Source organism: Haemorhous mexicanus, chromosome 1, assembly GCF_027477595.1.
Source record: "Haemorhous mexicanus isolate bHaeMex1 chromosome 1, bHaeMex1.pri, whole genome shotgun sequence".
In the NCBI taxonomy this organism is placed as follows: Eukaryota; Metazoa; Chordata; class Aves; order Passeriformes; family Fringillidae; genus Haemorhous; species Haemorhous mexicanus.
Window position 1 is genome coordinate 100,586,963 of NC_082341.1, and position 71,863 is coordinate 100,658,825.

General features: G+C 38.7%; 2 protein-coding genes across 4 annotated transcripts; one reads left to right on the forward strand and one right to left on the reverse strand.

Moving 5' to 3' along the window:
- Nucleotides 1–11,643: 11,643 nt before the first annotated feature.
- On the reverse strand, nt 11,644–17,614 carry TIMM21 (translocase of inner mitochondrial membrane 21). Its single transcript, XM_059857363.1, has 6 exons — nt 17,082–17,614; nt 15,842–15,904; nt 15,644–15,741; nt 14,301–14,374; nt 12,405–12,510; nt 11,644–12,311 (listed from the first exon to the last, which is right to left on the reverse strand). Exons 1-6 carry the CDS (start codon nt 17,368–17,370, stop codon nt 12,219–12,221), a joined length of 723 nt encoding a protein of 240 aa, XP_059713346.1. The 5' UTR covers nt 17,371–17,614; the 3' UTR covers nt 11,644–12,218.
- Nucleotides 17,615–18,901: 1,287 nt separating this feature from the next.
- Nucleotides 18,902–44,742, forward strand: FBXO15 (F-box protein 15). 3 transcript variants are annotated; one of them, XM_059857378.1, is made up of 10 exons: nt 18,902–19,012; nt 22,489–22,602; nt 24,427–24,531; nt 28,495–28,737; nt 28,995–29,204; nt 31,036–31,165; nt 33,434–33,516; nt 34,654–34,799; nt 40,288–40,412; nt 43,572–44,742. In XM_059857378.1, exons 1-10 carry the CDS (start codon nt 18,993–18,995, stop codon nt 43,839–43,841), a joined length of 1,446 nt encoding a protein of 481 aa, XP_059713361.1. In that variant the 5' UTR covers nt 18,902–18,992; the 3' UTR covers nt 43,842–44,742. The 3 variants fall into 3 exon arrangements, 1 of the variants encoding a protein (XP_059713361.1); XR_009487983.1 differs by lacking the exon at nt 43,572–44,742 and having other exon boundaries at nt 34,654–38,879; nt 40,288–40,413; XR_009487982.1 differs by lacking the exon at nt 43,572–44,742 and having other exon boundaries at nt 34,654–40,011.
- Nucleotides 44,743–71,863: the final 27,121 nt, after the last annotated feature.

A 71,863-nucleotide genomic window follows, 5' to 3' on the forward strand; every position in this document is an offset into this window, starting at 1 on the left:
AGCCACAGGCAGGCCTGGAGGAGCCATCAATGCCCCCTCTCCCTGGAAGATGTTGAGCACTCAGCCTGTGTGCCCTTCTGCTTCCATGGGTTCTGCTCTGCCTGCATCCAGCACTGGGCCAGGCAGAGTGCCACGTGCCCGCTCTGCAGGCAGCCATTCCAGCTGCTCCTGTGCTCGGTGCCAGCAGACAGCCACTTTAAAGAGTACATGGTCCCTCCTACAGATCCCCTACAGCACCACTGCCACTGCACCAGGCCCAGAGGGGAGGCACAGTGCCCAGCTGGAAGCTGCACTGGCAGAGCACATCTGCCAGCTGGGTGTTTTGCTGGCTCTTGCCCTCAGTAAACATTCAGATGCTTTCCAAGGGTTGTTTTTTATTTTTTTTTTTTTATTTTCAACACCAGAGACCCACCCACTCTAGGCAATGTTTTCCAACACTGTATGGCAGCGAGCTGCCCCAGGCTGGGTATTTTTCAAACTGAGAACAAGCATTAGGAGCAGGGAGGTTGCTCCTCTGTCTGCCACCAGTAGACACATACTGGGGACAGCACAGTGCATAGTTCTGACTGAACTTATCTGGCTCCTTGAAGGTGTCATTCCCTTAACTGCATCCAAAAAGATATAGCATTCCATTGGGTTCTTCATTTCTTTGCTTAGCTCCACTATTTTGTACCTTGCAGTATGTTTATGTTGTGTCTAATAGCTGTGAACATAGAATGCCATGGAGCTAAAACAGACACTGAGACAAGAATCAGGTTTACTCAGATATCCTAGAAATACTATGTCATTTTAATTCTGTCCCTAGAATCACTCTGAAATGAAAGTGTATTCCAAAGCAGTCACAGTATAACCCCCCTTTCTCTCACCACTCACCATAAGTCAGAAGATGTCTATAATGCTTTTTACAGCTTGAAGGAATGACACAAAGCCACATTTAAATTTTGTTGTGACAGACCAGGAGAGACAAAGAGCATGTCTCCAGCATCCTACTGCACCTGGCTCTTCTCTGATGTCATTTTCTGACACTTGTTTTATAGCTGTTCAGCACTTTCATTGCCCTGCAATTCACAGAAAAGTTATTCCCTGCTGCTGGCTATAAATGCTGTAGGAAAGGGTGAGATGCAGGAGAAAGGCTATTTACAAAGCTCCAGGGGATCTCCTGCTGCCCAGCAGGACATCCACATGGATATGACCCAGCAGCATTGGGCATGGTCACCCTGAGATGGTTGGGCTCGAGTGCCCCAAGGCATTTGGTAGCTGCCCTGTCCTGGGGGGGCTGGGGAATAACCACAGGCAGGAGGCTTTGGCCTTGGTCTGTGCAAAGCAGACAAGTACAATCATCACTATTTTATTTATTGGAAACTTTTGCCTGGATTTTCATGGGAATAAAAGTGCAGATTTCTGCTGCACAAACTCTATGAAGGAAAATCCAAACCCCTACTTCAAATCTGAGGTTGCTGGAGCTGGTGGAAGGTCTTGGTACTTTACATCAGCAGAAGAAAAAGTGACATATTTTTTCCTCAGCCTTGGCCCCAGAAATGGGCAAACTATCTTCACTGAAGCTTTTGGAGTGTGGGGAAAATCAACTGATAACAGATGCTCATTGTGTAAAATTTAATTCCAAGTTGTTAAAGAACTGTAAGCACAACTTTTTCAGCTTTTATAGCTGGTGCTATCACTTTGTATTCATCAAACAATAATGGCTAATTCTGTGTGCCTTCTGTTCTCTCTGTATGCTTTTTGTTCTGTTCAAATTTCTAACAACACACAATGCCATCAAATTTGAAGTGCAGCAGCTGGAGACAAAGACAGCATCGTTAATGGAATGATTTTCATGTAAATACCATGCTCAGGAGCTAATTGGGAAGTTCACTTACCTGAAAGATGGAAAACTGCATGGCAAACAAATGTCTTCACTAGGCCAGTACATTTGAGGCAGACATATCTCACTGCTCACAATAGTTTGACTTCCTCATCTGCCATTCATGAGAAGAGATGGACTACATTGAAGAAAAGCACTAAATCAAAGTGACCTGAAGTCCATAACTCCTGCTCATGGGCAGCCCACAGATCCTTCTCCAGGCTCCTCTTTCACAATACCCCAGAGTCCCCAGGTGCTGCTGTTATGTGACCTCTGGCACTGCCAGCAATGCTATGTGTGAAGGAAGATGGGGAGGAAGATGAAGTACTTACTACCAGCCCAGGACAGCTACCTACTGCGCTGGCTGTGCGCTTGTCAGAACTGTGACTTTTGATGGACTACAGCTGTAAAGGGCTTTTTCATCCAGTGCCAACACCTCTGAGATACCTGCTGGCTCACTTACAGAACTAATGTTTTACAAAGAGAAGCCAGATCCTACCAAGATCATCTTCAGGAACTGGGGATATAAATCTTATGACTGGAAAATGCCACGATGCTCGAGTCCTCCCCAGGGCTTTTTCGACTAAGCTATCTGTCCTACACTGTGGCTAGTCTGCATCTGATACTGGAGAATCTCAGAGGGGTTTTAGAGATAATGATTGCTGTCTGAGAAGGTCTGGACAGCCAGGGAATTACAGACAACTAAAAACAGTTGAATAGGAGCTAATCTGTTTACATTGGGCAAGTTTGCATAGAAATAAGTAGTTCCTGCAAAGGTAAATATCATACACAGTTGAAAGAATACTCTTCTATAACACATTTTCTATGCAAACTCCAGGTGCAATTACAGTAAAATTCAAATTTTAACAAAAGCATCAAAAATATGGGCCATATGAGCCCACAGCTGCATGTGTTGATGCAGTTGCCTCTACTGAGTAGAAATGTCTATGGAAATATTTGTAGACTCCATTAACTGGGACAACAATTAATATATATTTGTTTAGCTTTGAAGACTATCATGACATTCTTCTCAGTAATGCATTTAGTGTTTGGCTTCTCAGGGCTGCACTGGAAAAGCACCTCCAACAAATTAAAGATGTGAATTTGAAAAGTCAAGAATTAAACTGCATTAAAAAGTATTACAGGGACACTCCTAGCCAGAATTTCGGTTTCCTTAATTCAATCTGCTTTAGTTCTCCTTGGAAATTAAATAAATTTAATTAAGGCCACTTTAGGATTTTTTTTGAATTCTGAATGAGAATATCCAGATAAAAGTGTAAAGGAATTAAACTAATACACCTTAAAAGACTCATTCACATGCATTTTCTTGAGGTAGCCTCCAGAAGCCTTACCCGATCACACGTGGAGTTCAGGGAAGATTTGAAGATTTTAAAAGGCTGACACCCGCAGCTCCTTTCTTATAATTTTCTTTTCTGTCTGCGTTGTTACCCACAGTCAGCAGATATTCAATGAGTGTCCATTCCTCAACTCATTACCTTAATTAAAACTGCCATCATTTGCCACTGAGGAACCGATTTTGGGAAAGTAAGAGTGTGATAGAAGGATGGATACCTAGCAGGGAAAATGTTGCTTAATATGTAATATCATGGGGTTTTTTCTTCCCTCAAAAACACAAAAAATGAGGGGTTGTTTTATATTCACAGCCAAATTACACTTGAGTGATTGCATAAGCAAAGAAATGAAGGAACAAAATGCCAAAGAGATCTCCCCAACAATAGAAGTGTTTTCTAGCTGGTGAATAAAGTAGAGAGGGAAGCAAAGGCTTAAGAGCAGATGGAGGTTCAGTATCCAACATGGCAGTGAGTAGCTTAGCCACCTGACTGTCCTGAGAAACATGGGGAGAATGGTGATGTGTCACCCAGAATTTTGTGACCACATCTTAGGGAGCACCTCCTGGGACTTCCTCACACAGTGCTGATGGGAAGCACCAAGCCAAGCACCAAGAGCACAGAACTCTGGATTGTTTTTAGGGATCGATACGTGAGAATTTTCCAAAACAGGTCATGTCATGGTGGGTATTTGCAGCTTCTGGGTCACAAGATAAGGAGATCAGCCTAGAAGGAGGTTTTGCAGGGGGTCACTGTAAGGTAATTTTGTGATTAAGCTTATTCCTGGGTAGCTGATCCTGGACATATCCCATGCAAGTGAGGGCATGCTGGGGAACACACAAAAAGGGAAAACTGAAGAATGAATTTAAAAAAAATAACCTACACACTTGGCATGAATTTTCTTTGAGATATGGGTTTGTCTTTGACACCAAAGCAGGTCAGTTACCCATGTGTCTGTCATCTTTACCATTTTTCTTACCAACTCCTTGGATTATGGAAGAAAATATTTATATTTTGGACTGTAGGCTACAGACTAGGATTGTCAATTCTGTTTTTTTAGTGAGACATCAAAACGCTCTCCTTAACAGCAATTTATCATGAAGTGCAAAAAAGAGGTTGAATTTTGTTGCCTTTGAATGTTGAGTGAAAGTACCATGTTCATCTCAAGCATTCACAAGCTCATTTTTAAACATTAAAATACATTATATTCAGCAGAAAATACAGTTAACATCAGAAATATCAGTTTTCATGACTTGGAAACAAAAGCGATGGGCCCTGAAATTGTGTCAGCACAGAGCCACAGCCATAGGGCCATAAATGAAGTGCTACAGGGGCATTAGTCTGTGGGATGGTTTCTGAAAAACTGATGAGCTGCAAAAATTGCTGAGGACAGAGCTATCTTGTTAAAAAATGTCTAGTAATTAAAACAGATAGGGAAATAACCACCTTTCTTTGCACTTTCCTTTTTGTTCTAAGGCTTTCAAGCCAAATGTTCTGGCAGTGCAAAGCTGCCATTCTCTGCTGTCTAGGAAGGTGGTGCTAAACTACAAATTATGGAAAAAGGTGTGGGAGCTGCAGCCCTGCAGCTAAAGGACTTACTGTTGGTTGTTGCCGTTTCTTAAAATCTAGAAAGACTGTGGAAGGAATCCTGTAGGAATTAAAAAAAAAAGGTGAATAGGCTTAGGATACTATTATTTATCATCTCCTGATGGAGCTCCCAGTTCAGTGCTAGGGAAGCTCAATCCTTTCTGTAGCATCTCTTACTTTTGTCATGTGAGAATCGAGATCTGCTCTCAGCTTTGTGGCTTTTAGGCCATTTATATTGTAGACTGATGTATGTGCTCCCACCCAAAACAGACAGTGTTTGCCTCATAAGAAAGATGCATCCAGCTCAGAGAAATATATTTTATTCTTCATATACATAAAGAATTTTATACTGTCCTCAAGTGATTGGCTTTGTTCTGCTATGCATAAAATCCTTTGGTTTGCTGTTTTTTAGCCTGATTTAATGTGAGCTTCTGCTTCTGGTCATGGTCTTTTATAAATCTGAAGACTTTTTCATTAAACCCAGAGATTAATTGCAGTGCAGACATGTGGGATGTCCAGGAATACCAGGCTTGGGCTACTGGACACTTTGACTTTTTATTATCAGTGCTAATAATTATCAGTTTCCTATGAAACTTCCTATATGATAATGTATTTCTTTGAGGAATGGCCTGAGAGAAAGCTTAATAGTGTTTGTTTCCTTAGTGTTGTGACATATTATCAAACAATTTCTCTACTCATCACTTTAATAGACAAAAGTGATGAGATCTTCCTGGAAAAATGGTTTCAAGTGCTGACTTGAAATGTGTTTAAATATCAAGGATTTGTGAAAATAGATTCCTCTGGTTTCCTCAAACTCATTGTTTTGTTCTGAGGCTCCTACTCACCTGCCCAGACTGCCTGCAGTTTCAGTTCCTTACCTAATTCTCACAACATTTGTAAGAGGTGATTATTATAGCAGAGAGAAAGACAAAAAATACTCACTCCTGGTCCACAGGAGAGGAGTGTGATAGAATCTCTCATAGAATCAGTATTTTCTGAATGCCAACTCTGCGATCATTACCTATTTTTGTGATGAAAAAAAAATCTATATCATTGCTAACATGTCCTTCTTTCTACTAAGTAAATTATTTCAGTGTGAAAGTGTGATTTGTACATAACCCTGTATGAAGCAGTGGTAATGTAATGTACAGGCAGTTCCAAAAATACCTGTTATTTCTTGACTTTAAAATCCTAGAGAGATCCATGCAGAGTTGCTGCAGAAAGCATGGCCTGAGGGACGTGTGTGGTATGTAGAGGTCTAAAAGACCAGCCTGCAGTTGTCCTCCAGCAAATGGTCTCCTACTCCCTGAGAAGAGATGAATTAGAGACAAGAACCATTCCTGGGGCTCCAAAACTGAGAAGACCGTATTTTTAGAAAGCCGTCAGATGTCTGCCATTTGAAAGCTGGAGACTCCCACGAGCAGGACACCAGCTGGCACAGCAGCAGAACCCTTTATAAAAGTCATCACAATGACCTCAACAAGGATATGTACGTGCTGGCTGCTCCTGAACTCTGTGGCAAGGGACAGCAATGTAACCACATCCAAATGGACACACAGCAGTGTATTTTATGCTCTCACACAGCAAGACTGCTTAGTGGTTACAGCTTTACCTGGTAATGTCCATTGAAGTGTGCTAAATCTGAAAACATTGATTTCAGTCCACAAAATACATATTGCTTTCTTGATGTTTCATTTTTTAGAGTATTACTTTTCCCTTGATTTTGTGTATGCATTGATATTTATGCTGTGGTGGATAGCTATTTTGGAGACATTATGCAGGAACACTTTGTTTAGGAAGCATGGAGCTTGTCCCCCATGAAAAGGAAGTCCCTTTGTCACATCCCTTGTGTGAGCAGTTCAGCATGATGGCTATAGGCCTAGTGGGTAGATGGGGCTGACTGTGACATTGATGGTTGCTTTAGGACTAATATTTCCCACGTGAAAAATGCATGTTTTTACAAAAGTACAAAAGCCATGTTCACATATTTCCACTTCTAATTCCATCCCAAAGGCTGACAACCACCAGCAAAGCAGGACTGTTTTACTGGCCTTTACCACTGTAATGCAGGATGGCTTATCAAGAAGGAACTGCCACCATGATTCACTCAGTACAGAAGAGATTAGAATTGACTGGCTCTAATCTTGGCTCAAGTCACATCCTTTTGCTTATCTGATTTCTTCATAATTCACCTTGAAGTATTTGCCACTGAGAGATGTCTGGAGCTTTTGTACCTGTCAGTCATCGAAGGTTTGGTTGGGGGGCTGGATATCAGTTAAAAATGAAGGTGTCAATCAGACCCACCACCCAGAATTCAAGACTTGTTTGTTCCATATGGCTTACAAGGATCACAGTGCTCTAAGGAACATCCCTGGAGACCAGCTCTGCAACATGACTTGGACAGTAATGGCAGGTGTCTGTTCTGGAATGGCCCTAGAAGATGGTTTATATTGATGTTACTGGAAAAGCTTTCAAGATGAAGTCAAGAACACAAACATATACATCTATGTAGATAGGCATAATTTTGTCTACATAATATATATTCTATAAAATATATGCTCCACATTATATATTTATAGTGGTTTTTCGGGCTATATATGTATAAGGGCAATGAAGCTGGTGAAGGGTCTAGAAAATGTCTTATGATGAGAAGTTGAGGGAGATTATCTTTTATTCTGCTAAATTAAGTATAGGTAAAGAAAAGACATGCAGACACAGAAGTTAAGCACAGTATTTTGAAGAAAAAGAGAAATATATACAAAGGCAGGCAGGACTCCTGACAAAAAGGTGTTAAAACAGAAATTCAAGGAAAACAAGGTAAAAAAAAAAATTAGCACAGCAGGACATTTTTCCTTGATGTTTTCTGGGAAAAATAGTTGTGGCTTTTTATGAGGCTTTTATGCTCAAGGCAGTTGATAGAAAGCTGCTGTTTTAAATCTTGAGATGTCTCAGTTATTTTCTTTCCACCACTATTGTCCTTACAACAGTGTCAGACCCCTGAATGTGGTGGTTTTGCAGCCACACAGAGGAGGGGAGGGCATCTGTACCTCACCAGCTATCACGCCAAAAAGCAACTGGTGGCATTTTGCAAACCTGCTCTCAAACAGTGGGATTTGTCTCCATTTTATTAAAACATGGGATAATGCATGGCCCCGAAGAAAGTAGCAATTCACTTCCAGCTCCTCTGTGGAAGTTGTAGCACTAATGAAGCGAATCACATTTCAGGGAATATAGCCATGATTTAGTACGTGTATAACTGTAATAAAATGTTGTTACGGCTGAGATTGTTATGTTTTTAATGGAAAAAAGAAGACTTAGGATTGAAATTGAAAAACAACCCAGTTCCCATAAAAGGTAAAAATGGGCTTAGATAAAAGGTTAATAGAGTTAATTGTGGGGAGTAATACAAGACAGCAACTCATGCTAGAGGAGATAACTGTGATTCTGATAAAGGGGAATTGTAATTAAATAGAGGTTGGATAAACATGATTATCCTGAAAAGGTTTCCCAGCACAGTAGCGGGAGGTTTTAAGATGTGGAGGCAGACGCCTGTACGTGATCTGGAAGTAGAGACACCACTGCTGCCAGCCTTGCTGGATGCTCACCACCGCGGCATGCTGCCCACGCTGCTGCTCTGGCCAGCAAAAGGCAATAAATTGAGCTCATTTTGAAGTTTCGTTCACCTGCAACACCAACTGGCAAGTGATCTTCCTGTCTTGCACTTCTCATTTCTGCTGGTGCCCATTTCCACCCCCATCCTGCTGTGGGGGGAGCAGCTCTGGGTGCTGGCCAAAGTTGATCTGCTGCAGGATGGCTGTGGGCTGGAGCAGGTCAGGGCATCCCTCCCATACGATGCTTTTTCCAGAACTGATAGAATTTGTTTACACAGATAATAAAATGAAGTGCAGTACTTTGATACTGAACCCTGAGAGACAAACAGAGGCTTTCCACACTGATCTGTTTTACTGAAATGGGTATCTGTGCTTAATATTTTTATTTGTTGAGTTACCAATGTTTCACAATAACCTATATGAGATGAATGGAATCAAATACAGCATATTCCTCCCAGGACAACCAGAAGAAGTCCAAATAGCCATTTTGTTTGTTTCCTTTAAATTGCATAACATTTTTGCTTTATTTTCAACTTTTAACTATATATCATTAAAAATATAAATGTACTGAATTTGAATACAGGTATTAATTCACATTTTTCTATAATTCCTATAGATTATTTTACATAACACATACAGAAAAACACTGTGAATTTACTGCAAAAAACTATCATATACTGTTTGGAATCACTGTATATCATGATGATAAAATTACCTGATGGCTAAGGAAAATTTCTACCGGAGTTCTATTATTCCCTATTCAGAGCAAGTGAACATCTCTCTAGGGACTAAGCAAATTTCTCCTCTCAAAAAAAGGAGGGAAAGATCTTTTTGCCTTCAAATTTTTGTTTTTCCAGTGCCAACTTCCAGATCTTCAAGCAGACTTCACAACCCTATATACAGAGACCAGTTATGAGCCCTTACTGCCACCTTTAAGATTGCTCCTTCAAACTTTTTTCCCCTGAAATTTTCTCCCCAATCTCTGTGCTTACCTTACATACTTCTGTTCATTTACAAGCTGCAGTGAACCCTAAAAGCAGGCTTGGACTCAAAATGTGTCCTCAATGTTTTTTGGGCATAATCTGCAACACTTTATGTTGCTGACCATATACATATTGGAATAATCCCACAAGTTTTAGGGTGGATAGCATCTGTTGTGTTAGTGAATGAGACTGAGAGCAAAGTGAATTGAAATTACTTGTGGAAACTCCCAGCATGGTTTCTTTGGCTTTTTATCTCTGCAGCTGGCATGTGATACAGTAATTGTCTTACTCACATTCCTGTCTTCTCTGCTTGTTGAATTTGTTGAAGTTTTTTGTACCAGACACGCATTTATTTGCAACCAATTCTAAGAGCATGACCCTATTGCCTAAATCAGTTGTTGAAACTTGAATTCCATGCAGAAAATATTTAGTTATCAAGGCCATTTTTAAACTCAGTCATGCACAACACTTTTGCTTCCTTGTCTACAACTATGTTTTCTTTGCAAGAGCTTCTGTCTATTGAAGCTTATTGAAAGAGTAATGATTTCTTTTTTTTATATTTTTAAGTTTCCACTGAGTTCATTTTCTGGAGGGATATTTCTTTTTGTCACTGTACAGCAAATATACACAGGACCTAGAATTAAACACAGGACATGACACAGTAACATTATTCCCACAAACCACCTCTAAGGATATTGGCTGTCTATGCTGGACACACAGCTTTTGGCAAAATTAATGTAGAGATGGGAAAGTTAAGACAAAGTTGTACACCTACCCAAAACATGTTTTGAATAGTCTGCCACACAGTGTTTCTGGAAAAACAACCTTTCACTGGTGAGTGACATATTTTAATTTCCTAAAGGAGAGAGGGGTTTTGAAAACATGTATTTTTATTATTCTGCAACAATCAAAACTGAACTCTGGAAAATGTGTTTAATTTCTATGAAAATGTCATTCCTTTGGCTCTGACTTGCTAGCAGTGATTTTTTTTTCCCAACATTTTATTAACATGACACTTTTACTTGAGAAAGTAGCTGGCACGTGCTGTAAATTTTGTGTTCTCCAAAGAGAAAATGAACCAAGAGCTTTAAAAAAGAAATAGTGAAATGGTTACTGCTTGTGTTTACCAACAACTGAAGTGAACCTTTCAGTTATTTTGCTGTCTCCCCAGCCTAACATCCTCCAGTGAGAGGATGGAACGCTGAGCTCCCTGCCATGGAGAAGGATGTCTGCATGACTTACTGGTAGTGCAATGATCCAGGGAAACAGGGGCAGCTTCATAAGGAAAATTGAGGCTAACACACATCAGAATTACAAAGAGGGTGTTCTAAAACAAGTGTAAACTCAGTGAATGTAGCTGTTCCCCACCAGTGCAAACTACCACCAGGAACAGTGATACTGCACAAGAGATCAATGTTCTCTATTCCAGATGCCTTGTTCAACTAATCTTCACCTAATTTTGATTAAGATATCTCTATATGTGTTTACATAAAACAGAATTTAAGAAAATTTTTTAAGCATGGGCACCAGCCCAGTCCATAAAGACCAGAACTTCAGCCTCAGGAGGAATATGGAAAGAAGTTATCAGTTCCCAAAGCTTTAATACTCCTGAAGTTCCAAGGAGCTTAAAAAAATCTTGGTGGTGATAGATATCTAGGTAGTACAAATTTGATAAATCAAGCTATGAAGTTCTTTTTTTTTGCTTCACTGATGAGATGTTCCTAGACAAACAATTCCAAAAAACCTTCCTTCACTGAGATTTGAAAGCATTTGTGCCTTGTATTTATCATTTGGTCAAATTAAGGTCAGATAAAGGTGGATTTCTTCTGCTACTTTTTGTCTTCAATTTATCAAGCATACTCTCAGCTTTTTCACAACACAGGAGAAGTGATGTCCTTTGCAGCTGTATCCCCCTTTCATGACATATACCGAAGTATCTTAGCTAGAAAGATGATGCAGGCAGTAAAAGAAAATAATGTGGAACACTTTACGGACGAAAGACGTGCCCTGATAAACACCACATGTGTGTTTATCACATGTAGGTTCAGACAAGGTAGGAAAGAGAGAAGTTTAAATGGAATATTGTGGTTTTCAAAATATTTTGAAGGTACTGTCCAATCCAAATGCCCCTGATACAGCTCAAGGCCATGTCCTCTTGTCCTGTCACTAGTTGCTTGGGAGAAATGGCCAACCCCCATATTGCTACAACGATGCGGAGCAGAATGGCAAACACTGGAGAGAGCAGATGGAAGTGATGTTCTCCTTGCTAGAAATTTATTTAGAAGACACCAATATTGAAGTCTTTATCTTCAGTTGTTTGTTACGGGTGTATGCCTCCACCATTCCTACCCTTACATGCCCAGATCTCTTTTGCATCACTAACATTTTATATTATTACCTACCAATGTATCCAAAATGAAAACAGTAGAATTCTGTCTACAGTTAAACTAGCCCTTTCTTTATTGCAGTGGTAGTCAGAAATCCAAGCCAAGGAAGACACCCCCCCCCCCCCCCATCCAAACCTGAAACCTTGGAAAACTTGGGTTTTGGGTGTGCAGAAGTATTATCCAGCATTAAACTGTTTATTAGGAGGCATTATTTTCCTATGTCAAGAGTATCTATCATGATAGTTTTGCTATATTTCATTGGTTTAATTTTAAATCACATATCTGTTATTATCAAAAGTCCTTTGTGGAGGCCCTGAGAGGCTATTTCCCTTAACACAGCCCTGAAGCTGCAAGACACAATTGGCAACACCACACAATCCATATGTAGGCTGTCTACAACATTTTCCAATGTGAGGTAAGGCAGCAGCTTTGATCCTTGGCTATCTGTTGTCCTCTATGACAATGGTTCTTCTCGGATAGGTCTCAACATCCACAAATATGTAGCGAACCTCGAATCTTCCTGTTTCAAGATTCTGGAAAGAAAAAAATATCAGTGTGTTTTTTTCTCTTTGGTAGTTAAAATTCAAGACTTAAGCTTGTCAGGAGTGTCAAGCAATAGTACATACCTCTTTGACTTCCACATGGACTGTTCCCTGTTTCCCTGATTCAGTGCCCTCAATATAGAACTTCAAACGCATGTGTTTCAGTCCATCCTTTACGTATTCAATGTGACTAAAAACAGCAACACAAAACAAAAAACCCAACCACCCAGCAAGAATACAGATTATATGCTAGTTAAGACTTCAAATTTAAACTTACTTAGAGGAGTTGCTTACTTATTTTGTAAGAAAGTGTACTCCGGTGGTGTCCTTATGCTACCTTGGGTTCCTTCTCTACTGCTCCTCTCAAGCTTTACTGTGAGTGCCTAAGGACTAGTGGAGTTAGAAGAGCTAATTAGCTGCAGAGCATTAAGAGATTAAATGCTTAAATGTCCTCACCCCAGTCCTCCCCTCAAAACTTAAAAGCAATCCACTGCTGAAGACTATGGAAATTCCTTGTATTTATTCTTAACAAAACCCCGACTTGGATATTTGGAGCCCGACATCTAAAAATGGACCCCACATCACCAAGACTTCCAGAGGTTTTTTAGGCACTTAAACTAAGTCATCAAGCCAAAACATACAGAGCATGTTTTTCCAAATTAATTATCAGGTTGGTTAAACCACATCAAAACAAACAGTTTACTATGCGCTTTACTTACTTTGGCAATAATTTTGTTCTGCTGAAATTGTGTAATTTGGCACTGTTTGAGATCTCCAACCTAAATGCTGGTATTTAGACTGGATTTGGGTTATGGTCAAGTATTAAATAAATAGCACATCACTTTCAAAGTGACCACTTTGGGAAACTAATGATCCCATGAGAGTTCTGGTGCCAGTTTATGTTTCCTACTGAAATTATTAACTGCTGTTTATCACCAATCTTTATTTCTGTAAGGCATGTCCAGGTACACACTGTGAAATAAACTTCCAATACAGTTTAAAGTGACATGATGGGGTAGAGAGAACAAATATGAATTAAGAGCGTTACTGCAGAAAATTTACATTCAAGGTGTTTATACACAAAAAACCCTGTAGATTTTTGAGACAAATATTTAAAATCATTCTTATACTGCAGATGCAAACTCTACAATCTTAGCCAGTTCTCAGCTCAAAAATTTATTTAAAATACAAGGCATTCAAAATTATGGAAATTAAATACTAGGAAAGCTGATTCATAGTAAATTTACTTATTTACAGACACACGCTCAGAATGTTTGTGTATATCAATTTCATTTAGCAGCTTCACTTTAAACATTATTTCACATAGTCTGGTGAAGAGATAAAGCTTCAACCAGTAAAAGTCACTTTCCTCAGACAAAATAAAAAATCTCAATTTCACGGTTCAACCTATGTCTGGGCTTATGTGTCTCATCCTATATGAAACCTCATTGAATATATTCCTGCCAAATAACCCAATAAAGCAGGGAGAACTTATGTTTTGTAAGAAATAATTCTGTTGTTTCTTTCAAAAGGAAAGTAACAGACACACTCATGAAAGGTTTAGGTGATAGATGTTCTGTTAAACACACAGTAGAAGTGTTGCCTCAAGTACTAAAAAGCATTCTGCGTATAAGCTCAGTATAGTTTCATACTGTAATTCTGTCAGACTACTGCTCCCCCCATGCAAGCCTAGGCCTCTGTACTCCTCTCTTCAGACTCATCCTATTTTTTGGAGAGCTCTATGTCTACCATGATGACCATTGCTTGTTTTGTGGCACTCAGAATTGGCATTTTACATTCTATGTACACTGTACTTAGTGGTATATGGCACACAAGAGGTACTGCAAAAAACTTCTGTGTTCAATCAAGAGTGACAGGATATGTCACAAACAGTTAATCACTCTGGAACTAACTTGTGATCCAAAAATATCTTTGCTGTGCAAAGACTGATGTCTTTATGGGGCAAACACCAAGGGGTACCTGACATGCTGTCGTCTTCCTCTTCTTGTTGCCTCTCCATAACCTTTGATAGAGTCACCAAAAACACCAATTATCTACAAGAGAAAAGAGCTGTCATAAAGGATCACATACAAACAGGTATTCCAGTATCAGCTCCTGCTTCTGCTGTGAATGCACCTTCTTTTAACAAAATGCCCCTGGAGAATTTAACAAGTCAAGAATAGAAGTGTTTATGAAAGAAAACAGTTTTAGGAAAACTCCTCTGTATTCCAGTCCTTTTTATTCTTTACAGTCCTGTATTAAATGTCTAAAATAAATCCTATTGATATCCTCCATTTGTACTGTTCTCTGAGACGAAGACATGTAAACCGACATTTTGTGTAAAAAGGAAAAAAAAAAGCCCAAAATATTTGCTCACATCTCCTCCAAGAGAATATCTTTTGAAGTTTAAAATGCAAATGCACTCCCTTTCATATGATCTAAAAACCACTACTGGATAAGAAATTTAGTAATCTTTTTTCAGATCTATAGAGTCAGAGTAGATCAACTTAGTCTGAAACTTACTTTAAATCTGGTTAGAAGGGGAGGTTAAGTTTTACTCTGCAAGTACTGGAAAGAAGTTTTAATTCTACAAACTCCTTCCAAAGCAGTCTTCATTTTGATTTGAGCAACAACTTGTCACTTAATTTCTAGGTTTTCCTCAAAGGCATCTGTGGCAACCTTGTTTGAAGGATGTTTTGTCTGAAGTAGTTTTTTAGAAAAAAATCTAGTTTAATATTGATTTTTGTTTACACCTAGCTATGACAACTGTGTGATCCCATGACTGTTCTCCACCTGTTTTCCTGTTAGCCAAAAGAATTCTAATTGTGCTCCAAATGAAAAATTTAAATTCCTGGGCATCAGTGCAGTGCCTCACAGAATGACAGAACCATAGTGAAGTGTCACAATAGAGTAAGTGTGGTGAGAAAAGGCAGCAAGTAAGATCTATAGAACTTAGTGGGACCAGTTGTCTCTCTGACCCGCAGAATTCAAGTGCTGCATTTAGCAGGCACTCAGAAAAGTCCCCAAGACTTTCTGTATGAAGCACATGCTCTGAGGGCAGACTGTATTTCAATCAGTTGTTGCGCTGTGGCACACTGACTTGGCTTAGTTCACACAAGCTCAATGCTTGCACTGACTTGTCTTAATGGAGGCTCTGCTCTGGAGCTGAGCCACCCCATGTCAGCTAAAAACACTGGCAGAACTGCTAAAGCTGCACATGGGTCTTCAAGTAGCTTGTGAGATTCCTTGCACAAAGTTTTGACTTGAAGAGAGCCAGAAACTACTGAGAAAAACAAACTTAGGACTAAAGTTCAAAAACCAACCTCAGGATGAGATCTGCATTTCTCCAAGGCATCTCCATAGATCTTATTTGGACTAGAAGAAGAGAATAGCTCTTTAAAAATCACATAGAACAAACCACCTGTAACAGAAACAACATCAAATGCAATCAAAACTTATCAAACCAGATGGAATTAATGAAAAGTATCTTCTGATAAAGAATGTAATTTAAAAAAAATAACCTGTAACACCAATTCCAACAAGCACCACAATAAAATAGGTAAAGTCTCTTCCAGCTTCTTTCACTGAAATTAAACAGAAAACAACACATAAATTACAACCTTGGATAATAACACTTGTATGACCTTCTTACATGAATGCTCTTCTGTTAGTCTGTAGCTCAAGTAACATTTTAGCAGAAGAAAAAATTCCAGTGATGGTTTCCATAATGCATCATTGATGTAAAAGAGACCATGGGACATCTCTTATATTGTACAGGGCATGTTTATATCTCTGTTAAGCCTTATTACTTTGTTTGCCAGATGTTTTCAAGATCCAAAGTAGCAATTACTGCTACTTTTTGGGTGCATGAGAGCCAGATTTTTCAGGAACTAATGAGGTATTTAGCACTGCAGTATTCATGCTACCACCTAAACCCACAACCATTGAAATCCTTATGCAAAGAAAAGAAGTAAAAATAAAAAAGTAAAAGCTTTTAAGTTGCACACACTGAAAATAACTGATTTTATGAATTTGCAATCAACAGAACAATAAATAGGGGAATATTAGACTAAAATAATTTTTTAACATAATTAACTGCTGTTTGTCTGATTAGTTTTTATCTTTCAATTTTGATCTAAAGTACAAGCATCGGTATATAATGCAAAATAAGTCATAGGAGGACTACAATCCTTTCATGATAAAGTGTGCATTTCAGTGGAGTACAAGTTATGGAGGAAACATTAAGAACTATTTCTCCTGCAGTCTTCTAATCAGTTGAAGGTGTTTTTCCTAAGTAATTTCAAAGTACTCAAATTTTCTGCGGCCAATTATGTACTAAACACTTTTCTCTGAAGTGAATGAGACCAACTTAAGTGAAGGCAATCTACAAAGAAATTACCATCACATGTAGAGCTTTGACAATTTTGTTGGAGGCGTACTTATTTCAACAGCCGAACAGACAGGCTGCATGTGATAGGTTTTCCTTCTGAAAAGGAAAATGAGAGGCTATTATATCTTGTGCCTGATAATTACTTAGATCAATAGGCTGTTTAGAAGAGGTCATACAATTTATTCTGATCGTGCAATGCATACACAGAAATGTAACATCTGCTCCAAACAATACGACGGCAAAAGAAACCAGCTTGGTGTGCTGAGAATGTTTTTTTTAATAGATACTTGATGTTTGGAACCGCAAAACTTTAGCTGCAGAAGGACCCGCCTCCAGCCCTTCAGAGCAGCACACAGCATCCTCCGCCTTACCTTTCTGAGCCGCCGACACCAGCGTTTCCTCGTTGAGCGCCCTTTGCACGGACACATCTTTGCTATTACCGCCAGGTTTTGCAGCTTTCAGCCCTCCCGCCTGCGTCCCGAAGCTCCGACGGGCGGCCCCGAGCAGCAGTGGGGGCTGGTGCCGCCACCCCAGGCAGGAGCAGGACCGGGACCGGGCGCCGGCCCCCAGGAGCGCCCACCCGCGAGTGGCGAGCAGCCAGCGGCCCAGGCAGCCCCGCCCGAGGGAGGCGGGCAGAGTCCGGGGCAGCACGCCGGGCATGGCTCCCGCCGCCCTCCGAGGCACGGCCGGGGCAGGCCAGCCGAACGGAGAGTTTGTACCGCTCGGCACTGCTCTCCCGGGGAGCCCTCGGGGAAGTGCCCGGGCAGCCTCCCGCCCCGATGGCCGCTCCTCCAGCTCGGGAGCCCGCCTGAACCTTTGCCGCCGGCGGCCGCCGCTGGCCGTTGCCCCGGCGGAAATGTTTAGGACGGCGGAGCAGCGAGCGGCGGCGGCGGGCCCTGGGAGCGGTAGTTTGAGCGGGCTCCCTCTCCCGCCCGTCGCCGGGAGCGGCTCCCAGCGAGGTCACTACAGCGCCCGCCATGCCCAGCGCCGCCACAGCCGCAGCCGCAGCCGCAGCCCGCCCTCCGCGGGAGGGGACCCCGGCCTCGGTTGAAGGGGTGGGAAGGCGGGGCGCTGCTCGCCGCGGCTGCGGTGCCCGTCACCCTTTTAAAGCTGTGTTTTCATACATGTTTTTCTCGGTTTGCACACGTATATGTGTTAAAGCGATGCAGTTAAGGTTTCCGCGGCTAGAGGGATTTGGACAGGCTAAATCGATGGGCTGAGATCGACGGCATGAGGTTCGACAAGGCCAAGTGTCGGGTCCTGCTCACAACAACCCCAGGCAGCCCTGGGGACCGAGTGGCTGGAAAGGTGCTGGTGGAAAAGCACCTGCGGGGGCCGATCGACGGCTGCTGAACGTGAGCCAGTGTGTGCCCAGGTGGCCAAAGCCAATGGCTTCCTGGCCTGTATCAAAACCAGTGTTATGAGCAGAACTAGGGAGGAGATTGTCCCAATGCACTTGGCGCTGTTGAGGTCACACCTTGAGTACTGTGTTGAGTTTTGAAGCCCTCGATTTAAGGACATTGAGCTGCTGAAGCAGGCCCAGAGAAGGGCAATGGAACGGGTGAAGCTGGAGCACAAGTTTTATGAGGAGTGGCTGAGGGAGCTGGGGATGTTTAGCTTGGAGAAAAGGAGGCTCAGGGGGACTTCATCACTGTATAAATCCCTGGAAGGAGGCTGTGGCCAGCTGGGAGTCGGCCGGGAGTCGGCCTCTTCTATGACAAGATGAAATGGCCTCATGTTGTTCCAGGGGAGGTTTAGTTTGGATATTAAGAAGAATTTCTTCACAGAAAAGACGGTTAGGCATTGGAAAGGGCTGCTCAGGGAGGTGGTGGAGCCACCAACCCTGGAGATTTTAAAGGAAAGATTGGAGTTGGCGCTTAGTGCTTAGTGCTGTGCTCTAATTGACATGGTGGTGTTCGGTCATAGGTTGGACCAAGTAATCTCAGATGTATTTTCCTACCTAATTAGTTCTGTTGTTCTGAGACGCGAGAACAGAGTGGCCGAGAGCTCCGAGCTCCCTGCGGGGCGGGGGAGGCACCAGGATGCTCATGGCGGCAGCACTGCCGTTCTAACTCGGGGCGTTAACGCTTCCCGAGTGCCGCGCACGGCCGTGCTCCCGCCCCGCCTTCCCGAGCCCGCGCCCCCGGGCACCGCCTCCTCGGGCTGCCGCCGTCCCGCCCCGCCCCGCCCCAGGGCGTACCACGGGAGGTGGCCGCGCTTGTTCCTCCCCTGCCCTCCCCGCTGGGGGTGCGAGGCCGCCGCTCTCCCGCGGCGCAGCGGCCATGGCGACGGGCCGTGGCAGGTAACCGCGGGCGCGCCGAACGGGGCTCTGCCGGCCTGGGGCTCCCTGCTCGGCCTTCTTCACCTTTTCCGGGGATGGTGGTTTGCTGTTTTCCCTCAGCTTCCATTGCTCCTCTGGGAAACTTAGTTCACTTGCTCCACGGCTCTGGTTTCTAGCACTTGACTCTTCACGGCGAGGGCTGTGGCCATGGTGCTTTCCTCTCCTCTTCCTGCCCCTGGCCCTATGGACACCTTGCACCGGGACAACGCTGGTGTTGCAGGTGCACGGAGGCCTGAGTTTAACTCTTTATTTTCTGTCTGGGAAGGGGAGCTTAGACTTCGGTATGTCCTTCTGCTTGGAGGAGGTGCTATAACGAGAACACACAAAGTTAGTTTAATGGCTACTTTATGTGTGTTTGGGGTGCTTAGGCCTTTGTAATAAATTGGAGGGTTTCACTGTGGAAGGTGTGAACACCCTAATTCTTACAGTACTGGTTCAGCTTTCAAAATTTTCAAAAGCATCAGTCTGAGAGGCAAAGTTGAGAAAGCAGAATTTTCTGCTAAGCTATTTCTTCAGCTTTGGGTTTCCGAGCAGTTTCATTCCCCCTTGGTGTTTGTTGTTGTTGTTTGTTTGTTTGTTTGCTTTTAACCTGTTAAGTGGATTGGGGTAATACCCACCTTTTAAAAAGACTGAAATTGTTAGCTGAGGGAACAAAACCCAACCAGCCCATGTCAAAACATTATTGTTATTTTTGTTTATCCCCAGATACACTTTAACAGATTGAGGAGACAGGTGTTATCACTACTTAAAACTTTGTTTATGTTATTTGAAATGTTACTTGAAAGGCGATTGTTTGCTGACCACCAAAAAACCAGGGCACATTGCAAGTATTATAGGGTGTGAAGATGAAAATACTGGTACAAAACTGAGCCACACAGGTTGAAAGCTGATGAAAAAGCAATTGAAGTTGTTGTGCTTCTTACATAAGATCATCTTAGTGGTTCTAGAAGTTTCTAAAGAGGGGGTGTAACAGTTGTCATTGATTTTTATCTTAGGCTTATCTGCCCATGTTGTGTCAATGCAATGTAAAAGCATTCTGTTAATGCTAATTTAAAATCTTAGCACACACAGTACTTGAGAAGTAATTTATGGATTGAGTTTGCTGTTTGTTTCTTCACACCTTGAGAATATTTTTGTTTTGGAAGATGCAAAAGTTCTGCAGGTTTTTTTTTAATTGAAACTTACAAAAACAATAGCTGTTACAATAAAGTTTTCAAGGCATGTGTGGGCAAAGTGTTTATTTCCTCAGATATTTCTCCCTGGGTTGAAGAAGTGTGGGGGGGGGGGGGGTGGTGGTTTAAATGAGCAAGAAGGACTGAATACAGGCTATGCAGATTATACTTGTCCAAGGTAGTGTGTTTTAAAATCCAGAATCCAGGTTTTTATCTGAATTATTCCTATGGCTGGAGTTGTGTCCCTGTAGAGTTTGCCCAAACTCTCTGCTTTCAGCATGGATTCAGGGCAGAATAGCCTGGGATGTGCTGCCCTGAAACATACAAAAGTGATAGCTCTGCTGCCATTGAACTCAACTCATCCCTTTAATGGCAGCTTGTTAGTGCCTCATCATCTAGGAGTTCTTGATAGTGATACGTGAGTGAAACACTTGTTTGATCTCCAGGTTGTAAGACTACTTTTTTGTAGTTGATAATTTAGTTGGTCTATCAGTGATTGGCACCCAAGCTGAAATGTGCATGTCTTTTTGTTAAGCTTATAACAATTTGCGGTAAAATGTCTTGGATTGCCTTTTTTTTTTTTATTTTTTACATAGCCCAGTTGGCAATGTAGACCAGAGTTGTTAATTTCTTTTGATTTTATTTTTCTTTGAGCATGAATCAATCTTAAATCAAAACCAGTAGGCATTAAATGTATATGGTACCCATATAATTTAAAATTAGCTATTCCCTCCTCCACCCCATATGGATTGGTTGCCTAGAAACCCAGAGCTGGTTTGGCCAGGTGTTGGAAATCTGCTGGCAATTTAAAACATCAAAAATGCAGTGAATGGGGAGCTCTGTCTGCTTGGTGGCATCAGTGGGTATGAAGTGTAAGGATTTGGTTTAAGATTGAAACTGTCTCCATATTTCTCTGTGGATTAATGATAGTATTTGTTTGCAATTACAGCTTACAAAGTCCTTCCTATCAGAAAAATTGGAAAAATGTATAAGCGGTTGGATTGTAAGAATTTGTGTTAGAGATATGCAAAGTTCCTTTCTTTTCTATCCAATTGTGTGGAAGTGTTGCCAAAATAGGTTCTTTCACTGTGGTGTACAAGAGGCCAATCCAGACACAAGGTTGGATTTGATATATTTACAGTTCTGCACAGAAGGGGATGCTGGGTGGCAAATCCACAGAGCCAGCACACGAGCTATCAAAACGTTTTACTATTTTATACATTTTATACATTTTATACATTTTATACATTTTAGCTGAGGAAGGAATTAGTTTTCACTGGCTAGAAGTTACATGATTCGCTTAATAATTAGTTCGCTATCTTCTATTGGATAATGATTCTCTTGCTTCTCATGCTAATTTGCATGCTTAGTCTTTATCTTTTTTGAGCCAGTGAGTTTCTTGGGTCAGTGATCACAATCTCACATTTCTGGAAGCTGGAGCTAATTTCAGTACAATTGCTGAGTTGGCTTTAATAGCTTCTTCCTTATCTTGGGAGTTGTTCCAGTTATCCTTGTGGCCTGTAAATTCTGCATTCTTTGTGTCCACTAGCAGTGGCCATCCTTCTTCCCAAACTTTGTCAACCTCCCCCTAGGTCTGAAATCAGTGAAGCATGTCAAGCCCTAAACCTTAACAAAGCAATTCTACCAACAGGTAATTTCTCTGTCTAACATCTGGACATCTCTTAGAGCTTGTTAGCTGCCCTCTGTTTCATGGATTTGTTTCTTGCTGTCTATGCAGGTAAACAGCATACTATAGTATGAAAGTATACAAATTCTTTTTGAACCGCAACAGTTTCTGAGGAAGTTTGAAGGTATTGTTTTTAACTGGTATCTTTTAATAACTTAGTAGATTTTGGTGGCTCAGAAATGTCTCTGGATTAATGTTGTGAGACAGCAGATTAATCAGTGAGTTTGACTTGCTGCAGGGGCCTCAGTGGAGCTTGGTTGTGGTGGCCAAGCAGTGGTGCTGCTGTATAAGGATAATAGATCTCTACTGGATTCAAACTGATTTGGGGGAACACTGTTATTCCCTTTGCCTGCTGTGAGAGATCTATCACAGGATTGACAGCTGTGAGTTTAAATCTGAATCTTCCTCATGCCAGGTATTTTAACTTGGGTGTAATTGTTCAAGTAATAATGGTTGCCATGTGATGTATTCCCTACATCCTGTGTTGGTTGCAATATTGTGTCTAGGTGTGCACAGTATGTGTATTTCTTCATTTTGTGAATATGTGACTCTTAACAGCTTTTCCTTCTTACAAGTAGGTTGAAGACCTTTGCTGCCAGGACTGGGGAATGTTCTGAAACTGTAAATGCTGGAATTAAAAGTCTGTACTTGACACCTCCTGTAAAACCAAAACCAAGTGTGCGCTTTGAGAGGTGAGTATGTCTTTATGTCAGGAGTAAGAGTGGAAGTCCCCCTGTAAGCTGTCTTTTCACTGCTTGCAGTAATTATATTCATATCTTGGAGATTTCTAGTCAGATACTCTGAGTTGAAAAGATTTGCTTTCCTGGCCTGCTTTAGGATCCTGTGTTCACCTGCTAATGTTTTCTGGCATGGTTCTCCTTTGTGTTCTTTTCTAAGTTCATAAGGAATATGTACATTTTCCAAGGCATGTGAAGCCTTCAGCAACTCCTTTGCAAGTCATGGGCAATGTTGTTACTTGAGAATAAAAATTGTTATTTTTTTCTTTCAATGAAAGCCAGTTTGGAATTAAACTTCTTCTGTTTCTCTTGGTTATTGGTTGCCATCAAGTGAATCTTAGTGTATAGAGAGGCTGAGAATGGTGGATTGGGATGAAGGGGGAGGTATAAGTGGCTATTGCATATTAGCTACAAGGTAAATGTTTCTCTTCCTGTTTGACGGTGAAAAGGCACTTTCAATATCATTGTGAGTTGTTTTCTTTTTGAAAATTAGTTACATTTTCACACACAAAAAAAATCTAAGAATATGTTACTTGAAAAAGTAATTAGTTTTCCTTGTTTTATACATTTGATAGCTTCCTGTGTATTGATTTCTCTGTTTTGCATTGGATGGCCAGTTTAGTACCTCAGTGCCGTCAGACGGGTGTAATGGTGAGAGAAAAAAGAAAAAAAAATCTTTCCGCTTCCTTCAAAGGAAAAAGCAATCAGTTATAAATTCTGGATCAAGTGTATTATTTTAGCTAATCTGCAGCTTTTTAAGGTTTCACTTCTAAATTATCTCTGGAATGAGTGCACTAACTACTTTGGGCTTACAGTGTATGAATTGTTTCACATAATAACAATGCTAGTTTTGGCATGTTACTTCTATGTCAGTGCAACTAAGATTCTGAGTTTAATACAAACACTGAGGTATTGGCATTACCATGCTACCCTTTAAAGCTCTCTGCTTCTGAAATAGTGTTATGAATCAACAAGTGTTGCAAATAACCCAGTAGTAAAAGGACAAGAGGCACAGCTGGGGTATTGACTTTCAAAGCACCTTTTATTTTCAGTGGTGATTTTGATGGGACCATACTCAATGCTCAGGGAAATTAGGCTACAAAATGCATGTATTTTAAACTCTGTGCAGTTATGAGGTACTGCTCAAATGGTATGAGGTTCTTGTCTGTTAATGCAGAAATCACATTGGCTCATCTCCAGGGTATGTTCTGCTTGCCATGCTTAGACTGGCACCTGCATTTCAGGCAGCCTAAGACCCATGAGCATGTACAGTTTGAAGATTATGATGAGGTAGAGCATGATCTTGCTGTTAGACTAGGACATTTCTGTCCTGGTGCTTCCTGACACCTGACGCCACAGTCAAAAGGGAGAGTGAATATATCTGCAGTTTTGCAAATGCTGGTGGTTATGGAATAAATGTTAAAATCATGGTACAAGCAGTAAGAAACTGAAGCAAAACAAGGTAGTTTCATGTCAAACATAGTTAAAGTTAACAAAGTTTAATGAAAGTGCAAACCCATAACTTTTCAGGTAATTGTGCTATGCCACTTGAATAAGTTGTGATTAATTATTTTAGGCAAATGCCACATACCAGAGAGTGAAATTAGAATCCAAACTCCACAGTTTATTTCTTCAGGTGATTTTTGATTCATCTGTTCATAACCTGCTGGTTTTCACATCTTCTGTTTTTGTCTGGTTTGAAATTAAAATTCTCTGCCATTGTCATTTCTGGAGTTTGCAGTCATCTCTAACAGTATTCATTTTTCTTTTATTTTCCAGCATGCCATCAGAAATGCTGCTGAAGATATTTTCCTATTTAGATGCTGTGTCCCTATTGGCTGTTGGTTGTGTGAATAAATACTTCCATGAGCTGGCCAATGACAAGTAAGGAAGAGGGAAGGTCTCAGTTGTGCAGTAGATGTGTTTACCTGAATTATGAGTCCTTCTAATTTACCTTCTCTGATGCCAGAGTGTTGATGCATGCACCTATTGGCAGTTACTCTGCCGAAGTTCCCCTGAATAGCCCACAGCATGTGTTGCATGGAATTCTAGCTGTGCAGGGCCTGCTGTTTAAGGGGAATTATGAGGCAAAAACTAAATCCAGTGCTTTGAAATGCTGCTATCACTTATTTTTTGTTTTAAAATTTGTTTGTTTTCACATGGACCTGTGTCACAGACATGTTTTATGAACAATCCTTCCTTAGGATTTTTTCTCCTGAGAAGCCGAGAGGCCTCAGAAATAAAATGTAAGCCATAATTATCTCCTGTTGTAGAATGCAACAGGTAGATCTGTGATTGGTCTCATGTGGTTGTTTCTAATTAATGGCCAATCACAGTCCAGCTGTCTAGACTGTCTTGGTCAGTCACAAGATTTTATTATCATTCCATTCTCTGCTTTCCTTTCAAGTCTTCTGATGAAATAATTTATTCTATTCTTTTAGTATAGTTTTAATATAATAAATATCATAGAATAATAAATCAAGCCTTCTGAAACATAGAGTCAGATTCTAGTCTCTTCTCTTGTCCTGGGACCCCTGTGAACACCACCACAGACCTGCACAAACTTCTCAGTTCAGGTGATCCATAATGGTGTGTCTCCAGCAGCTTTATGAAATTGTCATAGCTTTCACAATTTTGAAGTCCTTCTTACTTAGTTCTTTCATCAGGTTTTTGCAGGGGGATTGATTCAATCAAGTAATCCACTAGTGTTTTTATCTGTTGCTCTGTTGGTAAAGTTTTGGTGATTTCTAAATGGGAGCAAATGAGATGAAGATAAATACAGACACTTTTTTTTTAATGAGGATTGCTTATACAGAGTTCATAAATTGCTCCTACCAATATGATGATAATTTTCTCAAGGGGTAAAGAGGAGAGACCTGGGTTGGTATGTGATAAATAGGATCTGGGCATCCTTTTCTTTCTAGGATTCTACTGCATTAGTGTTATTTGAATGAGAAAATATCTTCCTCTATAGGAAGTTGCTGTACTTGGTATGAATCTATTTTTCCCTGACTTACTGAAACTTGTATGGTGAATCAATTGGTTTACCTTGGCATTGATGCCTTTGGAACTGATGAATTTAAAAGGAAGATCTGTAATCCAGATTTAGGTTTTGAGGCTGTCAGCAGGTAAGGGTAGATAAAAATTGCACAGTTGACACAAATTACCAGTCTTGGCATGTGTTTCCACTTCAGGGTGGTAAGGCAGGATAAAATCACTGTGGCTGTCCAGGGGAAGATGATTCATCTATCTCTATCTCAATCTCTGTTTCCATTTTCTAATCTCAACAGAGATTAGTGTATGTGCACAAATGGGACTTGGGGTAGAGTTACTTTCCCTTATCTAGGAGCCTGACTGGTTCAGTGGGACCAGGTCATTTCTTCCTGATGGATTTTAATGGACCTTCTTAAGACCCTGAGTCTTGCAGTGTATGAATAGAAGTTTTAATTGAAGTCCCTGCATATTTTTGTGACAAATCTGACCTTGGTTTTTAGACTGAGTATCTTTTTTAGGATATTTCTTCTGTCCTTGATGTAGAGGGTGCTGTCCTTGATGCAACAGGACTATCAGTCTTTCATTGTGGTATGTCTGTGCTGCCTAATGCAGTGATTTGTCTTTTGGCTTTTCATATAATGAGTGTGCTTGAGCAGTTCTTGGCACTGATGTCTCCAGTATAACTGTTGAAGACAAGGAGATGTTTATGACCCTCCCCCCTTTCTGCACCTTCTGTGCCCCAGCATGGGGTATTCCAGCCTTCCTGGCAGGCAGTGTGGAAGGTTCACAGATATGGTCTGCCTGCAAAAACCTGAGGATTCTGATCACCAGCAGAATGTGCTTGTGTGAGAGGAAGTGAGAGCACAGGGTCTTTTTGGCATTGTGGTCAAGTGATGGCTGATGATGATGATGTGCCTGATTCTGCTATTTGAGTTAAAGGCTTGTTGTAGTAATGTCCAGTAAGAGGCCTTGAGATGAGTATTAACAATTTGAAGCAAAAAGGGCATATATTCTGTTGTGAAAGAGGCAAACTTGTGCTTCCCTGTTGGATGCCTTTTTGATTTATCTGTCCTGAATTCTTAAGAAGTTGAGGATAAAGGGGCTGTGATAACTTCCTAAACACTTGTGATTCCAAGTCTTCCTTCATCTTCTTCTCTGTCTCCCTGCCCTAGCTGAATTTTTGAGTTTCTTGAACTAATTTCTTTGCTTGCACAACACTGTTTTGGGAAAGGAAGAAGCAATATGTTACTGAGGGTGAGGATGGTTGGTATTTGTCATTAGTCTGTCTTCAGTCAACTAAATTGCTTGAGTCTGCCACTTCAAAATGCAGGAAATGCCTACTACTAAGCCCTGTGTTTTCAGCATCATACAGTAAGATGCAGAGTATCTCCTTCTATCAAAGGATGTCTTGCTTGGGAAGGGGTTTCTAGTTAACAGGAGAGTTTTATAGGAGGTTATTTTACTGGACTTTTTAGGTTGATGAAGACCAATTGGATGATACACAGCTCAGATTCCCCTGGTGATGTTGTGTTTAGGGCATCTCTCCTTTTTCATCACTGGACAATTCTAAACAGCTTTGTATTTAAAAAAGAATTTCCCTTCTCCATCATATATTATCTGGTAACTTGGCTGCCTTTTACGGTCTTAAAATAGAAGTATCTTAAAACTTTGTTTCAATTATGGGATTGTACTTTACGTTATCCTTCCCACCCTGCTTTTGGTGAAAGAAAGGTTGAAAACTTGTATTGACTGTGAGCCCACCTTTACCAGTCACAGTAGCTTTTTGGCCTGTGTGTTTTAGACACTTTTGTCTCAAAAAATGGCAGTGGGGAATTCTGTATATCTCTGCAGAGCAGCGGGCTGGAAGGTTTTTGCAAAATCCCTAAATAGGTTTGCATCAATAAGCAGAGCCTGGCTCTCAGCATGTGGGGGCTTATTCTCAGTGGCTGATGAATTGAGAATAGTTTTGATGGGTAGGAGGCAGTGTGGGATGGATCTAGTCCTTGAATGCTTTGAGGAGAGGGGAAGATGCCATACAATACACACTAGTGTAAGTTTGCCTGAGGATAAGTAAGAGCTGGTAAAGGTAATCTTGCTGATAAGTGGTAGAAAAGAATTAGAATTAAGAATTTGAATTAAGAATAAGAATTAAAAATTCTCTTAAGAATTTGTTGCCCTCACTATTAATTTTTTTAGTGCAGTTATGTACACTGTGTCTAGCAGTTCAGAATGAGAAATCTTACTGGCAACCTGTATTCATAGGTTATTGTTTGAATTCTTGGAGGTTCCTGTACTCAATATTCTGTGAACTGTCCTAGAGACACTGAGGTATGAGAGGTTGAAATGTGACCTCATAGTTATCCTGGCATGAAAGAGATGAACCCATCATTACAGTAACATATTTCTTTGACTTCAGAAAGTCATTTCTTCTCTGGGCTTTTCCAAAGAGAGTGCAGAAGGGATTGACATGACATTAGTACCACCAAACAAAGGAGGTTCTAAGTTGTCCTCCTCCACACCATTTTCAGCTGGATCTGAGAAACTTGAAGTGTCTTTGTTGAATAGGAGGTATTAAACCACTTTTTCCACTAGCTGATTTTCTACAAGGAAGATGAATCATTGTTTTGGGGTGGAATTTTCAAAATTTTCTGCTTAACCTTTATCAGTTTTCACTTACTTTGCCAACTATGACTGTGCTATCACAGAGCTTCATCCTGGCTCCCATATCTTTGGGAAGACAGACAAGACTGTTTTTGTGCTAACACTATGCTCAGTGGTAGCTGAGATGTGCATATAAAAAATGAAGTGTCTGTTCTTGAAATTGATTCCTCTTTATTCTGTTTTTATTTTCAGTGGAATTTGGCTGAAACTCTATTCCAGCTCTTTGCACCCAAAATGGACAATTTTGAAAGTGAAGTCTAAACAAACAGAAACTGTTTCTTTGGGCTGTGCTCCTTTAAATGATAAAAAGCCTGGGTACTGGAAGAAAGAGTACATCCTCAAACAAACATCTGCCTTCAAAACTAGAGTAATGCGCCTCGTTAAATTTCTAGATCCTTATACAGGTCTTCCATGTAAAAACAAAGAAGCTATGAAGTAAGCAATGCCTTGTCACAAAGATTTGGTTGAGAACAATGTACAAAATAGTAATTACTTGGGGGATATAGAATTAGAGCAAAAAAATTTATATCATAATGGGAAGATACAATGATAGTTATAAATGACTGAAACTGAGGAACCTAAGTAGCCGCTAGTAGAAATTTAAAAATTCTGTTGAAAGCATATTTTAAGTTTTATCACTTCGGGAATTTGTTTTTAAACACCCCTCTCCCCTCTCAATTCCTAAATAACAGAGTCTCTGGGTTAAGTTGGATAATTGTCCTAAAGGACAAAAATGGAAAAGAACATGTGGTAGAGAAGCCAAATCTATCATTTAAGGACACATCTGTTACTGTACTTTGGCATGATACAGACTGGCCATGCTTAGACATCCTGTCAACCCTAAAACTGTTTGGAGTTACACCGCTGCTTCCTGACCAAAGCATACCTCCCAACAAGAATGGGTGAGTTTTAACAGAGGATTTTTGAGGATTTTTTGGGTGCAACTGCTTGATAATATGTCTATACAACCTATCTGACATTTGTTTGACTCAATAAGTTAACTCTTCATTAGAAAGCCTGCCTGCAGTATTTTTTCTATGTTCTTCTCTTCTTTGGTAGAGCTTTTTAGCAAGAAATAGTATAATCCAGCAAGCTATGACATTAATTCATAGGTTAATGTTGCAGTTGGCATGTGATACGCAGACTGATAGGTCCTGACTTGGAAAGCTGAGTCTAAGGTATAGACACCAATGAGCATGAAAGAAAAATGTAAATCTAGGAGAATTTCTTGTGAAAAATTTAGCTTGAAAAAAGTTAATCAGTATTTGTGTGGCTATAATCAAGTAATCTATGTTGCTAAAATTTATTTTCTGTCTGGTAGGTGGGTGTGTGAATTTAGAGGACTTGGTGTTTAACTATGCATGCAATCTTCAGTATGTGCATATAGAGTCACACAGTCCGCAGCATGTCCCTTGTTTTTTAACTTAAATGTGTACAGTGGTTTTTGTCATAGTCTAAAAATATATTTAAATGAAAAATGTCTATTTGAAGTATTTGTTTGCTGTCAAGGAGTTTAGCACACATCTGGGCCTATGTGTATAGTAGGTGCAGTGTCAGCACCTACTATACACATAGGCCCAGATGTGTGCTAAACTGCTTCTTACACAAAGCCCCTAGCCATAGAGCTCTGAAAAAAGGGAGAAGTTTTCACCTAAAAACCACCGGGTTCCTCAACCAGAAGAAAAGTATTTTCTTAAAGAAAAACTTTTGTTTAAAGTTAGCTGAACAAGTCTTGCAGTCAAATGATGTAGGAAATGTAGTTGTTTTACCAACATGATAATTCATATGTAGAAAATGAAAGCTTGCAGGTGATTGATGTACTTATTTCACAGTTAGAGGTTTTTACAGATTGTGACTATAGATAAAGGCAGTACATTCACCAGTTTCAGTATGTCATTGTTAAAACTGTAAGTGCAGGGACAGGCCTGACTGACATAAAGATGGGAGGGGTTGATGTTGATTAGGATGAATTTTTTTACTGTGAAGGTGGTGGGACCCTGGAATAGGTTGTCTCGGAAGGTTGTGGATGCCCCATCCCAGGCAGTGTTCAGTGTGTAGTTGTAGGCGATACTACAGTGATACCAGTGGAAATCTAGGAACTGTTTTGAATATAGTAAGAGCCTAAGTCTGAAAAGGATTTTAGAAAGACTTCTTTCTTCATTCTGAATAGGTAATGCAAACTCTACTTTCTGCCTTTTTTTTTTTTTTTTAATGTGCCATTAGTTAATAAGAGTGTCCATGAACTTATATTTAAGAGTGTTTTGGAGCTAAATGGCTTATAGGTAAAATATAGAAAAAACAATCTAAAAAAGGAAAGCTTCCCATAGCACAAACTTTTAGTTCATTATATATACAATTTGATCCTTTCCTTTGAATTTTGCTTCACAGTGATAAATGTTCAGTGATTCCATCTAGTGTCAATAAGTATCGAAAACAAATTGTAAAGTAATTCTCTATTTTGAAAAGTTGGGCAAGCACATAAGTTCTTTTTTAAAGAGTGTTTTAGAAGATCATATAGTAGTTTTGTTTCTTATGTTGTTAGGGATTCAGATCCTGCTAGTGGACTGTAGTTGTTCAAATGTATAGTTTATGACTGCATGCCAAATGCTTTCAAAACCATTTTCATCATGTGCTGCTGGTCAGACTTCAGAGTTAAAAATGTAATTAGGCTGAAATTTTACATTAAGAAGGAGACATAACCTTTTTGCTACATTCTGTATGTTCTTTTCAAAGACCTCGTCGCTTTTCCTTGATTGCTGAGTACCATCTTGCTAACCTGACTGAAAATAGTGTAGTGGTTGGTGCTGATGAGCTTGTCCAGCTCTTCAGTCTGAGTCCAGGACTGTTAGTAGGAATTTGGAAGGTAAGATAACATTTTGTTTCAGTATTTTATTATTATTTGAAGGAAAAGATTTTTTTTTTCTTGTAATTTGGGTTTGGGGAGGGTTTTTTTTTCTCCCTTTTGTATTTTGAAAGGTTTTGTCGAAACTAGTAACCATAAAACACATGGAGGGACTGTAAGTGGATGATTTATTGTATCCTAAAGAGCTGTCACAGGAGTATATATACATAAAAAATTCCACTTTTAATTAAAAGATCAGTTATGTATCATTCTGTACTAGGTACTGTGTTCCATTTTACTTATTTTGTGGTCTTCACATGCCCGAGTTTGATATCCTAGGGTAATTTTCAATAGAATGGTTTGAGAAGTGCTTCTTCCTGTGATTCATGCCATTACCTGTCCATATCACTCAAAGTGATGAGTTCCTACATTGCAGCTTGGCTTAATCTACATCACCAGGTAGCAGTATCCTGCTCCAGCAGTAGGAATGCTGTAAATCATGCCCTTTTGGGGGCATTAAATTCTTGGTATTAAGAGTCTAAGTTAAGCAGTTAGCCTCTGTAGTAGGGTGTAGACATGAATGTCTTTAGACGGCAGTGCAGAACATCTGAAGTAGACTTCTACACAAAAGGAATCTGCATCTTTGCGCGGAATGCACTGGGACCTCTGTGTCTGCCTGTTGCTGTGCAGGGCTGGGTGCTATGGAGGCCTATCTCAAGTGTGCTGCTCTTGATCTGAATTCAGAAGTGTGAGCTCTTTTTTCCTCCCCTCAGTCATGCTATTGATGTCAGCTTAGGTTATTTGGCACTGGCAAGGAACTTTCCTCAAGGAGGCTGCTGTGAGCAGTTCCTCAAAGTTGTGTCTAATTTCCAGCTGCAAACATGCTGTCTCAAATGTGCACAATCACCAGAGGCAATGTTTAAAACTGCAGAAGGACTAGAGTTTTCACTTACTCAAAGATAAGAGTGAAAGTCCATTTCCTAGAAAACTTGAGACTACCTGACCAGCATAAACCTGTCTCAGGTTGTTTCAGTCTGTGAAAAGCTCTGCTAAGTGAAAAACCATTTCTCTCATATCTTCAGAAGTTTTGTAGACTGATGTCCCTGTATTGTTGGCTCTGTGGTCTTGCTTATGGATTGGCCCCATCCATGCTTGGAAGAGAACTCTTTCAGCACCTGGAAATGGTTCAGTCATAACCAAGTTCCACATAGTTGTTAAGAATCAAGTGCCTCACTCTAGTATATTGTCCCTGCTTCCTTTTCTGAACAGCAGTTCTTATTCTCTGTGTAGGCAGAGCAATATGAGGTAGTTAAGTGTCAGTGGGTGTCATAATTGTAAGTGCCACACATCTTGTTTTTTTGCACATAGCTGCAAAACAGAAACTAAGGGCAGGTTACGTGGGCCTCCTGTATTTGGATAGAGAAAGACTGAGAAATTATGTGATTGATAGATATCCCTTGTTAAATCCTTTATAGCAGTAATTTTGTACTATGAAAATACAGGAGTAGTTAAAAAGCCAAAAGTTTGAATAGAGGATGTAATTTTCCAGTAACCCAGAGAGATGAAAACAGTAGTTGCCCATATTTTAGGAGAGTTATAGACTTCTGGCAGTGAATAATTTTCCTGTTTACTTAGGTGTTTGTAAATGTAGGATTTAAGAAATGCATTTAAAGAAAAAAACCTGATATCCTAGCATTCTGTGTTCTTGAAGTAAATACGTACCTCTGTCTCTATTTAGTTTTCACAAAGATATTTTCTTTGACTATAGAAGGTTATGTTTTTAATGTTTTCCCAGGAGTAAATAATCTGGTGAAGACACGATTTTTACTTTGAAATTCACAATTTCTATTAAATAATTCTGTATTCCTCACTGATGTTAGCCCTCTTTGGAAATAGTTCTTTACACATGAAAATAAACTTGATGCTTCAGTAGTTGGGAGTAAGTGCTGTTTGATTCTGTTTAGGTATCTTTTTTAAAGTGGTAAGTAGAAGCTAGGAAAGTACAATTCTTGGATTGCTCTCATAATTTTTGCCTTGGCATAGCTAGCTTCTCTCTCTTTCCCTATAATACAAAAATGCTGCGATCTTTTAAATATATTCTGTACTCTTGTGAAAAGACAGTAAAAGTTTTAGGAGTCCAAATGTTAAAGCAAGCCATTACTAACATTATTATAGTAATTGACAGAGTAATAAGCAGCAGCATTTATCTATGAATTTTAATGCTCAGAAAGACCTTGTGAAAAAAAGAATTTCCAGATGAAAATACATCTACTTTAATTAACTTTTCAGGGGAAAAATGAAATTGCTTTTGTTATGGCGAATCTTCATTATAATCAACTTCTTGAGAGAAGCATTTTGGGTTCTGCTACTATGTAAGTTTGGTTTTCCTTTGTGGGTAAAATAGATAACCTTTTGAATAAAGCTTTGAGTTTTACAGTTAAAATTGGGTGCTGGTAAAAGGTTTATATTTAGGCAGTAATTATTCTTGTTTAATATAAACAACAGTTACAGTAACTAAATAAAAAACTCTAGAAGCATTTTCATACTAAAGTATGACCATTGTTATGCTCTTAAGGAGATGATTTAGTTATACAAGTGTTGTGGTACTTGCCGTGTTGAGAAAGTTAGAAATACACTGCACACACTTTCTCCCTTTCCACAAGCAGACTTCTTATTTCCTCTTTCTATCTGAAACAGAAAGAAAAGAGAGAGACATTTCAGGAAGTAGGGAGGTATTCTTTGGCTATGTAAGAGGGGGGAAAACTCTGGTAAACTGGTGAGGTGCCTGCATTAATCTTTTAATCCTTTTGAGAAAGTAGCTGAGTTTCCTATGAAGTGTTTGTATATGTGTATATTGCAGTGTATAATATAATACCTGTTTATACATTGTAACCTGCTTGAAAATACGATTTTTTTTTTTTTTTAAGCTTTAGAATAGTATTTGGGGAATTTATTTCCCACTCAGCTTTCAGGTCAGATACTGTTGTATCTACCAGTAGTCTTAAATGCCCACTATAACTTTGTGTGGCTCTTCTCACACAAAATGTAAGATTTAACACCATCTCCCTTAGTACCAAATTGAATCCTATGTAGAAGTTGCTCAGTTGCCTCTGGCATGTGGTCTCTTTAGGTCACTTGTGTGCAGTACTTACTTAGTTAGGCACAGACAAAATTATTTCAATATTTGCTATTTCAGAGAAGTCTCTAGAGTTAGTGGACTTTAAGATTTGTAGTTAAGCTAAAGCTTTTTTCTTTTTCATAGACAAATCCATGTCTTGAAGTTTAAGAGATGTACCTTTTAAATTTCACTGCTCTACTTTCTGCCTTTGGCTGGGCTGAACAGCTGATCAGCAGTATTAGACACTGTATTATCTTGAAAGAAGCATGATGAACTAGAGATGATTGATTTGGAAACTGACCTAAGATGACAGTCTCAATGTAGGCCTATGTGTTATATATTTACTAAGTCATACGCACTTGCTAAATTCTATCTTTTTTTTTTTTTCAAGTCAATATTCTCCTCCACCTCATAAACCTTTACTGGATGATATTGACTCAGAATATGGACTGCATGACTACAGCCTGCATCTTGATCTGCATGGCAGAAACTGCATGTACCTGTGTGGGTCCTTCAAGTGCCTCTTCTGCAGAAAACGTAAAGTTGATGGAACAATAATGTCTGTTTTAAAAATTATCCCTGCTGTTACACCTTTCCTTCTTATACCCAGTTTCTCTGTTTTAAGGGGTGAAACTGAAATGGAATTTTAAGAGTTAGCTATCTTTCTGTTTGTGGTATGGTTTATATCTGCATTTGTGTGGTGTCCTAAGCCTGCTCTGTAAGAAGTCTGCCTGCTGGTACATTGACACTGTCAGGCCTGGCACACAAATTGTGCAGATTTTTAGGGTCTTTTCTTTTAGTTTTGTGCTACATTAATAATACACTGGCACAGTTCTTGGTGCAGGTTGATGCTTCTTTTACATATATTTTATGAAGGAGAGATGGATACATCTGGAATCTTGTTTGTGTAGAATTCTCCTCAAGTATACAGACAGATTAAATATATACATACGTTTGTAGAAGTTACTATGAATTTAATATTTAGAGTTTTTATTTCGGTGAGCTTAAGGTTGCCTGTTTTGACAACCTTTCATTATGTGGAAAACAACTTCAGTCTTTTTCTGCTGCTTCATTCTGTTCTCAGCACTTCTTTCCATGAGATGTGATTGGCCATCCCTGTTGTTCTCATACAGCCCAGATTCATAATTGTACTGGGGTTTTGAAAAATACATGGATGATCTCTTTTTTGACTTAACTTCAGCATAACTTCCTAAGCTACACAGCTGTCTTTCTGTAAGCAGAGACAGATTAAAATTTTAAAATTAAACACTGTAATTAATTTAATTTAGAATTAAGTACTGTAAATTAATTATTCCTCCCCAGTATTTTTTTTTATACCGGCACTTCTGAGCGCTGTGGATTTCAGAACATATTGTTTTTCTGTCAGTAGAGGGCGCTGTTGTCAGGCGTGAGTTCTTCTACAGGGCTGCAGAATTTCCCCGTGATTTGGTTTGGTTTTTCTCATTTCTATTTGGTGATTGCAAGAGCTGTCATTTAGACTGCAGCCTTATGCAGTGTGGAGCGTTGTAGTCCTTGAACCTGAAATATACATGTTTTCAGATTCTAGAAGAGTGCCAAGCTTGAATTAAAGGAATACTTCTAAGGATAAAACTTCAATGAAAGTCTATGCATGTAGCAAGAAATCTTACCTGAAGTGTTGTGTAGTACAGGAGTCCTCTTTATGTTATCAAAAAAAAAAAAAAATCTTCTGAAAATTGGCCAGAGAGTTGGGTTTTTGGGATTGTGTTGGTTTTTCTTGTTTAGCTGAATATCACATTTTGTTTTCTAAAATGAAAATGTTATGCTTCTAGCATTACAGTTGCACAAGAAAAAGGATTATGTGGCATACTTCCTTTCTTGGTATCACTTTCTTGCTGCTTGTAAGCTGCTTCCACAAAAGATTAAGCTGATGTTTATGCAAATTGAAGCAAATGTCCATGAGCTACAGTTGTGATGCTGTCTCACTTTTCAAGTTACAGAATCTGTTTTATGTTCACAAGTGTTTCCTGAATTGCATTGGTTTTGTCACCTTCAGCAGTGTGACAGCCACCAGAATCTGGTCTCAAAGGACATCAGCTGAAGCCATGGTTCTGCAGACAATAAGCTCATTTGTCATCTAATCCCTTCCATGTGCTTGCACAAAAATTCCTTTTGGAAAATGCTTGACTTCTTCCAAAAAGGTGTAGTGAGGCAGTCTGCTGTCACATTTTTCATTGTGATTTGTTATTAATTTTTGTCATTCTTGTGAACATGGTGATGCTGAATGTGGCCAGGTTTATCCAAATTGGTTGTGTTTGATGGTTTGCCTTTTGTTTTTAAGGTCCATTCTAATAATGGACCATCCTTTGGGAGGACTCTGAGGCATGGAAGTCCTGAAACATGCTGGGAAGTCTTGCTATTTCTGAAAATTCTCTACCCAGTCCAGTTTTATTTTAAATTATAGATGCAACGTACCCATGGCAGTTTCCACAACTTGAGGCACATACCAGTTGTCAGCTAGTTCTGTTGTTGTACTTATTTATTAGTTTTCACTAGGAAGCTTTCGGCATTCTTAGGTTACCAGAGAATGCTCATTTGCATTTTGCAGAATAACTGATTTATTTGTTGAAGATTAATTTTTGTCTGCTTTTTGTTAGTATATATTAATATTGTGCTTCATTTTGCTACTCCATTTTCAATTCATTTTGCAGAATTCTTAATATTAAATTAAAAAAGGTTATGTCACACTTCATTGGACCAAGCAGATGGAATGTATATGGCTATAGATTTTTTTTTCTGTTATTACACTTGCATTGCAGTAACTAGCTGTTTTGCCACTGTTTTGGTTGGCGTTTGGCATTTTATTTTATGCTCCCTTTCATGTAAACATAATTAGTAATATGGTCTCATTGACAGGTACTGTAGGTGAGTATGTTAAATACTTTGCAACTGAATTGAAAATTTTTAGAAAACTTGTTTTCAAGAAGTTATGACAGGCTTTTCATATGACTCCCAGAAGCCATGAGTCCAGGTTCTTAATAAATATTTTTGAAATGTATTTACCTAGGTTTTCAACTTTTTAAGCACAGCTTTGTAGCCACTCGGTAGTTTAAGCTTTCACTTTTCAATGTCATTTCTTGTTGATGTAAACTGATGTGTTGTGCTTGCAAAATGTAAGGGCTGATTTTTGTGTATTTAGAGAACTTTTAAGATTTGTTTGTAAAATTTCATATCAGGCATTTGAAATGTTTTGCTTGACCTTGAAGATTGATTTGCAAGTTTAAATTATGATTTCAGTGTGATAAGGCTGGTTGTTGGCACCCAAATTATTGTTAAACACAGCTTTTCCTCCGAAAATACCAGTCAAATGACAGCTTGCAACAAAGGCTTGGTTAGCAAAACAAACTTCCTTGGCATTTAGCTAAAGTAAGTGCTTTGGAACTATTGGTCTATTTGTTTCTTCCCCCTGAGGTTTGTCTACATGGTATATGTTCTCTTTGTTGGTATTACCTTTATTTGGAAGTATTTGTTCCCTGTAACTTACTCTTCTGCTTTGCTTGCCGTTGCCATGTGTGTCTTGCATGAATCAAGGACTAGAGATATTATAAGGGGATAATGAAACAAAGTTTGGTTCAGCCTGAAGAATGCCCTGTCCAATTTGCTTCCTCTATGTTTCTCTTCATATGTTTAACATAGCTTGTCCTGCCCTTAAATTTTATTTTCTCATCTGTCTGGGGTGAGGAAGGGGAGATTTCAGTATTTAGCCTTCAGTTTCTTGCTTGTTTCTAGGCAGGCTTTTCCTTCCTCCTGAATGTGAGCACTGAAATTGAGCTTTTATAATAAAAAAAATATATATAAAGTCTGGATTAACCAACCCATTAATAATTAGCCTTCAGATTCTTGATCTGTTGCCTGTTTCCATTCTGGCTAAAGTTAAGAAGTAACTGCAACACATCATAACCGCATGATCTATCTAGCAATGGTGTATTAATGCCATGCAATAGTAGTGATGTCTTTTGCTTCATTGATTTATTAGCAGCAGAATGTTTTTTTAAATCCATTTGTATTCCATTCAAAATTCATTTGATCTGAATGAGTAAGAGAAATAGCAACTTCCATTCAGATTGGAATTGTGCATAACCAAGTAGTGCTTTTGGAAAAAAATGCTCGTTGACTGATGCTTTCAAGCCTCTTGTATAAAAGTTCAACTTTAAATGTGGACTTTCAGTGGTTAGTCAGTAAACTATTTCAATAAGATATTTTTACCTTAATGAAATTTTGTCATTGAATTTGATTTACTGAGGTTTTGGAACTGAACCATTTGGACAGATGTCAACTTAGGGCCTTTTTCTACTTTGAGCTGGATCCTGGAAATGAATTTTGCTTACATTTTCTTCACTGATTTCTTTGGCACTTCACTGCAAGGACAGTGGGTATCACAGTTTGGAGGACTGCATTTTCCTTCAACTATACAAAACATTTCCTACAAAATATTTCCTAGGCAAAGTCATGTTGGTTTCACTGTATTCACATTCCTATTCCAAACAGCGTCTGTACTGAAAAACCTGCAGCTGTTGTTCTCTGCCATGTGCTGGGCTGCTTCCTTTCTGGAATGAGTGTTCTTTGGACTTCCCACTGGTGAGTGATGCCTTTCCAGCATTGGTTTGTGGCCAGCTCTATCTTGGGAGTTGCTTGGCTCTACAGTACCGATTCAGAGAAGTTTTTGGCCTCTGTGTTAAAGTGTGTGCTTTCTTTCTCCATCACTGTCTCCAGCTACCTGTTTCAAGAAGCCACCAAGATGAGGTTTTGCTGCCACTGCATGCTGGATGCAGCCATTGAACTTACAGCCAGCCTTAGGATGTTGCTTCTTCTGTCTGTAGCCTCGTGCTGCTACTTGGGCTTGATTGAAGGAGAATCACAGGCAAAACACTTCTGCCTTTTTTCACTTCTGTCACTTGCATCTTAAATCTCTGCAAGCCCCTTCACTTGTTACCTTACCAGTCACGACCTGCTACTGGATCCTGACAAGCATTATGTTCCTGGGAATGCTTCTCTCCCTTTGTATCTGTCTCCTGCAAGTGCTAGATACTTTCTTTTTTGTACTGAGGTCTCTAGTGCTTTTGTTCTGCTCTTTTGAGAGAGTATCTCTTGTTCGAGGAGACTTGTTTAAGGAATGTCCTACCAAGAAATCTGCTTGTATCATGATGTGATGCTTTTATTTTCACTTTTCTTTGTAGTCAGATCATGTTCACTATGATGTATCCCAAGTTATAATTAGACTGTTGGATTCCCTGGTTAACTTTCCTTCTCTGATAGCAAAGGAGAAAAAAATTTAAAAAAATGCGCCTATTTTGAGAGGAGAGGAAGAGGTTCCAAAGAAATATGGTTATATGTAGTAATAAAAAAATCACAAATCATAATAATTCTGCCAAAAAAACCCCAGGGGCCTTGGAAAGCTATTTAAACAATGAAAAAATCCATAATTTAAAAACTTGATTCAAATCAAATCATACTGCATGTCAATTTAAATGATGCATTATCCTTTCTAAGGAGGACTAGTCATCTGTATACCCTTTGTATTGGGTTTTTTGAGTTTCCAGTCAGAGCTGAGAGATTTAAATAACTTGGAAAAAAAAGGTTGGGGAGGTATCTCATTGTTTTATTTTGTGTGTTAGTGTTGAGCTTGACTTCTGGGGAATGGGAAGTGATGGAGGCACTGGTGGCATGAAATTGAAATGCTGAATGTGGAATTTTCTCCTTGCATCCTTGTGTAAGTTCTTTGGGTGGCATTCCTATTTTTACACTAAAAAATACAAAAGATTTTTTTTATCTGCAGTTTCTACTGTGGATCACAGAATCAAAGCTCCAAACTGCAGCTTAATTCCTCTTTAAAGTGCTTGATATTTAGCTGTTGGTGTATGCTAGGGTTTCTTATTGGGAAGTGGGAAGAAAAAGACATGGAAAGAAGATAAGTGAACATTTACAGTGTACTTGGGCTCAATTTGATTTATGCTGCTGTAATATTGTATATGGTTTATATTTTCAGGTGACATTGAAAATGGATACCTGAGACTCAGAGTTGTAAACTTAAAGGATAATAGGAAGCACTTGCCTATTATTGGGACACTTGGCATATGCTGGGAAACAGATGTGTTTAAAGGCAATGTAAAGGTCAGAAATATTTTCTGTTCCTGGAAATGCTTACCTCAAAACAGAATTATGTTTGTGCATCCTAAATAGGTTAATTTTTAAACAATCTTTTGATTTGTAGAAGCTGTTTGTAACTGGACAAAACCTCTATTCCAATATTTTAAAAAAAGGTGAATTTTGAGGAAAAGAGTTTTCTTCTTTCTCTCATAAGTCTGGATTGCATGATAGACCCATTATCTCTGTGTAATTACTCCAGTGCTTTCCTCTCAGCAAAGATGCTGTGACTGACCAGCCCATTTGGAAATGCTGGACAAAAAATGTACTGCAGATGTACTTTTTGTGAGGATTTTTTTAAAATTTGTTGTGAGAGAGCTATTTTTTGTATTGTGTTTTTTGTTTCTTTTTTTTGTTTGTTTTTTTGGTTGGTTGATTGGGGTGTTTTTGTGAGCAATAAGCCTTGAACCTCTGGGGAAATACTCTGCAGTTCTGTGCTGTATGTGCTGTGAGAGTTAAGAACTGCTGGGAAATATTAAAATGCCAGTGGACAGAGGAAATTACAGTCCTCATCCACACAGTCAGCACCTAGCTCCAGTCAGGTACATCACTCAGCTGGATTAACTATTTATTTTTTAGAGGAAGGCTCACACATTCTATAAATTCCTAAATTAAATTAGGATAAAATTCCTAAAAGAATTATTTCAAACAAAGTTTCTGAATAGTTCTGTAGCTTTTGCAATAGTGGTGAAGGCATATATTTTTAAATGTGCTTTATCAGCATGAAGTCATGAAGATTCTGATGAATATATTTTAAGCACTACTGAAGAATCATCTAGTTCAACACTTGATTTCAATTTTGGTGCTTCTTTTGAAAAAAACCATCAGAATTAATAAAACTGTTGTTTCTGCCAATCCTGTATAAATGTGGAATGGAATACTGTTGGATAAGATGAGACTTTTTTTGCCAAGGCATGTAGTGACAAAACAAAGGGCATTGTTTTTAACTGAAAGAGGGTAGATTTAAACTGGACATTGAAAAAAAAAAAAAAGCTAAAGAATTCTTTCTCCATGCTCAGCATGGTGAGGCAGGGCAGTTGGAATTAGGTGACTTATAAAGGTCCCTTCTAACCCAAATCATTCTGTGATTCTATAGGATTAACAGCTGCTTGGCAGAATCTTTTATTTTTTTTGATGAAAGAAATCCTGAATAGTACATAAGAATTTAGGAAGTTATCTGTCAGAGGAAACAGCTATGTCTGTAGTCTTTACTTTTTTCATTTTTAATCATTCTCCTATGTGCTTACAGCATAAATTATATTTAATATTCATTTCTAGGACAAAATAAAGAATACAGTATTTTTTTTAAACCTCATTTTGTGATGACAGATGGAACATGTCAGCATATAGCTGTGGGTTGAATTCAGTGTGGTTTTTACCATAAGTCTCTAAAATTCTTAAAGCATGTCAAGGCCAGATAACATCAGCCACAGAAGTAGGACATTCCATTACTTTGAATTTATTTGAATTTTGGTTAATACTCTAAGTAAAACAAAAAAAACCCCAAAAACTTTCTTGGCACTTCTGGGTGTTTTAATAAAAAAATAATTGCTGAAGTACAGAGAGTTGGAAATCGTCACGGCTTAGGAATGGTATTCTCCAGTTTAGGATTCTCACTGTAACCACTCCAAGTCACACTCCACTGGCTTCCCTTCCCCTTCCTCTCCCCTGTGTTGGACTGGAGAGGAGAGCTGGAGGCACAAAAGGTAAAGATCAAGGTTGAGATAAGAGCAGTTTACTGGAAGCAGCATTGAGATAAGAAAATGGAGAGTAGCAGCAACAATATTGTACAAGAGAGGGGAGTGATTCATGTACAAATGCTCACCATGGAGCAAAACCTGACCATTGCTCAATACTCTAAGGAGAAGAAAGCCCTTTCCTTGCCCCTGGAAATGAGGTGAGGTGGTATAGAACAACCAGATCTTAGCCATGCTCCCTCCTGGCTACTGTAAAAATTAACCTGATCCTGACCAGAACCAGGACAGAAATGCATGGGAAGACCCCACCATCCCACCACCCAACACCACCCCACTTTACTATTCATAATTGGCCTTTTATATGCAAGTTGTCAGACCAGAAAATAGTGATTCTTTCTTGTTTCCAGTGATTCTGTAGCTCATATAAGTTTATTACACCATCATTAAGTTTGGTTTGAATTTTGTATTTTCAGCTTAGTCTACAGTAAAAAGCTTAGGGAAACTGTGTGCATCATATTGCCTCATGTTCGTGCCATCTGCCCTTGTGTTGTTTGATTGAAGTAAAGTAATAGTGAAAGCAATGTTAGAGCAACAGAAGCACAACTATGTAGTACAGAGAAATAAAGCATTCCAAATGAATTTTTTTGGCACGGAATATGTGGTGTTGGTTTGTTTATGCTTTTAGAGCACAGATACAACATAATGAAGATAATTTGATTCATTTAATGATTCAGAACTCATGAGAATAAGGAACAGCTGATACTAACAATTACTCCTTTGCTTCCAAGGGATATGTCAAACTATGAGTTTGTCAAGACCAAGGAATTGGCATTAACATTTTTAAATTATCTAGTTGTGTGATCTCGTAAAGAAATATTTTCAAGAATTTTTAAGAGGAGGAATTACATCAAGATTATTAATATTACTTTTTTGAGAACTGAAGCTGTGAGCCTTTCAAAGAGTACGGTATACAGCTGGCTTGGAAGGGTAGTTGTGTGCGCACTGCCTTGGGTGGTCCCTGAGTATCTTTGCAAACATTGCTGCATTCACTCAGGTTTAGCAGCTGACTTTAATCTTAGGTTGCTTTCTCGTATTGAAGGGACCATCATTATTTGAATGGTAAAGCAACTAATTGTTGAGAAAAACAATTAGATGTTAAAGGCTTAAAAATGTTCAAGTAATGTCTAATTTGGTTTGGCACTGGTGCTTTCTCTAGCACAGCGTTTGATGTGTTTAGGTTGCAGTTTAGATTTCTGTAGGAAACCTCAAAGTATTGTTGCAGTAGGTCAGTGAAGCACAATCAATTTTTTTTTTTTTTGAGGTTTTAGCCTTTGTACAAAACTCTCTGAACCATTGATATGCCTTCTAAAATCAGGGACAGATCTGTTCCATGATATAGGGAAATAATCTCTTCTGCTTGTGTTTGTAGGACTGCTTTGTGATGGATCTGACACTCTTGGATGAAACTGGAAAGCCCTTCTGGTGTTTTAGTGCTCCAGTCCACATGGAATTATCTACCAAGTCGTCCGGCCTTTATGACTACATGGGTCATATCTATACTGCAGACTATGCAGATTCAGAGGGTAAAGTCTGTGTTGAGTTTGTATGGTTGGAAGAAACCAAGGAATATATTATAGTCAGTTTGGTGCTTTATGTAAGCACCAAAAAGGTCAACAGCTGGTATGGAACAAACTACTGACTTAATTAGGTTACTAATTTTCTTTGCTTTAAGGACCAAACAACCCTGCTACAACAAAAACCTCAGTAAACCATTGATGCTTAAGTTTGACACCAACAAGCAAGACTGTTCCTGCAAGTTTTCCATTAACAAGTGCAATTGCCTAAATATTTTTAATAGACAATTGAGGAATCAAAGAGACATATTGATGTAAGTGAGAGGTTTTCTTCTCTGTTGAACATTACATGGTTAGTCTGTTTCTCACTTGCTATATTGAAATTATTTTTAGGAAGATTTTTCTTCATAGACACTTGTTACTATGGTTAAGGAATTGCTTCTCTTGAGAGCCATGCTGTGAAGATGCCTTACCTTACATAAGCTACACTGGTTTTGAGAACATTGACTTTTATGCTTAGTAATAAAACAGCATGTGTGCTGTTCCCTCCAGGTTTGTTGGAGTGTAGTTGGTAAATGAGAGGTTTTGTTAAACACATTTTGTTAAATGCTTTTTCCAGAAAATCTTCACTGAAATATATTTTAGTAAAAGATTGAGAGGCTAGATGGGAAGTCAGATCTGAAAAATGTGTCAGTCAAGGCATTTGTTAAGAAAGTAGTGTAAAATCTGTTTATGACGTTTCTTTAAATTCCTGTTTGTTCTGTTTTCCCATGTTCTAACCTTGTCTGATTGAGACTAGATACTTGCCTCACATATTGGCCTATGAATAAGTGTCACAGTTATCAGCCAACCTGAGTTGATATCTATTCTTACTGAGTGTATGTAACATTCAGTTGTTTGGAAACAGTGCATATCTGATACTGTTTATCTAACAATATGAATCCATATAAAAATTGAATATATGTGCCTGATATTTCCAGTTCCATGGAGTAACTTTAGAATAAAATTTTCTACTTTCTGTATTAATAAATAAATAAATAAATAAATAAAAATTACATGATATTGTGAGTCCAGTGTCATTACCTAGCAAGGATGATTATATTGTTCACTGCTCTTTGTCATGGTAGTGATTTTCTTAAAAATAAGTTCTCTTGTTATTTGTTTATATACATTAATTGGTTTGTGCAAACAATGTTCATATGCAAGCACTTGTCTTCTATGCTACAGAGGTAGATAGGTGTTACAGCCAGAGAATTGCTTCTTAATTTAACTTTCAAAGACAATAAGCTGAGGCTGATACAGTCTAGTTCACCTTGTTAACCTTACATAAAGAAGCAGCGGAAATGTTTCTGCATTTGATTGTTAGCCAGACTAGCAAGAGTGATCAGCTGCATTTTGTCTTCTTTCTTCCTGACTGCTGATGGGGACAGGGATCCCTTGAAGTGATATAAAGGTTTTAACATGTGGACTAGGAGTAATGAATGCCAGAATGACAGACACTGAAAGTGATCTGTGCAGACAAATGGCCAGTCTAGATTTTTGGTTTTGCACAAATTTAGTCTTTGAGTTACCAGCTTTAGCAAGGAAATAGAAAACTTTGGGACTGAGCTACTTAGTCATTGGCCTTGCTGCTAAGCTTGTAAAGAAAAATGTAGAATTATTCTGGATACACTGTTTCCTTGAAATGTACAAATACGTTCTCTTTCCTGCTGCTACCAAAGACAATGGGCACCCAGCAACCATCAAATGGTGAAAGGTCTGTCACTGTTCATTTCAGCTGAATTTTTATTGTATTTCCAATATTTCTGGGTTTAGTGTTTTTTAATAAAAGTAAAATACTTTCTTTTATAAGCAATTTCAATTTTGAAATTTAAATTTTATTATTTAATATGTTTATTTGATGAGTTTGATCATTTTATACAATTGAATGTTTTATAGAAAATGCTGGCATCACTGTTGCAAATGGAACAAGAGAGTATGCTGTCCCTACCCCTGACAAGCTAATCTAGTAGCCTGAAAGTTTACTAACTGAATTGATTAGGATGAGAGTAAATCTTTAGCAACCCTGTCAACCTAAAAGGTGATACAAGGCAGAGCAGTTTTGTCAGGTTATTGCGGGCTTACTTCTGCTGTGCGTAAGCTTGTGTGTGTATTCATCAAACCCAAGCAAACTGTTCCAAGATCTTAGAAAATGGACCCAAGTGTTGCAGAGCTCTTCTCCTGTATCTTCACTGGCAATAATTGTGTCCTTTCTGAAGATGTGAAGGATGTGTCCTGAAACAGGCCTCAGATGGACCTAAACTTGATTTTGTATTTATGCCACTCCTTTGATTTCAGCTGACAGTTGCTTTTAACTTGCACAACGGAAGTAAATTCCGTAGCTACCAGCTGTATGATCAAACCTGGTGAGTTACGTATGCCGTAACTGAAGCTTCCATTTCTTCAACTATCATCTTCTTTTCTTTATATAAGTAAGGACATGGACTGAACTTCCAGGAAGGAAAGGGTTAATGTTAGGTAAACTGCACCGGCCCATTTCATGAAAGAATGCATCTGTTCCAAAAACGCATCTGTTCCAAAAACTGATGCTTTCATAAAATCATCTTCTAAGATCCCTTTTATATACCTGGTGCAAAAGGTGGTAGAGTGAGTTGCATGTACCATTCTACAGTAAAAGATTTTTGTTGTGTAAAAGACAGTTATTAGAACAAACAGGAAAGTTGTAGGCACCAGTTGAAATCTTTTCATGTCACGACTGGTTGTGACAATAAGCCTTACAGCACATTTTTCCTTTAATGCCTTAAGATTTTTCTTGCAGCTGTTTTTAATAATTTTGTGTTACATACGGAAGACAGAGCAATGTGTTTGTTTTAATTTTATGCTTTATACAATTTGTAAGACAGCTTCTGTGAGAAGAAGTATAAACACTTGTAAGTTAAAAATTTTACTTGTATTTGTGCACTTCAGGTACCAGTTCATCCAATTAAAAATAGAGCAGCCCCTTCCAACTTCTAAGTGTGTATGTTTAAGTACTCTGCAGCAGACAGAACTGTAGTATTTTTAGAGAGTGATTTACATGGTAGGCAAACATAAAAACAGTACTTATGTTTATTTTAGTGCAGATATAATAGTGCTCATTTAACATAATGAGTTTAAGTTGCATTGAAAAGGAATCAGTGTGAAAGTGATTTAGTGAAAGGGCTTTCATGAGATTATTGTAGCAGTAGAGGAGTTGTCATCTAATAGAGCTACGTCTAAATGCCATTTATTCTTGTTTTGCTAGATGTCTGCTGTGTACCTAAATGTTTCTCTATTCTGTGTTATTTATTTTTTAAAAATTATTTTTAGGAGGTATTTCTAAAGGGAAAATGTCTTCAATGAGCAATTCGTTAATATTTTTGCGTATTTAATGTGATTATCCATTGATACAAGCTGGAACTATTGGTTTATATCATCTGAACAATTGTCTTTAATTTTAACACTGCCACTATGGAATCATAGCTCTTTACTGCAGTTGGCTTACTGTAGTGGGAAGCTAATAGCAACTATAAATTCTGAAGTCTTTGTAGCACAGGCAAGTAATCACAGTATTTTTCTTCCAACTGGCCTGTCAGTTGCTTTGGTTTTTCTTCCCTTCTTTTTGCAGTTGCTTTTATAATACATTTTGTTTCCAATGTGCTTTTTGGTATATCTGATTTAATATGGAAAGCAATTGTATGCTTTCCATATGTATGTGAATGACTTATTGACTCTGCTCTTCTCTGTCTGGTTTCTTTCCCTGTTTAGCAAGTATGTTTTGATTTGTATTCATCCACTAGGTGTTTAGGTATGGTCTTGGTTTTGTTGAAACTGTTCTCATTATCATGTGCTTGCTTTTAGAAACAAGGACTATCTTCCTTTTTTTTTTTTCCCTCCCCTTATTTCCTGCCCCGCCCCAGGTACATGGCTACCAGATACTAGAGATTGAGTGCTTAGCAGACGTATATGAATAGGATGCAGTTGGCTGAAATGGATTAATTCTGTTTCAGATTAAGAATCTAGGCAAGTGATCAAGTTTTATATGTTAGGTATATCTGAATGATTTACTGCCTGGCAACAGTTACGTGGTAGCCTACGTTGTATTTACCAGACTGTGCAATGTATTCAAACAATTAGAAGAAGATGTAGCTAAAGCATTTACTCTTCTGCCTTTGTTGCTTGTTACTGTGGCCCAGCTGATCTGCTCTAAGTTGTGATCATCAAATTGAGCTCAAACATAATTGCATTAGAAACTATACAGAAAAAAAGGTGTTTCAAGAAGTTAAAATGAGAACAAGTGATGGGTTTTAATCTCTGTTTGTGTGTAGTAAGTTGGAAGGACATCAGTGTGAAAAGTTAAAGCCTGTCTCTTGCAAGCATCATAAATCAGAGGAGGAAATGGTGGCAACAGGGATAACTGGGGAGTTGAGTGTGGTGAGGAATTTATCATTCTGAATGTAAAAGCAGAGCTTATTCTATTCTTTCTGACTCTTAAATGGCTTAAAATTTTTTCTCATGCTGTGCCTCTAAAAATGTTGGTGAAAAAGTAGTAATGATACTTTATGTTAATGCAATTCAGTTGTGGAAGGTTTAGAATGAAGTTGAAAATTAAGGTTTTAAATATATTGAAAAAAACTAAAATGGGAGTTGTTATTCTTTCTGGGTTTAAGTTGCTAATCTCCTTTTGAAGAGCGATGCACCTTTTGAAGGGAATGTGCTTCTGAGTCAGACGCTGATCATCTGTTGGTAGGTAGAATTACTTCTGTTCTGCATGTCGGCCACTTAGAATATGTGTTAACAGTTATTTCCATCCTGAATCAGTCATAAAGTTAAATTCAGCTGTCTGGATGAAATGTTATCCAAAAAATGCAAGGTAGAGAAAAATGTGTAATAGCTCTGTTATGCCCTGTATATTCACTGAAATACTACAAAGCAGTTTAATCTGCAGGGGTTAGAAACTATTTAACCACTGAACAAAAAATACCACCACCAAACCCCTCAAGCTAATGCAAATGCTTAGCATATCAGAGCTCAGAATCATCAATATCTCTTCTGTACTAAACAGACAATATACTTAGAAATAGGGCAGAAAAACCCTTGTTTAGAAGAATCTGAAAATAAAGATTAAAGATTTTAAAAACCCTAACAAAACCCTAAAACCTTAGAAATTATACTGAAAACTTTCCATGTTTGGAAAAATCTGGAAATGATGAATGAAGGTGTTCTTACTCAGTGGTTCTTTGTTCATTGTTTTCTCATTTGTTTTTAACGCCTTGATTTGCAACTTCGCCTTTTCTGATAGAAATGTGCAAAGACAGGTACACTTGTGTACCTAGTGAAAATGTTTAACAAAAGCCTTGAAAGAGAAGTAAAGTACTCTGTAACTAAATAATTTTATTCTGGTTTGCTGCCTGAATGAGATAGTAAATAAAACAATATTTTTGAGAAAAAACCCTCATCATAGTAACTATACCACATGTCCACCATGTTTTGTTCTAATGACACGTGTATATAAGGATCTTAAAATTTCAGTCTTAATTCTACTGTAGAGTAATGAGTGGAATATTTGTGTGTGAGGAAAGACAGAACTTTGTAATACTGGTGTTTATCCATCCTGAAGAGACATTTAGTGAATACATAATGGTGTAATAGAATTACTTAGTAATTTTTTAATTTCAAGTTTTGCACCTGCTGTCACATATTGTAGGACACATTGTAGAGACCAATCTGGAAATAAGGCTGTCTTTAGGAAGTAGTAGAAGTAATTGATAGCATGCTCTTTTTTAGAAACTCAGCATTTTATGTTTACAACTTATATATTCAAAGCGTGAGCAGAAGGCAGTTATTTTGGCCTTCAATTTTCCCTGTTTTTTATAACTATGTAGGAATTTGTGGAGCACGAGGATTCTTGCCCATATTCTTCATTATTTCTGTAGGATCATAACTGGAGTCCCAGTGGTTAGGATTGGAACTCCAGTTTCATGCAGCTGGAGACCTCTGTCTGTGGGTTGAAGTGGTAGTTAAACTGTTGGTTGTTGAACAGTATATGAAAAAGTTTGCATTGTTTTATGCAGCTCTGTTCTTTTAAGAGCCAGCCTGCAGTGAGTTCTTTCTAAAAAACATGAATTCCAAACATATCCATTACTGATAAATACTCTGCCTAATTCTCATTAGCCAGCAAGCAGAACTGGAAAAAAACTGCCTCAAAGATTATTACTTTTGAGAGACAGAGGCTTTTTTCTGGCATCTCCCCACAATCACTGTTTGCAAGTACAGCATAATTGCTAATGTACATGGGGCCTTCCATTTCAGCTACTCAGTGCACTTATATGTGGAATTTAAATTTACTGTCACAGAGCTCTCCTTTATTTCTTCTGCTATGCCTTGGTCCCTCATTTTGCACCTGCAGTAATTTGGTGGAAATTGTGTACTGTAATATTACAGTGCAAAGAGGAAAATGTCTGCAAATTTTGAAATCCAAAGAGAACCCCATCTGCAAATCAGACTGCACACTCATATTTGTGTTACATGGGACATTTATTCCAGGATTTATTTAAGCTGGAGTTTTGGTTGGAGCTTTAGCTCAGCTCTTTATGTTTATTCCTACTAATCCAGCAGTTTGAATTTCCAGTGTAGATGTTCTTTATAATGGCCTATCTCTGTGAGGGCTCAAATAAATTGTCTTGCAGTGAAACTGGACAGAATTACATTCAGTAAAAAAAGAAGAAGAAGCTTTAAATTTTTAATTTGTGTTGATAGTTTTGTCTTGACTGTTGAAAATTCTATTTAAGCAAATGGTTTGTTTCCAACTAATACTTGGATAGTCACATAAAAACAGTCTTGATTCTCGCTGTTTTTGGCCAAAATCTCTATAGAAACTTACCAGACTACCTCAAATTTATGACTTAGTCAACTGAAAGCATTGCATACCATCCAAATGTTGTAGCAGCTACTATGGCTTTCTCTGAGATTCCTCTTCAAAAGAATAATTTATTCTGTTTAAAAGAATAACAGATGTTGATTTACCCCTAATTAGTCATTATAAAATATTTTTATCAAGCTCTTGTTAAACTTACATTCTCATAGTGTAGACATTCTTACCTAGGTAGAGCCTATGTGTGTATCTGTTTGTGAAAACTGATGAACAGGGAATTATAACATTTTCTATCTGTAAATAATTTGCTGCCTCCATTAAATCTTCAACTCAAATATTTTTCCAAAAAAGTAGTTTTTTTTCCAAGACCCCAATGTGATTTTAAACTACAAGATGTCTGTGTCTTCTACCTACCACCCCACTGTGGTGGTGTTCACAGGGGTCCCAGAACGAGGGAAGAGATGAGAATCTTGACTCTGTGTTTCAGAAGGCTGATTTATTATTTTATGATATATATTATATTAGAAGAAAATGATATATTAGAACTACACTAAAAGAATCGAAGAAAGGATTTCATCAGAAGACTTGAAAGGAATAGAAAGGAATGATAATAAAATCTTGTGACTGACCAGAAAGCCTGAGGCAGCTGGACTGTGATTGGCCATTAATTAAAAACAACCACATGAGACCAATCAAAGATGCACCTGTTGCATTCCACAGCAGTAGATAATTATTGATTACATTTAATTTCTGAGGCCTCTCGGCTTCTCAGGAGAAAAAATCCTAGCAAAGGATTTTTCAGAAAATATGTCTGTGACACCTTTCCCCACCATGTTTTTCTCTCTTTTTTTTTTTTTTTTGTTTGTTTGTTTGTTTGGGGTTTTTTTTGTTTTGTTCCATCCCTAGAGGCCTATGCCACATCATTGTAGCAAATAATTCTTGTTTTATTCCCTTAATGATTTTTTTCTTCTAGTCCTGTAGAAGCACCAAGCATTAGACATTCCCAGCATGTCTCACGTAAAGCAGTCTAATCCTTTCATTCCCTTTTTCTTGTTTCAATGTGATGTGTAACATACATTAATGTGCACACCAAGCCTTGGTCATAGAGAATGGCCCCATGACATTCACTCTGTTTCTGTCACAGGCAGCAGCTGGTACCTGTGCAAGGTCATCTGCAGTTTAAGCATTCATTTTTTCTACTGTTAGGGTGCTTTGTAAGACTCCCAAATAAGTGGTATAAGATAAGATGGTCTGGCAATCTTTGTAATCTCTTTCCATTGGATAACTTTGTCTTGCAGATGCTTGCCTGCTACTTTCATTTCTTGCTGTTTCCTGTAAAGATGTTGGTATGAGAAAGCAAAGACCTTTGTTATTACTAAGGGGTTATAGTGTGGGCAAAACATAATAACTTTTAGGTACAGGTTGCTACCAGTGTTTCCCATGTGGCATGCTAAGACTTCATCTGAAGAGCTCAAGTTCCAAAGTTCTGCTCTCTTGGAGGAAAATGAATGCTTCCCCCTCCTTGGCTTCCTCCAGGTACATTTTTCTTTCCCATGAAGGTAGGAAATGACTGTAGTAACAGGGGATTCACAAGGAAACAGGTGAGATAAATCTAAGTCCTTTGAGCCTTAGACATGAATTTTCTTGGACCAAGGTAGAGTAAAGAGCTTATCATGGGACAAGTCCCAGAAGAGTGATGGAGTTCCAGTAGAAGCAGAAAGTCATTTTGGATAGCCCATGGAACCCATTGGTCTGTTGTAATCCTTATGGAGAGGTGAATTTCTTTTATTTCCAGCATAACTCTCAGAATGCAAAGTTTGCCCATGAGCTGTTTACTGCGCAGCAAGTTGCTGGAGTTTTTTGACAAGGCTTTCTGTAATTTAATTGTGTTACTACCAACCTGTGTCCTTTGCTGTGGGAAAGATTCAGGGAACATGGTATAGGACTGGTACAACAAATGTAGCCAACACATGCTACTCTTTGCAGCTTGGGAACTGCAGCAGGAATCTTCAAGATACAGGTCACCATGTGTAACAACATGGATAAGGGCTGCAGCTGAAAGTGGAAAAAAGTTTTGTACTTCAGTCTTTACCTCTTTTCTCTTATTTTGTTCTACTGCTTTTGCTTCTTTACCTGCTTCTTCCCACACTTACGTCACCTTCTGCCTCGGTCATATCATAATCCTAGTGATATTCATAGAGGGATCATAGAGGGATTCATTTATCTGCTGAATTATTTGGCAGGTTTGCTGCTGGGAGCTGCCTTATCTTTTTTAGCCTCATCAGTGTCAGGCAAATTGTCTTGCCACATAGTGACTACCATAAATCTTGTTTGATCTCTTCCCACAAGCATGCAACTTTCTTAAGCAGTCATGGGGGCAATTCCTGATGTCCTTGATGAAAACAATGGTAGCTGCCTAGTGGATTTCAGCAACTGAGACACAGAAGATTGCAGTTTAATATAAACTTATAAAACAGTAAAGTTTATACAGAGTATGTCACTTGGCTAGCATATTTTTTACTACTGGCACAATTGGACAGGTTATAGAAGAATTTCAGCCATTTGTAAGGAATATGTGAACTGAAGCATTAATTTAATATGTAGCTGCAATCTGGCAACAGGGACATAGAGAATAGATGACTAGAGGGTTCACTAAAGGATATAAATCATAAATCAGAACTTCCCCATTGAAACTTTCGCATTGTACTCCCTAACTTTTGAGAGGCAGCAAGAGAAGTCATCCAGGCATGTGAGATTTATCTCGTCTAGAAGAACAGGATATAAAATAGGGAGTGAAGAAAAGATGGGGTGCCTTTGAGAAGAAGTTCAATTTAACTTCTGTGGCGCTGATTGCCATGGAGGTACCCAAAAGCAACAACAACCCCCTTCACCAAGCCCCTCTTACTGGGGGGTGCCTGGGTTTGCTTTGCCCAAAGGGTCACTAAAGGGTATCCAGTAGAAAAATCACTCCTACAAGTGAAGTGTTGAAGGCTCTAAGTCTCAGGAAGAGTCCTTGCCTGGCATCCCAGTGCCAAGGGAGGGGCTTCCCCTCAGAGACCCAATACTCCCAGGAAAACCACACCTTAGGAGGGTTTCTGGCAAGGTATGTATAACTTGGTCAGGCTGGCGCTTGTGGTCATGCATGGTAACAGTCAAGAAACTTCTCTGAGCCTCAGTGTGTCTCTGTGTGTGTGTGTGTCTGTGTTCTGTCACTAAAGAACATTAGCACAAAGGGGAATTTAGTGAGAGTACATAAAAGAGTTTAATGAGTTAGCTTAAAAGGAATTTTGTAATTGACACTGAAATTGGTTAATTTTATGCATTAGATTTAGAAAACTCCTGTTGATGTTATAGGTGATGCTTTTCCTAGTTTGCATTTTAAGAGAGTGTAAGGCTGTGGAAAGTGCTTCCTTTAGACAGAGAGATTCTAAGTGGGTCAAGAATGGTGCAGGGTGCATCAGCAACTTCACCCTGGGAATGTCACTTTCAGACATAGGCAAGTAGCTCCCCAGTCATGTCCTTTCAGCTTTGCATCTTCTAGAGATAGTAAGGAAGATGCAGCAAGTTAGCATCATCATCGTCATCCAGAAATTCCACCCCACAGTAGTAGAAACCTGCAGTTTAATTACTTTCACATTTCTTCAGGTATCTGTGAAGAGAAATAGGTTTTGACAGGCAAGCAGCTCATGCCTGTGTTGCCTGCTTTTCAGTTACATGGCCTGTCTTATTCTGCTGCCTTGAAGTTTATAAGGTAGCATATCTTATCTGATAATGAAAGAAATCTGTGTTGAATTTCTTTGACTGAATTTTAACCACTGACTTGAAAGGTGCTTTCTACAAAATACCTGAGTATCTATGCATATGTCTCGCGTAGATTTTTATGAATGAATTCACCATCTGCTTTTCCCCAAGTCCTGTTTTTTTTTTTCAGTCAGAATATTGTCAGAAGAGTATCTGTGGAAAAGGGTTTGATCCCAGCAGGACTTAAGTGATAAGCATAGTTAAACATGTGAGCGTACATTTGAAATGTCTGAAGTTCAGTCAATACATAATTTACGTTCTGTGTTCACATTTCCCTCACTGACTTTTTGAGAAGGTCTACCGTTGTGTTCATTGGAAAAAATCTTTATCTTTGTAACATTACATAGGAAGCACTGCAGTCATGTAATATAATGAATGGTAAAATGCATCTCCTTGCAACGGTTCACAATCAGATTATTGTGAGAGAGTAATTTTATGAGGTCTCTCTGAAAAACACTTTTTTCTTCTGAGAAGTGAAGTTTAATGATTGGAAATGGATGCTGAGAGGAATTCTAAAAGTAGCTGAACTGCTGCTCCAATTTTGCTGGGTTAGCTGAGCAAAGCGAAGCATTCATGTCCTTTTCCATTTCCCTTTTTCCAGTCAATGTATCCTGAAACTGCAGCAGTAAACCCAGGGTTAGTCAGGCAAATGTCCTTTCTGGGTATCTGCTCGCCCCCTGTGGTTACATAACTGCTCTCCCCATGGGGTTGCAGTGATGAACAGTCTTTAGTTTGTAGGTCAGGATTTTTTGGTGATATGTCTTGGTTATCACTGCCCTAGAGTCACTCACTGAAGAGCCAGTTACTGAGTGTGCAGTTCTTGTTCAGTCATTGTTGACCCCTGGGGATTCTGCATTTTTGTCTTGAATAATGTGTTCACAGATTTCACAGAATATTCTGAGTTAGAAGGGACTCACATGGATCATCAAGTCCAGCTTTTAAGTGAATGGCCTGTACAGGGATTGAACCTGTGACTTTGGTGTTACTTAGCACCATGCTCTAAACAGCTTTTTCAACAGCAATCCATCTACCCTCTAGCAGCTCCTATCTCCTCAGTGAATTCTATTCCAGGCTCCTTATTTTCATTATACCTGAGCTAATCCCATTGTTTCTATATCCTGCTGCATTAATTTTTACAGCATATATAAAGAAGCTTTCTTTGGGTGGAAGAGTCAGGGTGGTTCCACTGTGAACTGTTTAAGTGGGGCCAGAGTTGGATTTTACTGCTAAAGATTGAATAGAAAGTGGTTTGTATTTCACTTCCTGCTGTTTCCTTACTATGGTTGGAACAATTGCTCAGCTAATTTGAAGCAAGAGATCTCTTTGAAGTGTTGCTTTTGCCAGCAGATCTTCATCAGCCAACCAACAATTTGTAGATTTTAAGACTCTTCATTGTCCCTACTCTGCAAATGACATAGATATTTGGTTTGATATCATAACAATGTTTTTTGTCATGTTGTCCCTTAGAACTGCTCTCTCTTTTCTGTACCACATGAAGCTGGATAGATTCAGAAAATGTTCTGCTTCACTTAAAAACCTCAAAAAGGAAAAGTTTTGGGGGAGTAATCCCAAATATTATTTTTATTATAGGGTTTAGAAAATCTCATAATTTCTATTAAGCTTTTGGCAGTGCAACCTTTGGCAAAGTGATTCCTTAGTGTAGATTTGTAAAACTGTGTGTACAGTCAAGGAAAAGTATAGCTATGGCAAGACAGAGCTAATGTGTTTGTATAGGACTCTTTTAATACAATTGAGGAACTGGAAGCAAAGTGTTAGCTTGGGTATGCTTCTAACTATTCTGCACAGCACACAATGAAATGTTAAATAATTTGATTAAAAAAACAGCCCCAAGGCTGAAAAATTGCAAGCATTCTGAGTTATTAGAAAGTCCTCCTCCTTAAAAAAAAAAAGGAATTAAATCTACAGGCTACACTGATTCTGAAATTGATGTGCTGCATCTGAAGGCAGCCGAGGGACAATCTGTTATGTATGTGATGAGGTTAAATGAGGCACAACTGTAATATGACAGAATTATACAATATTTCTTATACATGATAGACAAGAATAGTCCAGTTTATGTTGAAGCCCAGTAATGTGGCATAATGGATGTAACCTGCAGTAAGTAGAGTCACCTTAAGTAGTATGCAATGCCAGTGATAGCTTAAAGATTATTCTAGCGGGAAGTAGTAAAAAAATTATTTTCTGAAATAAAAAGCAAGATGTGCATTTCAGCAGCAACTTTCTAATAAGATAGAAACATGATAAATCAATATGGTGCTAGAGAAAATGCTCTGAAGAATGGATCATAAATATTATTGTAAATAATATTATTATTAGTAGTATTACTAAATTACAACAGTTGATTGGCTTCACTGCTTCCAAAAAATGGCACACTCAGTGTTCTAGTGTTAGGGAGTCATTGCATGCTGTATACTTCACTCAATCAGGCATTTGCATGGCTTGATTTGTTTCAGATGTTCTCTGTTGTGCATATGAGAGTAATTTATTTTGGCAGCTGGAAAATACACTTTAATCTGTGGTACGCATTGATTTGTAATTTTCTATTTTCTTTCATGCTGATGGCATTTAAAGACTTTGAATAGTTCACAGCAGTAGATGTTTATTCTAAGGGAGGTATAATAACATTCTTACACACTCAGTTGGATCTTGTTAGTGCACCCTACTGGTTTTGCTATGTGTTGGAATAAATGGATAGATATGAGCAACACAGGCTCGTGTAAACGCATAATTATCTGCACTACATGAAATGTTTTAAACAATATTGTCTCAAAGCCCCATTGTCAGGCACTGCAGGGAATGAAGATAAAACTGCAGCACAAAACAGACTGCCTTTGGCCAGCAGGGAAGAGGTGTATTTGTAGAGAACAAAAAACTGCATCAGTGTTAGGAGGATGACTCAATGAAAATACAGTCATCTGTCAGGCAAAAATCACTGCTCTAAAGGAGATAATCTAAAAATGTAAGTATCTTATGCAGTCATCATGTTTTAGAATGTGACTGCATAGTGCATCTTTCCCAGTGTTCTTTGTAATCTTTTTCCTACCTGGAAAAATCTAGAGAGGGGAAGAGAAACTGCCTTCTCATTTTACACTAATAATATCCCCTTACTACTTTCTGGAAAGCTTTATTTGCCTAGGTAGCTGTGTTTAGTAATGTTTACCTCTAAAAGCATAGTGAATATGCTGCTATCTCACACATCTAGTACGGATAATTATTTTGCCACTTTCTGAGGTATATCTCTGTGCTGGGATCCATGGGAGGAAATCATCCCTTTAAGAGGAATGATGAAACTGCAGGTGACTGGAAATTGTTTGAATTTGTTCAAACAATTTGAATTGTTTGAATTTGATGAAATTTATAAAAGCTGATCTGAAGTTACCTCCTAAGAAAGTTGTTGCCCATGGTTGTAGAAGGCAACTGATTTAAGGCTGTGATAACTGCAGAGCTTACATCCAGTCAATCTATCAAATGGCCAGGCTCTATTGTAAGCTAACTTTTCCTGTGTCACTGCTTCTGATGCTGATGCCTTCAAGATGTTATGGTGTCCTCACAGGAAATACTTGACTTATACTAAGTCTTTCAAATAGGTAGCTGTGTAAGGAGTAGTTGGGGATGATGGTTGTCTCTTCTTTAAATTTGCTGTTTTCTGAAATGTCAAGACAGAATTTGATATAACTGAGTTTCATTTAACATTTTTCAACCTTGCCTTTTTGCTTTTGCAAGGTTCTGCTTTACAATAAAGTGACTAACATAATTGCTTCTTTGCCCATCCAAAAATAAAAAGCCATTGTCATGCGAGTTCTTCTTGACATTTTAAAAATATGGGTGTTTGGAATGAAAAAGACTTTAATGTAAGTAGATCAACTTAATTAAACCTGTTCAACTATTAAAATCTGCCTTGTTAAGATAAGTAAATTCTAAGGAGTCTGACTTGGAGGAGAAAAAAATAAGATATTGATGTCTAGTACAATGTACATGACATCAGTGCAACTGATCTTTTCTTAGTGCTTGTATTTGTGACCCTCTATTTACATTGCCAACAGTTCTCTCCAATTAAAATGAGTATTTTAGCATGGGCAGGGAATAAAATCTTTGTATTCAGATAGATTCTCATAATGCTTAATACCTTGTGGTTTTAGAACCTAATTGCAGGAGTGGTGTGTTGACAGGCAGGTGACAGATGTATTCTTCTGTTTGTCATTCCTGTGTTACAAAAGTTCAGGAAAAAGAGTGAACTTGTGGAAATGTTCAATGATAAGAGACACATATTTTAGTGCAGTATTTTGTGCAGAGCCTTTTAGAGTGCAAATATATTAAAAGTATTTGCAATGATTAAAAATGGTGGTGCCAATCTTCTTCTTTATGGCAATTACTCACATTTTCAGAATGACTTCCATGACTTTCACCTCAGCATTAATACTTTAGCTGGGGGATATTTTATACTACATTTCCCAGAACACTTATGTGGCTCACATCCGAATATTCTCCAAATAAATCATAATCTCTCATTTTGATGCCAGATTGATCGCTTATGGCTTTCTCATGTAGTGTCATGATCAATTCTTCTACAAAGTGCCTTATTGTACAAAGCTGCATAATAATGTATAAAACTGTGTATTATTTATTATTTCCATCCTGAGGCCCTATTATTTCATTAACTCTCTAACCTTTCCTGTCAGATCTTATTGTTTCAGCAGAATATTTCTGCAGAATTAGAATTTTGATCTCAATATTGATATGTGTTCCTGCATAATCTTATTTATATGCAAATGGAGTTTCTTTAGTGTTTTTAGTAGGAACTACTTTTTTTTTTTTTTGCAGTTCTTTCAATTTCTGATAGTATTCCCTTGCTCACACCACCAAGACTGACAGAATGTTTGATGTTTAACCAACAAAAGTTCTTGCACAGTATGAGCAAGAAGTGAAGGTCTGCTTAAAGTTTGTCTTGAACAAGAAAAGCAAAATAAAATTGTTTTAGTTTAGGACTCAAAATCTTCCAGTGCAAACCAGGATTTTAGTCTCAAAAATTACTGTGCTAATTCTAGAAGTTTTGATTTCATCATTTAGGCATCATGACCTTTTCCTTCAATAATTCTTACTTTATATGAAAAATACAGTAATTAGTGTATAAATGTTTTAAGTTGGCACTGATATATTAAATTAAAACTTTGAGTGTTGAAAACAGTCCTGTCTCCCAATATCCCCTTCTTCCCTCCTTTCCTTCCCAATTAAAATACTGCAATAGAAAAGACGATTGCTGCCCTTTCTAATTTGGTGTTTATTACTCCTAATCTGTGGTTATAGCGCATTTCAAAGTGTCTCCTGTGGGGAGAGCTGCTGCTTCCACATTCTTGCTTTTTCACTTGGTTGCTAATACAACATATTTGATCTCACTTGAAGGATGATTTTGCAGTTTACAGAGGAGCTGATGTGAAATCTCACAAATAAAACTCACCCGGGATTTAACAAAAAAAACCTGTACTGCAAGCAGGCTCTGCAGTGCCATAGTATTTGCAACATTGCTACTGAATCAGGTTCTATAAACAACAGTTTCTAGAACAGGTTCTATCAGTCACGGCTGATAATAGAGAAACTACAGTTGCTTACTTTGCCCTTATTAGATATGGTTCATTAACAAAGTTGGGCTGGGAAATAAACACCAAGTATCCTCAGGAAAATACTAAACTTTACTCTGAGGAAAGTAGAAGGAACTTTGATTTTTAAATGAGAACATTAGCAGAGCTGGGCTTTCTTACAGACTTCCTGTTTATATAAAGTTTTGCTCAAAACAATATACTATAGCTGCCATTTAACTATTTGTTACTTTGATTTTAATCTCATACTTTATAATGAGAGCATGACAAGCTTTGTCTTTTCCTTGGTGATGACAAAATCACAGAATGAACTAGGTTGCAAAAGACCTTTGAGATCATCAAATCCAACCTATGACCTAGCACCTACTCATGAGCTAAACCATGGCACTGAGTGCCATGTCCATTCTTGTTCTAAACATGTCCGGGGATGGTGACTCCACCACCTCCCTGGGTAGGTGATTCCAGTGCCCAATCACTCTTTCAGTGAGGAATTTTTTCCTGATGTGTAATCTAAACTTTCCCTGGCGCAGCTTAAGACTGTCATCTCACTGTGTCAGTGATTGCCTGGGAGCGGAGACCAAACCACCTTTCAGGCAGTTGTGGACAGTGATAAGGTCACCTCTGAATCTCCTTTTCTCCAGGCTAAACAACCCCAGCTCCCTCCCCAGCCATTTTTCATAGGACTCGTGTTCCAAGCCCCTCCTCAACCAAGCTGCCCTCCACTGGATGTGCTCAAGCTTCCCAACATCCTTCCCAAACTGAGGGGCCCAGATACTCAAGGTGCAGCCTCACCAGTGCCAAGTACATGGGGAGAACAACCTCCCTGTTCCTGCTGGCCACGCTATTCCTGACACAGGCCAGGAGGCCATTGGCCTTCTTGGCCACTGGGGCAGACTGCTGGCTCATGTTCAGCACCCCCTGGTCCCTTCGTGCCTGAGCTCTGTCCAGCCACACCATCCCCAGCCTATAACGCTGCAGGGGGTTGTTGTGGCCAAAGTGGAGGAATTGGCACTTGGACTTGTTAAACTTCATCTTATTGGACTCTCTCCATCCATGCAACCATTCCAGGTCCCTTTGCAGAGCCCTCCTACCTTCCAACAGATCAACACATCAGCTTGGTGTCATCTGCAAATTTACTGATGGTGGACTCAATCCTCTCATCCATGTCATCAGTGAAGATATTGAACAGAACTGGCCCCAGCACAGACCCCTGAGGACACCACTGCTGACTGGCTGCCAGCTGGATGCAGCAACATTCACCACCACTCTCTGGGCCTGGCCATCCAGTCAGTTCTTAACTAGGCCAGGTGCCATAAAGTTGCCCCATGATCAAAGATCCCAAAATTCTGCTGATGACACCAACGCTTGAGACACCAACTTGTTGATAATGCAGACTCTCTTGTTCCTTTCATCATTTGTCCCTGCTACTGAAGGGACTGAGCAGAACACCACCTGTGCTCCTGCCCCATCAACCACTCGATCCAGAGCCCTGAAGTCCCTTTCAATTGCCCTGGTGCTCTTCTTTGCAATCTCATCACTGTCCACCTGGAATATCTGCAGTGGGTAATAATCAGAGAGCTGAATCAGCTCAGGGAGTCTCTTGGTGATATCCCACACCTGGGACCCAGGGAGGCAGCACACCTCCCTGTGGGATGGGTCTGGTTGATATATGGGGTCCTCTGTTTCCCTCAGAAGGGAGTCACCTTCTGACCAGCCTTCTTTTTAATGCTAGAGGCAGTGATCCATCTGACAGACCAAGTCTAACTGGGAGGCTCTCTGGGCAGATTATTTTCTTCTATGTCTTCTGGCTGACCCTCTGGATCCAGGGCCTCATACCTATTCTGAAGTGGTGCCTAGGTAGGTGGTGGGGGTCAGGAAGAATTTTCATTACCCAGTAGGGCCCCATTTCCCCTCCCCTTCATCTACTAGGTCTCCTACTTCTGCCTGATGGTAGGAGGCATGAGAGTCCCCTGGCTCCTGGTGGGCTTCTCTCAGGTATGGAAGGATAAAACTTCAGTCTATTTCCCTTTCACTTTCCCTAATACCTCTTAGTCTTTCTACTTACTCCTTGAGCTCAGCCACCAGACAGAGACCATTCACCTGTTTGCACCACAGGCAGGCATCCTTTGCACTATCCCGTGGTACTACTGACAGGCTCCAACACTCCTTACAGAATGGGGTCTGGACACCTGTATCCTTCTTGGGGGATTTTGTTTGCATTGATACTTTTACTAGGTATGGCTTTTGACTGTTTGGGGACATTGCTGTTAAAAAAAAGAAACCTAAAAAGAAAGAAAGAAACAAACAAAACCCCAACACAAAATAAATATCCCAGTAGCAGGAGGATGACTGCCCTTCCTGCTTGCCCTGGCTGTGCAAACTGCTCTGCACACCCCTGTTTGCCTGCTTCCTGCAGCCTTCTTTTAATCCCACCTCCCATGGCTGGAGGAAGGCCCCCGACCACCTGAATGGCTAATGAGAGGAGAAGATCCCCATTGTTCATCATTAGGAGATGACAGAACTTGCAAAATCTCTCTCTGAAAAAATTCCCTGGTTTAATTCCATTAAACACCTGTATTCTGTTATTTTCTGTGTTAGGTGGAAGCCCATGTTATAGGAGTTCATTTGAAATTTCTAAAACTCAGAAATATTCTACATGCCCAGCAATATGGTGGCTGTTTAGAAATGCATGTATTTTTCTTCTGTGAACTTGACCAGTTGAGTTTCTGTTGGCTTGGCTTGCTTTGTGTCAGAGTAAAATTAATTAGAAGTGAAGGCATTCTGAGTGACAAGTTGGGCATGCCAGATGCTGCAGATGTAGAGGTGATGGAAATGTACTATTTATATCCGTTGTTAATTCCAAAGTCACAACATGCAAATTTCTCGCAGGCTTTTATGGGAGGTCAGTTGTGGAATGCTTTGGGGAGATATTTCTAAAATTATCAAGATTGGATTAAAAATTAAAGTCAAAATAATAGCTTCTAGGATGTGGGATTTTTTGGATGAACACTTGGTCTATATTGATTGACTAAGATTTTTTTCATTGGAATGGAATATTCCACTTAGATAAGTTAAAAGAAATTAGAAAAATCTGGCCCACTGCAATGAGCCCTTACAGAGCTGCAAAGAGAAGGCTCTGCTTTGACTTACATGCAAGTGAAGTTTTTTCCATAGCACAAAGTATCTGTCTTGTGAATTTGGTTTAATTATGGGAAACAAGAGAGCAGGTAGTAAGCTGGAAGGTACCGACAGAGAAGCTGGTAATACATTTTCAAACAAGAAGGGAAAGAATATATATGGGCTGGTTTGTGTGCTATAGCTACCTAGTGAATTTATAATTCATGACACATCCTCACAGTTGGAAGTAGTTTTTGAAAGAAGAAACCACTTTTTCTTTTACGAGATTATTAAAAAAAGAGATTATTACTTTTGAAAGTGTAGGAATGTTAAGAAAGTAATGTTAAGTTGCTTGGAAAGTAACTGCTGTGACTCAGCATGTAGCTACAATGGCCTACTGGAGCTAAATGTAAAACAATCAATTGATAGCCTTGCATATCCTAAATTGTTACCTCCTGCAGCCCTTGTAAAGTAGTCACTGTGGTGGCAGCACTTCTGCTGAGTTTAGAGTCCTCCAATGCTGCTCAAATGCAGGAGAACCATTGGAGTGAAAGGGATATGTAAGCAGACACACAGGTAGCTCTGAAGTTTCTTTGACATTGTGGCAGAACTGCCTTCTGAGGTGGAAAAGGACTGCAGAATTGCCCCTTTTAAAGCTTTAGGTGAGACTCTCAGCTGATCTCACCAATGAAACTGGAGGTGCAAGACTTGCCTGCAAGACCTTGTTTGGGCTGGATTTTTGTCTGAGTCTGATCATAGAGCTCACAAATTTTTATTTTAGAGCCTAGAATGCTTGGAGCTTGTAAATACTTACTTTCTCCTCATTTCTCTCAGACCTTCAATAACTGCATTGCTGCTGTTTGATTTTATTCCTTTCCTGTTTGGTTGATTTGAGATTTTTCCATCAGCTTATGTAAACTTGAGCTAAAGAGTGTAGTGTGGGTTTTTTTATTTTATTTAACAGCTTAAGGCAAAACCCTTTTATCTGATATCTAGACTTCCTGATCCTATTAAAAGTATCTTGTTCATACATCATGATATTTTATCTTGCAGTACTAATGTACCCTGTACTAATGTTACTTGTTTATTCAGCTTTTAATATAATACCTGTTAAATTGTAATGAGCTCTTTGAGCTAAGTTACCATTTCAATAAAGCTGTGTCATGATATTTAAGGCAAAAGTCTATGCCTTAGAATGCATCAGCCAAAGGCAGAATTCGTATTCCCGCAGAGCATTTATTCCAAAAGTAATAATTTCTGGTAATAAGAAAATGAAAATGAGATGATGTGCGTTTAGACGTTAGGGTCATGGTCATGGAATGAATGGTTTGACTATAGTCCAAGTGTTTTTCAGCAGGCTGTCTTTGAGAAGTCTTTTTTTCTTCTACTTTTCTCCCTTGACAGTGGCTAAAGCGATGAGTTTTAGGGAGAGCAGAAGGCTAGAGCAAGCCTGTAATGATTATTTGACAGAATATTCTCCCTCCCGCTAACCATTTTCACTGTAGGACTTCTAAAGCTGAATTTGGTTTCTATTCATTTAATAGCTCGTTTTGTTGTCAGGGAGCTGTCTGTGGAGGATCTACTGTCACTGTGCCTTCTGTTGCAGATTTCTTTTTGAGTCTCTCAAGCAATACTTCTCAACACCTCTGATTTCAGGGCTGCTCTGAGGAGAAAGACACTGACCTGATTTCCTCTGATATTTAATGCCTTCCCCTGTAAGTCCTCTGATACCAATCCATACACCACTGAATGGATGAAAAGAGACAAGAATAAACATCCTCAAAAGCATCATTACAGTGGATGAACAGTGAAACAATGTATTATTCAGTGTTTGCACACAGTAGAATATTCTGCTTGTGTTCTGTCATTCTCATTGTAGTAGATAATTGTGTGCCATATGCAAGTAGAGCAAGGTTGAAATACAAGTGTACCCAATGTCTGCAGTTTCAAGAAGAATGAACACTGTGTTGAGTTAGTGAATTTAATTATTTTTCTGGAGGAAAAAGAATTGCAAAAATACTTTAATTTAGGAAAGTGATCAGGAACCTGAATTGCTTGGGAGCTGGAATCTTCCAAAGTTTCCTGCTCTAAATAATAAGTACCATAAATATATTACTACTGCAGTGTTTTTTTTTTCTTTGCCCTGTGAGTATGCTTATATGCATATATACAAAAGTAGTTTACTACTTTTAAATTATAGTAGTAAACTGGTGATCTGAGTTTGCAACATGTACCCACCATGCCTAAGCACACAAGCTATTTGTGAAAGTGTGAATGCACTACTCATTTTCTGAAGTTACATGCATGTTCTTCACTGAAAGGCTGGCTGGGAACCTAAATCTTTGTGCTCAGTGGTTCCAGGAAGGTGCTGAGGATGCAGTCTGGGATCTTTATCGTGCCAGATGCAGGCCCTGTTCCTTTATTAGGAATAAACAATGAAATGGAAATCTTCATTGCAAAAAGGCAGACACTTTATTTCGCATCTTTTGAAAGCAGTTGTAGATAGCCTCACTTTCAGGTTAGCAATGATTTACAAGTTTTCTGTCTTCTCTGAGTGTAGGGTTTTCCTAGCCTTACAAAACAAGCTGTGAGAGATGGAGGAAGGAAGAATGAGAAGTATGGGTTGATTGCTTTAAAACATTGTGTTCTTAAGCTTACTTAAACTCAGAATTTCAGGTTGTCATTCTGCTAGAAATAAGAATGACTAAAGTATGTTCCACTTTATTGGGATTTTCTTTGAAAACGTTTTTGCATGAGCTCAAGAAAACTGTGCGTTTGCTACTCGAGAAATAAATGAAACATTTTTCACTTGAATTCATTATCCTGCAGATCACTGCAGTTTGTAAGGAAGATACAAGGTAATAATGCACTAACTACCACAAAACCTGCTGAATCAATTTTTTAGACCATGCGTTTTTATTTTCTTGTTTTTAGTGTCATTCTAGGGTGCTATGTCTATTTCTTTGAAGTAATATGCGAATTTTACCTCAAGTAGTTAGAGTTCAAATATTTCCAAGAACACTGTCAATTGCAGTAAATTCTGGCCACTCCTTGCTTAGGCTTGTCTATAAAGAAACCTCTTACCTGAGAGGAATTAATGGTTACTGAATCTTCTTTGTTTAAAACAAATAGAAACCTTATCTCAAAGGCTACACAGCTGCTTCCTTCCTTATTGATTTGGGGGAAGTAATATCATTGGAAGGGGTATTAAAATATGTGTTGAAACTGTTGCTGTAGTTTACAGAGTTTTTTTTTTTAAACTTCATATTTCTTTTTTGGACATGGTTTAAATGTTTAAAAAAAATTATTTCAGACAGATCTGATATTTACCTTGTTTCTTCCCCTGATTGCCACAACAGAATCATACAGACCTGTTTTTTCCTTGCAAATTAATTTCACCTAAATACAAATTCAAAGGACTTTTTGGCTTTTATCTACTTGGATATGATTCTCATCAGGAGGTGAATTACTAACTTGCATCTACTATTTTTCTTGCCTTCTAAGGAAAAAGGATTTTGCTAAAGTATTTGAAGAGTATTTGAAACTAGTAAATGAAGCAAAGGCATTGATGGTGATGGCAGACATATATTTCTCCACAATGACTGTTCTCTGCCTCTGGCCTTACCACTGTTTGGAGGAGAAGTTGTCTCTTTGGCCATTACATCCATGGCTTCTTTATCAGGTTTTCTAACTGATTTGACAATTGTTTCCAAGTCTGATATTTAATTGTAGGCAGTTCATAATTCTTGTTCCATATCGGTTTTCAAACTCTCCTGCTATCTCATAGATGCCTGGCACGGGCTCAGTTTAAACTCTTCATTTATATATTCCCCCAGGGTTTGGAAGAAAACACAGAACCAGCACACCCTGTGTGATTGTATTGCAGTTTCTAGGGTAGCTAGACACTGCCAACAAGCAGCCATTTCTACTGAGCACGATGTAACACATATTAGAGAACCAAAAAGGCCATTTGCAATCAATGGGAAAAAGTAGGATGCTATGCTTCAGTGAGCACTCAGATGATTGTGGATCAATTGTGCAAAGAATTTGAGGAAAGTTAAAACAGCTTTTAATACCCTGGCTGTTTACATGAGCTTAATGCAGTGGATAAGCTGTTGATGCCTTTTGCAATTGCATTAGGCCCTGTCTCCATTCCAATCTCCCTGGCCTTAGCACAAGGATCAGCACAATGGTGTTTGTGTCTTCTGTAGCACTCATCTCAAAACTGGCAGGGAGTGTGGGATGGACAGAGAGGGGTCAGCTGCTGCCTCCCACAGGATGGGCCAAACCTTAATTGGGAATGCAGGCCAGGTGCAACTGGGTGTAGCACTGGGGGTGTTTATTCTGTGAGTTAGCCAGCAGACTAAAACACCCCCTTCTTTTCTGGAAGAGTGGGAGGAAAGATAAGTGTTCCTGCTATTCCTGTAATTGATTTTGGTTTTTTTTTTTCATTGGCCTTGGATTTAAGACAGCAGTGATCTGAGCCCTCTATTGGAAATATCTAATCTGTTAAGCAGTAAAGCTTAATTTGTACCTTATAATTTAATTAGTGTGTGATTATAAACTCACTTAATCAGGAGCTTATTTCTTCACAAGATGTATGAGAAACCAAAACCCCTACCTGAAACCTTATGGAGGGTTAGTTTCCTAAATAACATATTTCTACTGATCCTTTTCAGTGAGAATCCTCTGCTACCTATAGCAGTATCAGGTCTCTTGAGAGAATGCACATTATTTTATATAGGCTAGAAAGCTTTTTTTTTTTTTTTTTTAAAGCAGCTGTTGTGTTATCACTGTTTGCTTTTCACAGTAGTCTCATGCTGTGGCATCTTTATTCAAATACGTAATACCTGTGTTAAGTCAAGCAGCAGGAGTTTTTTGGTCAAAATGCTGGAATACCAGAATATATCTATACTTGTGTTTGTAGGGCCTCTGGTTTATCATGAACCCACAACTCTGTGCTATTTGAATGACACTACACATAACTGGCAATTAAAATCTTCTGAAAAAGAAGAGACAAAACATACCTTTCATACTGTTACTGAAAGTTGGGGAATGAGCCTTGCTAACACTGTAATCTTAGTATTGGAGAGCAGCATCACTTTTATTTTCAGCACTGGGTGTGAGGGGAATATTTGCCCCTAACCCACGTGGAGCAGCTCCCTAACAGACAGTTTAAATCTTTATAATTTATACATAAAATCTATGCAGTTTATACATATTTATGCACAAGTTTGGGGAAATATAATATGTGCTAAACATTCCTGCAATTTTTTTTTGCATATTTAAAGCACTTCTCAAAGCTTATTTACATCAGAGTAGGGGTCTTTTGTGGGTTGTTGGTGGTTGTTTGAGAAACATGACATTGCTCAAATTACTCTTTTTTTGGTTGTAGGCTTCCAAAGAAAGTTTCTTCTCTTTGGGGCCATCCTAGGGATGTGGTCTGGCCAATAAATACCTTCTTGGAAGTGTTTCCTTCCTGGGCCTGCAGTCTTAAAGGCAAAGATAACCACTTGAATGTATTAATACAGGACTAAGCACTGTCACTTAAAGCTGAAGGCATTCATAGGACTTAAACACTATTTGTTACTATTAAAGATTGCCCCAACAATAATAAATGTGTTTCTTATAAGAAAAAAGAAAGGCAAACAAAAAACGCTATTTAATTTGCATAGATTTACTCTAGAATTTTGGCTTTTTCCACTTAGATGAACTATAAAGGTCTGTGTTTGTATCATTAAATAGTATGTAGCTTCATGTTGGTGATCACAGTAATGATGGTCAAGATCTGTTTCTGAAGAGTAATTTAGTCCTGCTGTGGTTATAGTACCCTACGACACACAAAAGACTTATATGTTCACCTGCTGTTCCTCCTGACAGAGTGTTCCTGCAGCACAGCCAGGTTTTCCTTTCATTAAAAAGTTCCTGCCTGCATGTCTGACTTTTATTACCATTATAATGTAAAACAACATGGGTGCACTTAGAGAGTAGTGAAATATAATAATTGAGGGAAGTCCTTATCCAGTACCCCAGGATTTAAACTGATTTCAGCTATCAATGTTTCTCCCCTCCAACCTGTCAAACTGATTTTCTTCTTCTTGTTATAGAGGAGGGATTGTCATTGTTCATTTAAAGCACATAAATTTCCAAGTATGTTTCAGGCTTGTTTGCAGTTTCTAAGGGAGAGCATCTGAAAAGCCACTTGCCTAAATTACAGTATTAGTCACTTGGACAAAATATGTTTGTGAATATATACAGATACTTACAGACACATATATGAACTGGGTGCTTTCTCAGAGAAAGTTCATTTATTTGCCTGGATTATATTGGTGGTTTTTTTTTAGTTCATGGAAGTTAATGAATAGGACTGTTAATGAGAGTGAATATCCTGTAGGGTTCCACGTGTCCTGACACAGTACTTGCTTCTCCCCTTCCTTGCACCTGACACTGTTTTATGCTTGCATAGGAGGGCATATCAAATAGTATCAGTGCAAACCAGTATAGGCAATGGTAGAAGAGTGGACAAAAGCAATACTCAAGACAAGCATGGCCCTAATTGTTTCTAGCAGTAGTATCATCCTCATGAATAAATATAAAAAATCTATTTTGTCTACTAAACAAAGCAGAGGGGTTAATTTATTTCTTGGGATGTAGACATGATGGATCACATCTTGAGCCTTCTGGTGTTGCAACAAGCTGGTGATTTATAGTTTGTCATCTATAATTAAGAGTTCCCAGCAGATATGTTTATTACTCTTGCATAGCACAGTGGCAGTAAAGCAACACCTGCATGCAGTGGTTGCACAATTATATATGACTGGGAGTCTCAGCTCAAATGAGTTTAATCTCCAGCTCATAACTGACTCTTTTATTGCCTTCAAATGGAACTAATTTTTTTTGACTGTAGCATGTCAACTTTGAATTAGTGTCCTTATCTTATGTGGTTCTAAAACTGATTGACATCAACTTGCATTTTTGCTTTATTTTCTATTAAATTGGGGAAAAGCTTTAGGAATTCAGGTCTTTAGAGATCAGGTTTTCCTGACTCTCTTATCTGTAGTCTGAATCATCAGATATCTGTACGATTTTCTCACTTATTTTGACAGCCTTTTCACTAAGAACTGTGTGGAATGGGCAAAGTTGATTTGTATTCATACACTACTCTGCAGCTACAAAGCTGAGCTGAGTGTATAAATTTAAAAAAAACCAGTAAGTATGGTTTTCTTTGTTTGGTGTTTTTTAAAATAAATTAACTCCTGTGGGTTTTTTTCATTCTTTTTAAACAAGTGGTGATGTTTGATGGGAGGGAAGGTAATTTCCAGACTAGTAGGTAGCATACTGTTTCTTTAATTATGTATTCACAGCTTCTGTCTACTATTCTTTGTTTCAGAGTAAGTATTTAAAAACTCACTGTTTCAAAATCTTTACATTTGCCTCTGCATCCAGCATAAAATTAAATGCTTTCCATATCTAATAAAATGAATTGACTTTTTTTATTATATAAGTGTTTAGTGGTGGAGTCAGGTGTAAATATGAATTTAATACTAAAAAAAAATCTAATGAGGTTTCTGGATGTACCAAATTTTCACTTTCTAGAAAGAATCAGTTATTAGTTGTTAAATAAATTTGTTTGATGCTCACCCATGTTTATTCAGATTGGTTCCTGAACTTGCAAACTGCCAGCTTGTTTTCTGTATTGAGAGAGCAGCAGGAACTCAGTATTTAAGAGTGAAATGAAATAATGCTTACAATTTAAGGGAGGCTGCCTATATTCTGAGTACCTTTTTACACTTTTCAAAATGTTAGTGCCATAATGAATACCTGAGACTTTGTAAAAGTTTTCTGTGGCAGTCAGTAACTCGTGTCACTGTGCAGCACAGGAGGGATCAGTTCTTGCTGGAGAGGTAAAAGTCAGTGCAGAATAAAGGGGAAGGATCTCGTCCCTCAGCAGGCTGGCAGGACTCTTCAAACGCCTTTTATTATTCTGCTCCCTCACAGCAGAAGTCCCCCTTCTCTCATGGTATGTTATCTTAAGCCACATAAAGCAAAGTTCTCCAAATAATCACAAATAATTTTGATTAATTCAGTTCTGGCTTTGAAGACTTCTAGGGTCTGATTTCATACCAAAGCCGTATAAGCTCGGTTTTACCTTGGAACTTTTGAGCAGAAAAACTCAAGGAGTATTTCAAGCACTTAAGTCCCATTGAGCACATTTATTGGCCCCATGCCTGGCTTTCCACCTTCCCAGGGAATCCCAAGGGCAGCTCAGAAAGAGCCTCTACTTTGCATCGTGGAGAGACTCTTCAACAAGATGTATCAACCAAAGGATTTACCTAGAAAATAAACTCCTTTGAAGTAAGGTTGCAGCTTATTTTCTATTGCATTGACAACTGCAAAATGCTGGCAGTTTTTCTGTTACAAGTTCTGCCCAATACTGATACTTTGAATGGTCTTTGGTAGGGCTTGAGAACGGTGCAGGAGTGACAATAACCAGAATGTCTGGTTATTATGCAAGTGAGCTGAGCCAAGTCAGGTAGCAGAGAACATCAGTTTGTCATGAGAGGAATTGAATTCAGAGTTGCTTTTAGAGAGTCCCAGTAGAGCACTTTTCTGCTGAGAAGTGCTTATTCAAGTTCAATTTGAAGTATTTTGCAGGAAGCCATTTCTAAAAAAAGCCCCTTTTGATAGCTAACATAATTATATTAACATTGATATATAATAA

Excerpts from the sequence above, each read along its gene's own strand:
- TIMM21 (XM_059857363.1), bottom strand. The coding sequence starts at position 17,370 with ATGCCCGGCGTGCTGCCCCGGACTCTGCCCGCCTCCCTCGGGCGGGGC. Across the intron at positions 15,905-17,081 it reads GGTGTCGGCGGCTCAGAAAG|TGAAAGAAGCTGGAAGAGAC; the intron begins GTAAGGCGGAGG and ends GTTTAATTTCAG. Across the intron at positions 12,312-12,404 it reads TCCATGTGGAAGTCAAAGAG|AATCTTGAAACAGGAAGATT; the intron begins GTATGTACTATT and ends TTTTCTTTCCAG.
- FBXO15 (XM_059857378.1), top strand. The coding sequence starts at position 18,993 with ATGGCGACGGGCCGTGGCAG. Across the intron at positions 33,517-34,653 it reads ATTTTGGGTTCTGCTACTAT|TCAATATTCTCCTCCACCTC; the intron begins GTAAGTTTGGTT and ends TTTTTTTTCAAG. Across the intron at positions 40,413-43,571 it reads TGTTTAAAGGCAATGTAAAG|GACTGCTTTGTGATGGATCT; the intron begins GTCAGAAATATT and ends TTGTGTTTGTAG.